Raw genomic sequence first — 72,089 nt, forward strand, 5'->3', positions numbered from 1 at the left:
CAGGGCCTCCATGTGTCATGCAGCCAGCCCCACCAGGTGTCATGCAGCCAGCCCCACCAGGGCCTCCATGTGTAATGCAGCCAGCTTCCCCCGGGCCTATATGTGTCATGCAGCCAGCCCCCCCAGGGCCTCTATGCGTCATGCAGCCAGCCCCCCCAGGGCCTCTATGCGTCATGCAGCCAGCCCCCCCCAGGGCCTCTATGTGTCATGCAGCCAGCCCCCCCCAGGGCCTCTATGTGTCATGCAGCCAGCCCCCCCCAGGGTCTCCATGTGTCATGCAGCCAGCCCCCCCCCCAGGTGTCATGCAGCCAGCCCCCCCAGGGCCTCCATGTGTCATGCAGCCAGCTTCCCCAGGACCTCCATGTGTCATGCAGCCGGCCCCCCCAGGGCCTCCATGTGTCATGCAGCCAGCCCCCCCCAGGGCCTCTATGTGTCATGCAGCCATTCCCCCCCCCAGGTGTCATGCAGCCAGCCCCCCCAGGGCCTCCATGTGTCATGCAGCCAGCCCCCCCCAGGTGTCATGCAGCCAGCCCCCCCAGGGCCTCCATGTGTCATGCAGCCAGCCCCCCCAGGGCCTCCATGTGTCATGCAGCCATTCCCCCCAAGTGGTCATGCAGCCAGCCCCCCCAGGGCCTCCATGTGTCATGCAGCCAGCCCCCCCCAGGTGTCATGCAGCCAGCCCCACCCAGGGCCTCCATGTGTCATGCAGCCAGCCCCCCCAGGGCCTCCATGTGTCATGCAGCCAGCCCCCCCAGGGGCTCCATGTGTCATGCAGCCAGCCCCCCCAGGGCCTCCATGTGTCATGCAGCCAGCCCCCCCAGGGCCTCCATGTGTCATGCAGCCAGCCCCCCCAGGGCCTCCATGTGTCATGAAGCCAGCCCCCCCAGGGCCTCCATGTGTCATGCAGCCAGCCCCCCCAGGGCCTCCATGTGTCATGCAGCCAGCCCCCAAGGCTTCTATGTGTAATGCAGCCAGCCCCCCCAGGGCCTCCATGTGTCATGAAGCCAGCCCCCCAAGGGCCTCCATGTGTCATGCAGCCAGCCCCCCCAGGGCCTCCATGTGTCATACAGCCAGCCCCCAGGGCTTCTATGTGTAATGCAGCCTGCCAGCCAGCCCCACCAGGGCCTCCATGTGTCATGCAGCCAGCCCCCCCAGGGCCTCCATGTGTCATGCAGCCAGCCCCCCCAGGGCCTCCATGTGTCATGCAGCCAGCCCCCCCAGGGCCTCCATGTGTCATGCAGCCAGCCCCCCCAGGGCCTCCATGTGTCATGCAGCCAGCCCCCCCAGGGCCTCCATGTGTCATGCAGCCAGCCCCCCCAGGGCCTCCATGTGTCATGCAGCCAGCCCCCCCAGGGCCTCCATGTGTCATGAAGCCAGCCCCCCCAGGGCCTCCATGTGTCATGCAGCCAGCCCCCCCAGGGCCTCCATGTGTCATACAGCCAGCCCCCAAGGCTTCTATGTGTAATGCAGCCAGCCCCCCCAGGGCCTCCATGTGTCATGAAGCCAGCCCCCCCAGGGCCTCCATGTGTCATGCAGCCAGCCCCCCCAGGGCCTCCATGTGTCATACAGCCAGCCCCCCCAGGGCCTCCATGTGTCATGCAGCCAGCCCCCCCCAGGGCCTCCATGTGTCATGCAGCCAGCCCCCCCAGGGCCTCCATGTGTCATGCAGCCAGCCCCCCCAGGGCCTCCATGTGTCATGCAGCCAGCCCCCCCAGGGCCTCCATGTGTCATGCAGCCAGCCCCCCCAGGGCCTCCATGTGTAATGCAGCCAGCCCCCCAGGGCCTCCATGTGTCATGCAGCCAGCCCCCCCAGGGCCTCCATGTGTCATGCAGCCAGCCCCCCCAGGGCCTCCATGTGTCATGCAGCCAGCCCCCCCAGGGCCTCCATGTGTCATGCAGCCAGCCCCCCCAGGGCCTCCATGTGTCATGCAGCCAGCCCCCCCAGGGCCTCCATGTGTCATGCAGCCAGCCCCCCCAGGGCCTCCATGTGTCATGCAGCCAGCCCCCCCAGGGCCTCCATGTGTCATGCAGCCAGCCCCCCCAGGGCCTCCATGTGTCATGCAGCCAGCCCCCCCAGGGCCTCCATGTGTCATGAAGCCAGCCCCCCAGGGCCTCCATGTGTCATGCAGCCAGCCCCCCCAGGGCCTCCATGTGTCATACAGCCAGCCCCCAAGGCTTCTATGTGTAATGCAGCCAGCCCCCCCAGGGCCTCCATGTGTCATGAAGCCAGCCCCCCCAGGGCCTCCATGTGTCATGCAGCCAGCCCCCCCAGGGCCTCCATGTGTCATACAGCCAGCCCCCCCAGGGCCTCCATGTGTCATGCAGCCAGCCCCCCCAGGGCCTCCATGTGTCATGCAGCCAGCCCCCCCAGGGCCTCCATGTGTCATGCAGCCAGCCCCCCCAGGGCCTCCATGTGTCATACAGCCAGCCCCCAAGGCTTCTATGTGTAATGCAGCCAGCCACCCCAGGGCCTCCATGTGTCATGCAGCCAGCCCCCTCAGGGCCTCCATGTGTCATGCAGCCAGCCCCCCCAGGGCCTCCATGTGTCATGCAGCCAGCCCCCCCAGGGCCTCCATGTGTCATGAAGCCAGCCCCCCCAGGGCCTCCATGTGTCATGCAGCCAGCCCCCCCAGGGCCTCCATGTGTCATACAGCCAGCCCCCAGGGCTTCTATGTGTAATGCAGCCTGCCAGCCAGCCCCACCAGGGCCTCCATGTATCATGCAGGCAGCTTCCCCAGGCCTATATGTGTCATGCAGCCAGCAAAATAAAAAAACAAGTACCTCTCAGCTTCTTCTGACCCCTGCGACTGCGGTAGTTACGCCCCTGCCCCCATATGTCACCCTGCCCGTACCCCAACTTACCCCTCTCAAACACTCTGCACCCTTCACATGCTTCTGTCACAGTCTGCAGCCCTCATATCCCACTCACCCTGCAGCCCCTCCCCTCATGTCCCCTCTTTTCTCATTACCACTCATGTGTTCGAAGTATCTTCTCCTGCTTTCTCCCCGGCATCCTGTGTCTCCTCCCACACAGTCACATGGGCGTGACGTCATCGCAGGTCCTGGTAGGGATGGCTTCTGTGAAGCCCCACAAGTGCTGTGTCGGTGCATTACCTTCAGGGACTCCACTCAGCTGGATCTTGTCACAGGTAGGAGATCTTCTTCTTGTCGTGACGCCACTCTCAGTATTGCGGCCAGTAGGGACCGCCACTGCAGGTTGAGGGTCGCCTGGGGCTGATGGTGTGTGCAGTTAGTTGGAATAGCCTCCTGAGAGTGAGGCAAGCCCCAGGGCCCGCTGTAGGTGCGTAGTACCACAAGGCGCAGAATGACTCAACACAGGCAGGATGTCTTTCAGGGTTTTTACTCACAATTGATGGCAGGGTGAGTGACCCGGGCGTAGCTGGGATGAACCAAGTGGGAACCAGGTGTCCTTCAGGCTGACTTGTGAGGGTGACTACTAACTCGCCTTCCTTAGCCCTTGGTGGTTTGGGGTAACCCCGACTTTGAGTCCCTATGGGGGTCACCCAGGGAAGATGCTGCAGCCTCTCTCCCCTTCGTTTGCCGTTTGCTTGTCGCCTGGACCAGGCCACTCCAGCTGCTTGCCTCCTGTGACCTATGGGCCCTAACTGTGGCTACGTGGCTGCGGCTTTTGTGGTGTTGTGGCGTGGGCTTGGAGAGCCCCACACCGGCAGGTTTAGCAAAAGAAAGCTGGATCTATCTCCGCTTCGGGATCTGCCGCCCGTTTGGGCCTGGTACTCTCTAGCAGTCTCCTTACTTCCCACTCCGTTGCTCTCTCTCTAGCTGAAGATGGATTTCGGGTAGCACTCCTAGTTGACCGTTCTCCCCCGTCGGTAGCCACTGCGCGGACGCTGTCAGACTACAGCAGCCCAGGGGAAGGGGTCAGCTCTCCTCGGAGCTCCCTGGACTCTGCTCTGAACCAGCTCACATCTGGGACCTTCACTGCTGCTCCTGTCTGAGCTTCACTTTCCTGCTCCTCACTCCTCCACACTCTGCTGCAGACTCTAGACTGTTTACTCCTCCTTCTCTTTTCCCTTTTGTGCCTGCCTACGCCACCTACAACCAGATTCTCTTACCACACCCCTTGAGAGGAGATGGAGGCTTTTGGCCCCCTCCACTATTCCAGTGGAGGCGAAGGCTTTTCCCCCTCCTGGGATCCCCAGGGGTCCTCTCATGGGTACATGTGTGAGACCTGATCACTATGCGCCTGTGTTCCACACCCCGGTCAGCCTTCTGGATTACCTGTATTGTACTGTCCCCAGCATGGGTGCAGTACTCAGTGGTGCCTGACCAGGTCAGGGGCGCCACATTCCCCCTTAGTTATCACCAGCACGTCCTCGGGCTGCAAGACAACATTTTAAAATGCATAAAACATTAAAACATGGTAAAACATTTTAAAACCACCAGGTACCATACATCACCACCCTCCACCCACAAGTCCGTTAACCCACCCAAACCCTTTCAGGAGGCAGGTCACCGGTCCTTTTGGTAACCAGATCTGGGCCATCTACTTCCCCAGACCTTTCCTCCAATCTGCCTCTCCCGTTGGCCGCGCCTTCAGCCACTTCTGGCAGGATGTAGAGGCGGCTTTCATGGGCTGGTGGTTTCAGGGTATACCTGGCTTGGTGGATCCGCGCCTTCAGCCTCTTCTGGCAGGATGTAGAGGCGGCCTCCACAGTTGGTGCTGACCAGGTACCCTCTTTGTGGTGGAGAGCCAGGCCCCATAAACAGGCATGCTCTCTGGTCGCAGGCGAGCCAAGGCCCTATATACGGACGGGCTCCTCCTGGTTGCAGACGAGCCAAGCCCCTAAACAGGCTGACTCTGGTGGTGGTGGTGCCCTCTGGTGTAACTATTTACACTGCGAGAGTTTGTGGCTATAGCCAGTTCATAGCCTTAAGGTTTATGGTTTTCTCACACAAGTTTATGTGGGCACATACTTGAACTTTTAAAACGTTGCAAAACAAACTTTCCAACTGGTCAAAACTTGCTGTACTTTACTTGAACTTATGCAGACTCCTCTTCACCAGGGCTTGGGCCTGTAGGGCTGCGGCACCTGTTGGTTTCTTGACCTTTTTCCTCATCTGTAGTGGTCTCATCATTAGGTCTTTGGTCTTTTCTTTCTTTATTACTGTCTTTCCTTTCTTCTTTGGGACATGGTACTACATCTAGCGCGTACCAGCCTCTTTCGCCTTGATGCAGGGTAAACTGTACGGAGTCTCCCATTTTTAAGTTTCTGCCAGGGTGTCCTCTGGGCAGATGAGCTCTCACATCTCTTCTATTGACGAAGATACCTTCTTTGATACCAGGTGCAACAATGAACCCGTATCCTGACTTTAGGCTGAAGTCCTCCACTACTCCTCTACAAAGGGGTCCTCTGACCTGTGCTTTGGCTCTTCTCAGGAACCGTTTCTCTTCCAAGTCTCTGGCCATGACTTCGTCTTTCTGCTCTGGAGACTGCGGTGCAGGGGAAAGCTTGGTTCTGCTACGGCGCCGTGTCCTACGGGCTGGGTTCTGCTGGGTTGTTACTTCACTGTTTGCAGGCTCCCTGGTGAGGTTTCTGGACAACTCTTCCTCTTCATCCCAGCGGGAATACGGCAGCATCTCTGGCGCGGGGCATGGATCCACTGCTGATGGCTCCGGGGTCAGCTCCTCAGCTTCCTGGCCTCCTCTCCCCCTTAGTTCTTCGGAGCACTCCTGTTGTGGCAGCGCCGGGGATGGGTGGTCATCAGCAGGCCCGGGCTGGGGACTCTTTGGCGTGGTTGCTGCAGAAGTCGCCTTGGGGGTGTGCGGGGGGAGCAGATACCGATCCACCATCTCCTGTGGGAACTGGGCCTCTAGGTCAGCCTTCAGCTTCCAGCATTCGGGGTCCTCTCCTATCAGGGACTTCCTAGCAGGGACTTCCTTAGACTGGGGAGCGGTGTCTGCTCTGGCCTTGCAGGCCGGGGTAAACAGAGGTACATTCTTGTCTTGGCGGGCCGCGCCTGACATGGCGGCGGCCTGGTCTTGGCGGGCCGCGCCCTGCATGGCGGCGGCCTGGTCTTGGCGGGCCGCGCCCTGCATGGCGGCGGCCTGGATCAGCGTTGCTGTCGCAGTCTCACTCAGGGTCGCAGCTGGAGTCTTAGCGGGCATCGCTACTGTAGCCGGTTCTTGGCGGGCCGGGCAGGGCATCGCTGCGGCGGCCTGAATTGGCGTCGCAGCTGCGATGGGAACTGTGCAGGCTGGGCTGGGCGTCGCTGCAGTGATCGGAGCTTGGCGGGCCGCACCTGGCGTGGCTGCGGCCTGGTTCAGCACCTCGCCTGCGGCGTGGATGAGCGTCGCTGCTGCGGTGGGGTCTTGGCGGGCCGGGCCTAGCAAGGCGGCGGCCTGGGTCAGCGTCACACCCGCGGCATGGATGAGGGTCGCGGCGGCAGCCGGATCTTTGCGGGCCGGGCAGGGCATCTCTGCGGCGGCCTGGGCTTGGCGGGCCGCACCTGGTATGGCTGCGGCCTGGTTCAGCGTCGCCGCGCCGGGCATCTCATCAGGGACCGCGGGCGTGGCAGCAGGGGTCGGGGCACTCGCGCTGGCAGGGGCAACACTGGACTCACCCATCGGTGGCACCATCGGGGTCTGAGTCATCGCCGCTCGGTCTGGCACTCGTCGCGCAGCTTTTTCCTCATAGGCCTTCACCGCGGCAGCCATCTCCAGAAGCTCCATGCGTTCCTCTCTGATCTGCTCCATGACCCGGGTCTCCAGTCGGTCGCAGAACTGGGCAAGCTCCCGATACCACCAGGCAGCGGAGCCTGGTTCTGGGCCTCTGCGTTCAGACGCCATTTCCTCTGCGCCTTCTCCTGCACGATTTCCCAGCAGCGGACTCGTCGCTGCCTCCAGTTGCAGGCTCTTCAGTTTCTGCTCTGCCTCTTCCAGCAGCAGGCTTCTGGCTCCCTTTCTGTCCCGACGTCTCTGAACGCCTCCGCTCTCTTCACTTGCGAGGTCAGGACTCTGCAGGGGATCTCTGGGTAGCCACACCTCTTCATGGGCGGTAACTTCTCCCAGCGCGGGCTGCTGTTGTTTTTCAGCGCGCTTTTCATGGTGGCAATATGGCGGCGCTTCCAATTTTTCAAGCGGACCGCCCAGGCACATGGTCACCTGTCTGAACAGGTCTAGTCCTTATCCTGTTCGTGACGCCAGATGTGAAGCCCCGCAAGTATTGTGTCGGTGCATTACCTTCAGGGACTCCACGTAGCTGGATCTTGTCACAGGTAGGAGATCTTCTTCTTGTCGTGACGCCACTCTCAGTATTGCGGCCAGTAGGGACCGCCACTGCAGGTTGAGGGTCGCCTGGGGCTGATGGTGTGTGCAGTTAGTTGGAATAGCCTCCTGAGAGTGAGGCAAGCCCCAGGGCCCGGTGTAGGTGCGTAGTACCACAAGGCGCAGAATGACTCAACACAGGCAGGATGTCTTTCAGGGTTTTTACTCACAATTGATGGCAGGGTGAGTGACCCGGGCGTAGCTGGGATGAACCAAGTGGGAACCAGGTGTCCTTCAGGCTGACTTGTGAGGGTGACTACTAACTCGCCTTCCTTAGCCCTTGGTGGTTTGGGGTAACCCCGACTTTGAGTCCCTATGGGGGTCACCCAGGGAAGATGCTGCAGCCTCTCTCCCCTTCGTTTGCCGTTTGCTTGTCGCCTGGACCAGGCCACTCCAGCTGCTTGCCTCCTGTGACCTATGGGCCCTAACTGTGGCTACGTGGCTGCGGCTTTTGTGGTGTTGTGGCGTGGGCTTGGAGAGCCCCACACCGGCAGGTTTAGCAAAAGAAAGCTGGATCTATCTCCGCTTCGGGATCTGCCGCCCGTTTGGGCCTGGTACTCTCTAGCAGTCTCCTTACTTCCCACTCCGTTGCTCTCTCTCTAGCTGAAGATGGATTTCGGGTAGCACTCCTAGTTGACCGTTCTCCCCCGTCGGTAGCCACTGCGCGGACGCTGTCAGACTACAGCAGCCCAGGGGAAGGGGTCAGCTCTCCTCGGAGCTCCCTGGACTCTGCTCTGAACCGGCTCACATCTGGGACCTTCACTGCTGCTCCTGTCTGAGCTTCACTTTCCTGCTCCTCACTCCTCCACACTCTGCTGCAGACTCTAGACTGTTTACTCCTCCTTCTCTTTTCCCTTTTGTGCCTGCCTACGCCACCTACAACCAGATTCTCTTACCACACCCCTTGAGAGGAGATGGAGGCTTTTGGCCCCCTCCACTATTCCAGTGGAGGCGAAGGCTTTTCCCCCTCCTGGGATCCCCAGGGGTCCTCTCATGGGTACATGTGTGAGACCTGATCACTATGCGCCTGTGTTCCACACCCCGGTCAGCCTTCTGGATTACCTGTATTGTACTGTCCCCAGCATGGGTGCAGTACTCAGTGGTGCCTGACCAGGTCAGGGGCGCCACACTTCCGTCTGCCGTGCAGGAGCACATCTCCTCCTCTGCAGCAGGTCAGGAACGCCTGGTGGCCTCTCCAGGTCAGGGGCCCCTCTGCCCCCTGCAGACACTGGGCCCCCCTGACTCACAGGCCGGCCCCCTAACGATCTCACAGTCGGCCACTACACAGCGGCACTACACATAGGGGCCCAGCAGCCGGCTCTGCAGAGCGGCTGCCGGGCCCCTATAACCCTGCGGGCCCGGTCGTAGTGGCGACCTCTGCGACCGCGATCGTTACGCCCCTGACCATATATTATAAAGGGAGACTGTGCCATATATATTTCTAAGAGCAGTATTTTCAAAGTGTCTTCAACAGTTCAACATGGTATGTGGATCTATATAAATAGAAAAATAGCAAAATAGCAAACAGAGGACTAAATATCCTCCACAATTTAGAATACTCACAGCAGGATAAAGCAGTGGTGGGTTTCACTGCACTCTGTTAGGGCATTAGTTTTTCTTGACCTGAGCAGTTCACCACTGCTTTATCCTGCTGTGAGTATTCTAAATTGTGGAGGATATTTAGTCCTCTTTTTGCTATTTTGGTATTTTTCTATTTATATAGATTAGTGTAGGGACCTACAAGTATGAGAAACCGTGAAGTGGTTTGTAGGCTACCATTATTTTGGCCATAATATCGACTAATACCTCAGATATTGTGTATTTCTTTTTCTGCACATGACATTTTACACAGGGTGCTGCCAGGCCCCTTAATATTTGGACTTGCATTTTGGAGACTCCGTCCCTATATGGTGCAAACTAGTACTGGGCAGTCCGCCTGATCGAATAGTTTGGGCGTGTAATAGGCTGCTGACTGGGTTACTATGCGCCTGTAAGTGTGAACAGAGCCATATGAAAGCCACTAGTGTGCAATTTTACCATCCAGTGATCACCCCCTCCATATTCTGGAGTTGTGTGAGTGATTTGCTCCACTTGCACCTGTGATATTTCCATCTATTGGGGGTTTCGCTGCACCCTGTTAGTGCATTAGTTTTTCTTGGCCTGAACAGTTCACCACTGCTTTATCCTGCTGTGAGTATTCTAAATTGTGGAGGATATTTAGTCCTCTTTTTGCTATTTTGCTATTTTTTCAAAATGCAAAACCTTGCAAAAATTGCTATTTTTACACGGACGTGTGAACGGGACCCACGATATACAAACACCCATACTGAGCAGAAGAAGACTATAAAACATCAAATGAAAGAATACTTTGAACATTTATCAGAAATAGAGGAACAATTATTAAATACCGAATGTGAAATCTCTTGAAATCAATAGAGATGTTCCCACTTGACAGATACAATATGTAGATCAGTGAATAATACCTTCTGGGACATTTCTGGCATATTTCTAATGTTCAATTGAAAGATACACTTGAAGATGCACTTGTAGCACCATCGGGACAGGGGTTAACTTACTTCCGGGCCTAGCGATGTCAGGTCTGGGTGTCACGCGGTGGCCCCTTTCGCCCGGTTTCATGGCCCCGAGGTGTACAATAAAGGAGGGAGTGGTAAAGGAGGTTTGATTTTGTGACACCACCTGCAGTATGCGGCCAGGGAACAGCCGCCGCTGCTGTCGCTGTCCTCCGGGGCAGATGTTAGTGGCAGCCGGGATGTTTCTGCTCCCCACAGATGGTGCAGACCCCAGGGAGATGATGGAAGTAGTAGTGGTGAGTTGGGGTGCACGGCTGAGGGCGCCGACAGTTAGCAGATGACACAGATTGGTAGTTTTCTTTTACCTTTATTGGTAACAGGTTGTAGTCCCGAGGTTACTGTGGTCCAGTCAGCCTTGTAGCAGGGAGGAATGTCTCTATGCCAGGTACGTTGGATGCCTTCCTTTATGCGCTTTGGATGTCGGATCCCCATGGCTTGCAGCTACTTGGGGACCCGGTTCTTGGTTGATTAGTCCTATGTCCCTCTCTGACGGGCAGCGCGAGCTGGATATGGGACCCGCGTGCTCCTCCTCGGTCCCGGGCTCTATGTTGCTACTTCACCTTAGGGCTTTGTTGGTGGGCCAGGAAACATGGAATCTCCTTCCCTCCGGGTTTTAGTACTGAGCTTCTAATACCCAGTAATCTAGGACTCCGGTGTACTGTACAATGCGCTCAGTCCTGGAAAACTTGTAGACAGTTCTCTTACAGAGACCGGTGTCCTTCCTCTCCTTCGGGGTTCTGAGGCTCCTCTTCCTGTTCCTCTGACTAACCCCTTCCCATCACAGAATGCACAGGGGAGGCTCGTCCCAACCAGGACTTGAGCTCCCCCTTCTGGGCTGAGTCAGGAAGTGTTGTGTGCAATGGTACCTGACATTGAGATCTTCCCCGCTGTTTCCAGGCATAGGAGTGTTCCCCAGGTGAAGAGAACAATGTCACTGTGGCTCCCATGACCACTGGGGTGCCACACACTCAGAAACAAAAGTCAGAGACCACTTGTTCTAAATTTATACACCTTCAATTCACATGAAAGATACCAGCTGAGACCAGAGAGGAGGAGCCTTAAAGAGGCAGGTAAGACAGAGAAATAGGATAACTTAGACAGAAGTGGTCCCAACTAAAACAAAACTTGTGTGTTAAAGGGCGCAGGCAGATCACACACCCAGTGCTCGGCTCTATTGAAAAGCTGAAAGGAGTGAATTATGATATCACTGGTTTTATTCACAACGCGTTTCAGAGGCGGTCTGCTTCCTTCATCAGGTGCCAGCACCGGGCCTCGGTATCTGCCATTTTCGAAAGACTCAGAGCTGCTTTTGAGACCCACATTGAGGCTGAACTGAGAATGGGATTCTACAGCTGTAAACAGCGCCCCTAGGACAGCATTAGAGACTATGCTCTAAGACTGCAAGCAGCGCTGCGGACCCTGAAGCTGGTCAACACTCTTAATGAGCAAGAGGGGAATAAGATGCTGGTCGAGCAGTACCTGCAGGATCTGGGGTCAGTGGAAGACCACAAGCATCTACGGCTGTGGGCCCTAGAACATCCTACTCTGGACTTTGCAGTTTTGAAGGACCGGGCCATTAAGTCTTTGCAACCTCCAGAGGCCACTGACTTTTTCCCACCATCCTGGCAAGCCGGCACCTCTCCTCTACAGGTGCAGCTTCCCACCTTAGCATTGCCAAAACCTCCGGCAGCGCTTCCGGGTGTCCCCAGTGATTTGTCTTCACAGGTGCAGTAGCTGAGCAATGATGTCGCCAGGATCCTAAAGCAATGCAGCTCCAGCCAAAGACCAAGCCGGCGAAGAAGATCCAGCGCACCGAGTGCCTGGAGGATGTCCCCTGGATGAGGGAAGGACCTTGGTGTACAGAGGAAGGAACAGCGACCGGTATGGACAACTTGTTTGTTATAAATGTAACAAGACTGGTCATTATGCCCGCTACTGTCCTTTAAATGGGCAACCCCTGGGGCCAAAGTCCAATCCCCAGGAATAAACCAACCAGGCCCAGTGGACTGGCTGGAGCGGTATGTGGGAGGTCCTGCTCATATACCGCCATCCTGCTCATATACCCCCATCCTGCTCATATACTCCCATCCTGCTATATACCCCCTTCCTGCTATATACCCCCATCCTGCTCATATACCCCCATCCTGCTCATATACTCCATCCTGCTCATAATATACCCCCATCCTGCTCATATACCCCATCCTGCTATATACCCCCATTCTGCTATATACCCCTATCATGCTCATATACCCCCATCCTGCTCATATACCCCCATCCTGCTCATAATATACCCCCATACTGCTATATGCCCTCATCCTGCTATAAACCCCCATCCTGCTATATACCCTCATCCTGGTATACGGCCCACATCCTGTGGCACTTAAAAAAAAATAAACGTTCATACTCACCTTACCTCAATCCCTGCAGCATCGCTCCTCCTCCGTCTGTGTCAGCAGTAGCGCTGGAGTGTGGAGCCGGCCACGATCCCTGCAGCATCGCGATGTCCTCCTGTCTGTGCCGGCAGCGGCTGCGTGTGGACACGTGCGCACAGCGATGACACCGCTAGTCTCTGCACAACCGCGGCTGGCAGCAAGGAGGACATCGTGGTGCTGCAGGGATCGTGGCCAGTGAGTTATACTGATTCACTGCACCCCGCGCTGGTGATGGTGCATGGGAGCAGTGAATACAGCTGCACATGATCACTCCAGGCTGTAGTTGCCAGGGGCGATCACGGCCGGCTGTTAATTATGCGCGCTTCCTCCTCTCCTGATTCCGCCCACCTGTCAGTGCCGGCTTCAGCTCTGAGAGATGATGGAAGGGATGATGGACGTGCATATTTGAGTGGGTCCACGTGGTCACGGCAGGCTGCTACAGCCTGCTCGTGCCGCCGATGACCAGCTCCTCCGCAGCACCCTCATTCCCCCCAGCCCTACATTCTGACTGATGCACCCCCCAGTTTCCCCCAACATTTGGGGGGAAAAAAGTGCGTCTTATAGTCCAAAAAATACGGTAACTCAAAGTGACACTATTCAGAATTGTATCATTTGGCTTCGTCAGGCAGATGAAATCAGGCTGCGTGCTGAAGGGGTTAAAGGAAGTATATACAGGCATGCAATTATTTATGCATCATTACCAAAAACAGTCACTTTTCTGAACAGTGTCTGGTAGTCTGTGGTTGGTGCAGCCCAAAAAGTTAATTGTATACAGATAAAGAAACTGACAGACTCCATAGATGGAAGGTTTATGACTTGTATTAAATAGAAGGGCGGCTATATTGGTCACTGATAGTTTTCAAATGTTACAAATGTATTATTGTACATTGTGAGATGTTAGGTTATTATTCTCACTTTATCAGATGAAAGTAACTTTTACTTTCTTAAATATTCAGGTGTTTACTAACTGTCAGATTGACCGACACCGCTGTAGTTTTTAATAATAAAATGAATAATCAAAAATACAATTTGCTTCAAGCAACACCCCAGCATTTTTTTTTTAATTTCCCTGTTAGAGTGGTGCTTTAAGTGTAACTCCCCTGCCCCCAGGCCTTATATTCACTCTCCTGCGGCTTCATCTTCTATCACCGCTGGTCTGGTCAGTCTCCTGTGATTTTCTGACCTGCCCGCAGCTCGCGTGTTTTATGAAGGGTCCTGGAGATAACAACTCAATATAACTCTATGAGAGCCTCATTCTGGCTCTTATAGACTTGCATTGAGACCTTGTGATGTTTTTTCTGACTTCCGGCCAGTCAGAAGTTATTGTCACAAGACGGTGCTTCCGGACCAGAGCAATGTCAGTAAAAGAAGACGCCACTGGAAGATGAGTATATGACGGGGCAGGGGGACGTAGATTTTAAAGTGCCCCTCCAGGGCTGAAAATTATTGCTATAGTGTTGGTTTAAGGCTATGTGTCCACGGTAGAATGTACCTGCGGATTTTTCTGCATGAAAATCCGCGACTTTCGCGGCAAATCCGCACCCGCGGATTTGCCGCGGATTTGCCGCGGATTTTGATGCGGATTTTTTTTTTTCCCCATTCTATACCCAAATCCGCACCAAAATCCGCAACAAACAATTGACATGCTGCAGATTTTTCCACATCAAAATCCGCGGCAAATCCGCGGCAAATCCGCAGCAGAAAAATCCGCAGCATGGACACAGCATTTCCAAAATGCCATTGAAATGGCTTGGAAGTGCCGCTGCTGCAGATTTTCGGGAAATCCGCGGCAAATCCGCGGCAAATCCGCGGCAAAATCCGCGGCAAATCCGCAGCGTGGGCACATAGCCTTATAATTGTGTACTCAGTATACAGTATTGAAGACAACTCAGCTGGAATGTATATTTCAGAGAGTCATGTTCTTAAGGGTTGTTTTGCAAGTACCTTGTTGATATATATAGGATATCTGTTTGTAGACAAGACCAATGCAGGTCATCTTCAGTGTGTCGTGCCCTCTACCCTATGATGTTACATTTTATCTGCAGTTTGTTTTCATTTGTCACAATGGTTTATTGCTGGGGAAGTATAGTATCAGCTGTCCTGTAGATGGGCAATAATTCTCTCTAGTTTATGGTGCAAGAAAAAAAGGCAGGAGGTGAATTCTTTATACCATTGACTAGATGTACGTGTATTGAGTGGAAATACTGCCTGCCCTGCTTAATCTCTCACTTTCATTCAATGACAAAAGATCTAACTCTATTTATTACTGTATTTAGGTCTACATTTATGCATTATTCTCTTATATGTGTTTTACTTAAACTCTTATACAAACCCTGAAAATTGATGTACTGACAGAGGTGTCGATAATTAGAGAATCTGAGGAGTCTGTTCCAGAAGGTGGCTTTACACACTGCAACATCGCAAACGACATCGCTGTAACGTCACCGGTTTTGTGACGTAATAGCGACCTCCCCAGCGACATTGCAGTGTGTGAAACACATCAGCGACCTGGCCCCCGCTGTGAAGTTGCTGATCGCTACAAATCGTTCAGGACCATTCTTTGGTCCTTTGTTTCCCGCTGTGCAGCATGATCGCTAGAAAGTGTCAGTGTGTAAAGGGGACTTTACAGCGACTTCGTTATTATTTATTATTTATTATTGTTTATTTATAGAGCACCATTGATTCCATGGTGCTGTACATGAGGGGGTTACATACAGAATACATGTACACGTTACAATAGACAGACTAGCACAGGGGGAAGAGGGCCCTGCCCTTGCGGGCTTACATCCTAAAGGATTTTGGGGAGGAGACAGTAGGTGGGGTGTAGGTGGGGCGGCAGCTCCGCACGGTGGTGGGGCGGCAGCTCCGCACGGTGGTGGGGCGGCAGCTCCGAACGGTGGTGGGGCGGCAGCTCCGCACGGTGGTGGGGCGGCAGCTCCGCACGGTGGTGGGGCGGCAGCTCCGCACGGTGGTGGGGCGGCAGCTCCGCACGGGGGTGGGGCGGCAGCTCCGCACGGTGGTGGGGCGGCAGCTCCGCACGGGGGTGAAGCAGTGAGGTCATTGAAGGTTATAGGCATTTCTGAACAGATGAGTCTTTAGGTTCCGTTTGAAGCTTGCGAGTGTAGTAGATAGTCTGACGTGTTGAGGCAGTGAGTTCCAGGAGACTGGGGATGCTCGGGAGAAGTCTTGGAGTCGGTTGCATGAGGAGCGAATGAGAGAGGAGGATAGAAGGAGATCTTGGGAGGACCGGAGGTTACGTTTTGGAGTGTAGCGAGAGATTAGTTCAGAGATATATGGAGGAGACAGATTATGGATAGCTTTGTAGGTCAGTGTTAGTAATTTGAATTGGATACGGTGGAAGATTGGGAGCCAGTGGAGGGACTTGCAGAGAGGAGAAGCGGGGTGGTATTGAGGAGAGAGGTGGATCAGTCGGGCAGCAGAGTTAAGGATGGACTGGAGAGGGGCGAGTGTGTTAGCAGGGAGACCACAGAGGAGGATGTTGCAGTAGTCGATGCGGGAGATTATGAGGGCGTGCACTAGAATTTTTGTAGATTGGGGATTGAGAAAAGGGCGGATTCTGGAGATATTTTTGAGTTGAAAACGGCAGGAGGTGGTGAGGGATTGGATGTGCGGTATGAAGGACAGGGCAGAGTCGAAGGTCACTCCGAGGCACCGAACTTTGGGTGCTGGGGAGAGCGTGATGTTATTAATTGTAATGGATAGATCAGGTGGAGAGTGCAGGGGAGATGGAGGAAAGATGATCAGTTCAGTTTTGGCCATATTGAGCTTTAGGAAGCGAGAGGAAAAGAAGGAAGATATAGCAGATAGGCACTCTGGGATTCTGGACAGCAGAGATGTGACATCTGGACCAGAGAGGTAGATCTGAGTGTCATCAGCATATAGGTGGTACTGGAAGCCATGGGACTTTATGAGTTGTCCCAGGCCAAATGTATAGATAGAAAAAAGTAAGGGTCCCAGGACAGAGCCTTGAGGGACACCAACAGAGAGAGAACGGGATGAAGAGGTTGTGTGGGAATGGGAGACACTAAAAGTGCGGTTGGAGAGGTATGAAGAGATCCAAGAGAGAGCGAGGTCTCTGACACCAAGGGAAGAGAGGATCTGTAGTAGCAGGGAGTGGTCAACAGTGTCAAAGGCTGAGGATAGGTCTAGAAGTAGGAGTACAGAGAAGTGGTTGTTAGCTTTGGCGGTAAGTAAGTCATTTGTGATTTTAGTCAGGGCAGTTTCAGTGGAATGATGTGGACGGAAGCCGGACTGTAGGTTGTCAAAGAGAGAGTTAGAGGAGAGGTGGGAGGAAAGTTCGTTAGCGAAACTTCGTTAGCGACTTCCCTTTCAAAAAGCTGCTTTACAACGTCCCCAATGACTAGCTAGGTCGTTCTGCAGGTCCGGATCGCTGTTGCGTCGTTTTCCAGGTCTGCCTGTTTGACAGCTCACCAGCGACTCACCAGAGACTTTGTAGCGATCCCGGCCAGGTTGGGATCACTGGTGGGATCGCTAGAAAGTCTCAGTGTGTAAAGGGGCCTAGAGACTGTTAAGGCACCATGCCTCTGCTCCTAAATGGATATTGGGACAATAAATCTTTCACACCACTAATCAAAGCTTATTAATGATTCACTCTCCAAGCTCAATGTTTGTTTATTTAAATGTCCTTTTACTATGCATCCCTCTGCTCTGTTTGTGCATATAATTGTGTTTCTTCAGATAATTGAAGTCACCAGGCTCGTCGCATCTTCTCGCCCTACTACCTGCACCAGTGACCCTATTCCCTCACATCTCCTTAAATCTGTCACCCCAGCTGTCACCACTCACCTAACTAAAATATTCAATCTCTCTCTCCTTTGGTGGCTTTCCCTCCTCCTTCAAACATGCCAGCATACACCCATTACTTAAAAAACCACCCCTGGACCAAAATTGTGCCGCTGACTACAGACCTGTTTCTAATCTCCCATTCATCTCCAAACTCCTGGTCCACTCTCGTTTAATCCGCTATCTGTCAGATAATTCTCTCCTCGACTCTCTACAATCCGGTTTCTGCTGCTTACATTCTACTGAAACTGCTCTTACTAAAGTCTCTAATGATTTACTAACAGCTAAATCTAATGGTCACTACTCCCTGTTGATCCTCCTGGATCTCTCTGCTGCATTCGATACTGTGGATCACCAGCTCCTACTCACTATGCTCCGCTCTATCGGGCTCAAGGACACCGGTCTTTCCTGGTTCTCCTCTTACCTCTCTGACTGCTCATTCACTGTATCCTTTGCCAGCTCCTCTTCCTCTCCTCTTCCCCTTACGGTCGGGGTTCCTCAGGGTTCAGTCCTACGCCCCCTCCTGTTCTCTCTATACACAGCCCTATTGGACAAACAATCAGCAGATTTGGTTTCCAGTACCATCTCTATGCTGATGACACCCAACTGTACACATCTTCTTCTGACATCACCCCTGCACTATTACAAAATACAACCGATTGTCTGTCCGCTGTCTCCAATATCATGTCCTCCCTCTATCTTAAACTGAACCTGTCAAAATCTGAACTTCTCCTGTTTTCTCCCTCTCCTAACCTTTCGAAACCCAATATTACCATTTCTGTGTGTGGCTCTACCATTACGCCCCAGCAGCACGCCCGCTGTCTTGGGGTTATATTCGACTCCGATCTTTCCTTCACTCCCCACATTCGTTCACTTGCTCGTTCTTGTCACTTCCACATCAAAAACATCTCAAGAATTCGACCTTTTCTTACCGTTAACTCTGCAAAAACTCTTACAGTCGCTCTCATTCATTCTCGCCTGGATTATTGTAACTCTTTACTAACTGGTCTCCCTGTTACTAAACTCTCCCCTCTCCAATCCATTCTGAATTCCGCAGCCAGGATCAATTTACTCTGCAACCGCTTCACTGATGCCTCTGCTCTGTGCCAGTCATTGCACTGGTTGCCCATCCGTTACAGAATCCACTTATAAACTTATCACTCTCACTTAGAAAGCTCTCCACAGTTCTGCACCACCCTACATCTCCTCCTTCATCTCTGTCTATCACCCCACCCATGCCCTCCGCTCTGCTAATGACTTAAGACTGACATCCTGAACAATTCGAATCTCCCACTCCCGTCTTCAAGATTTCTCACGAGCTGCACCTATTCTCTGGAACACACTACCAAGAGAAATCCGATTCATTCCCAACATGCACACCTTTAAGCGGGCCCTAAAAACGCATTTCTTTAGACTAGCCAATCAACTCACTGCCCTGATCTAATTTAGTCCCTTTCTGCCCTTCCAAAAAATTTACTTCCAGTTCTCGTCCCCTGTACCTGTATAAATTCTCACCGATGGGTTCATGCAGCTGCTTTTGAATACCATATTAAATCGATGGCTGGACCATATATGACAAGCTTTTCTCCCCCCCATTCACCTTTTGTGTCTCCCCTATTTCCTCATAGACTGTAAGCTTACGAGCAGGGCCCTCACTCCTCCTGGTATCTTAATTTTGTTATTTTGTATTGTCTCATATTGTCTGTACATGTCCCCTCAATTGTAAAGCGCTGCGGAATATGTTGGCGCTATAGAAATAAAACGTATTATTATTATTATTATTATATTTTGTCATACCATGCCTGATGAAGGGACCTGAGATGTCTTGAAAGCTTGCTTTGTAACACCATTTTATTTTATTTTAGTTAGCCATTAAAAGGTATCACAACTACAAAATTATAATTTTGTTTCTCTCACTGAGAACAATCGATCAGATAATTAGAGAAGCATGGCTCCTTATTTCAAAGAATAGCTCCCCACTTGCCCACAGGTTGTATTTGGTACTGCAGCAAAGTCTCGTTCACAATAATTAAACTTAGCTGCAATAACATGTACAATTCATGATCAAATATGGCTGTAATTTTAGATGAAAATAGTGATCTAAGGCAGGATTGGTATCAAGCTGGAAATACAAGAAAGGGAGAAGAATATATAAAGAAAAGCATGCAGTAGCCTCTATAAGCACTGGGGTGTATGCGGGCATTGAATGTATGAAATTAGGACTGCATTACTGCTATATAGAATATGCTTGATGTTCATCTCGCCTCCCTAAACAGGAATGAAAAATCTAATATATAAAGCTGAGTGTATGTGTGTGTGTGTGTGTGTGTGTGTGTATGAAAGTATGTACTGTATGTAAGCATGTATGTCCACTAAAGGAATCCGCAGCGTCGCATTTACAATCACGAAATTTTGCACATACATCCCATGTGACTCAGGCAACGTCATAGACTATGTTTTGACAGGAAAATTTAACCCCGCGCTTTACAGTTACTCTCCAAAAAACCTGCCTCCCTTAAACTGAAGGGAGGTGGGAGCTACAGGGTATTAATAGCAGCTGTGAGTGGTTGCTATAGGAGCAAAATAAATTGTTAGTATAAGAAGCTTATGTGTGAGGTAATAAGATGTCGGTGGGGAGACAGATAGAGAGAGACAAAAAGAAACAGAGAGAGACAGAGAGAGGGAGACAAAAAAAGAGAGACAGACAGACAGGGAAAGAGACAAACAGAGAGACAGACAGAGACAGAAAGGGAAAGAGACAGAGACAAGGAAAAGGCCAAAAAAAAGAGACAAGGAAAGAGACAAGGAAAGAGACAAAATCAGGGAAAGAGACAGAGACAAGGAAAAAGACAGGGAAAAAGACAGACAAGGAAAGAGACAGGGAAAGAGACAGAGACAGAGAAAAAGACAGAGACAGACGGGGAAAGAGACAGAGACAGACGGGAAAAAGACAGATGGGGAAAGAGACATAGACAGGGAAAGAGACAGGGAAAGAGACAGAGACAGACGGGGGAAAAGACAGATGGGGAAAGAGACAGAGACAGGGAAAGAGACAGAGACAGGGAAATAAACAAAGACAGACAGGGGAAAGAGACAGACGGGGAAAGAGACACACGGGGAAAGAGACAGACGGGGAACGAGACAGACAGGGAAAGAGACAGATGGGAAACGAGACAGACAGGGAACGAGACCGACGAGGAAAGAGACAGACAAGTAAATAGAGATGGGGAAAGAGACAGATGGGAAAAGAGACTGACAGACAGACACAGAGAGAGACAGACAGACAGAGATAGAGACAGACAGAGATAGAGAGAGACAGACAGACAGACACAAAGATAGAGAGAGACAGACAGAGAGACTGATACAGAGACAGACAGAGAGATAGGCACAGACAGTCAGAGAGATAGACACAGACAAATAGACAGACATGGATAGAGAGAGACAAACATGGATAGAGACAGACACACAGACAGACAGAGACAGACAGGGAAAGGGGCAGACACACAGACACACAGAGACAGACAGGGAAAGAGACAGACAGAGAGACAGACAGACAGAGACAGACAGAGACAGACAGAAACAGAGACAGACACACAGAGACAGAGACACACAGACAGAGACAGACAGAGACAGACAGAGACAGACAGAAAGAGACAGAAACAGATAGACAGAGACAGACACAGAGACAGAGACACACAGACAGAGATAGACAGAGACAGACAGATAGACAGACAAACAGTCAGAGACAGACAAACAGACGAACATAGACACCCTTTTATACATGCTGCTCTTCTCCTCTTCCTTAACTATGTCTCTGCTTCCCAGGTGCCAGAACAGCCGTGCTGGTGGCCATAAACATAACAAATCATACAACATATCCATTACACAGCATTATACATAACCTTGGATGTGCCGTCTACTTCTGCATGTGTGGGCATAACCCTGACACCCCTACAGAGACATAAAAATAAATGATTAATATTAAATATATTATTACTGTGCAGCATTGGTAAAGCTAATTGTAACTACAGATTATAAATCTGATATTGTTTAAATCAATGCAGTCTTCACAATAAAGTTACATACGGTAGAAAAAAAGAGTTAAACAACACAGTAAATATACGTTAAAAATAAAAAGAGACGCACTCCAAAATACAGAGAGAAAATAATATTTCCTTTATTAATCCATATGACTACAGCAGCATCATTTCAATTCCTCCTGGAATGTTTTTCAAGCTTTGATACTGTAGAACTCCTGAATGCATCAGAGTGCTACATGGAACTGCATCCTGTTCCCTAAGGATGCAGGACCTACCCCCCCCCATGCCTCCAAGTTCCCAGAAACATCCATCAGCACCACAAATCCCAATCAACACCTCACATCATGACCTGTCAGTCACACCAGTGGGTTGGTCTAGCTGGAAAAGGGCCACCCACCTAGGGGGTCAGGCAGACTGGTGGGAGGGAAGTGAAAGAATCTAGTGAGAGCACTCAAAGAGAGAGGAGCTGGGAAGTGTTAGATCCCGAGGAGCTAGAAGGACTGAGGCTGGGTCGCAGACAGTGGTCCGGGACCAGAGGAGTCGGGGACTGGTAGCAGTGACATTGGATAATGGTGCGACAGACATTGTCTAGAAGGACTCTCGGCACCAGAAAGCCCAAAAGAACTGACTGGTACTGAGCACGACGGGGTACAGGACCCTAGGTCAGGAGCCGACTCAATGTCCTGGCAATTAACCTGCAGAGGAAGGGGACCTTCAGGGACCTTCCCAGAGAGCTCAGAGACTGAGGGCATCAGCACACCACGGGGGACAGGGTTTTCCAGAGAAAACAACCCATTAGAGTCCCAAGTGCCAGCCCTTGGGAACAAATCACCTAAAAACTGAAGAACGGGACTGTTATGGGTCGTCGGTGAGGTTCTTGCGGCTGACGCTAAGTCCTGTAGTGGGGCTTCTGAGCATGTGCGAGCTTGCAAGCAGGCTTTTGTTCTAAGTCACCTTTTGCTTCTTCTGAGTATGCTCACCACGTGACGATCGTCGATTGGTAGTGAACTGGGATCACATGACTATGAAGTGTCAGCTTCTGATTGGCCTTGAGTGACGTCATCGCTGACGCGTGATCACATGACGATGACATACTGTCTGGTGATTGGTCGCGGGTGACGTCATCGCTGACACGGGGTCACATGACCATGACATGTTGGCTGCTGATTGGCCACGGGTGACGTCATTCTTGACGAACTTGTGGATGATTGGTGGATTAAGCTCAGAGCTCCTCCATCTTGTGGGAGGTGCTTCATCTATAAAGATCCCTGCAGCATGCTGTTCGGCGCTCAGTCGTTCTTAGTGCATGCATGGGGTAGACGCCTCATGTGTAATGTCCAATACTACCCGTTTCCTTGCATTTTAGTGGAATGGGTTAGGTAGGGTCTCAGTACCAACTAGTAGTATACTACAGCCCGCTTCCATCTACCTTAGAGGAGCAGGGTTACACAGGGCCATCACTCACTGCTCTCAGTGCCTCTCTAATTCGTCTGGGCGGTTAGCATAGAGAGCTCACTGTCTCCCTCTGTGTGGATAGCACAGTATCATTAAGCCTAAACAGTACGGAGAGTACTGTTTGCACCCACATCAGTGTGAAGTAACACTGGTATTAGTTAGTGGACTGCGGTTAAGGCTACCATCCGCTTATGTGTTTCAGTTCCTGTAATTGGGCAGGAGCTACAGGTCCACTCTTCATAATATTCGCATTCACACACTTTGTGCATTATTAGTTACATCTCCTCTGTGAAGTAGCAGAGGTGTTGGTTAGTGGACAGCGGTTGGGGTAACCATCCGTGTATGCTTTGTAGTTCCTGTAATTGGGCAGGAGCTACAGGTCCATTTTTCATATTATTCGCATTCACACACCTGCTGCACTATTAGTTACATCTCCTCTGTGAGGTAACAGAGGTGTTGGTTAGTGGACAGCAGTTGGGGCACCATCCGCATATGCTTTGTAGTTCCTGTAATTGGGCAGGAGCTACAGGCCAACCCTTCTTATCATTTTGGCATTTGCCGTGTCTCTGTGATTTAACAGTGAACACTGCACTTAGTCTTAGTGTCACTGTGAGGTAACAGTGACAGTACCACTCTTGTGGTACAGTATCCCTTACCTTGCCTTCGCCAGCAGCAGATTATTCTGCAAGGTGGGCCCTGACTGCCAGATAGCCTACCTATTCCCTACCATCTGGCAGTCCCATAACACGGACCTTATAGTTTCAGTCTAGAGGGACCCACACGGACAATAAACTGTGCACGGAGGCAGGCTCCGGATTACTTTATGATATCGGTGGGACCGGGTACTTGGATGGGCTTCCCACAGCAGCAGCGGCACACAGAGAATTTGGTTTACTTGCAGCGTGTGTGCCTCCTTTATAATCCTCATGGCAGCCCCCATACAGCGGTGGATTCCGCGTCTGACAGCCCACACAGCGTGTTCCCTCACACATGTGCTACTGAGGAAGGTCCACATAGGGCCGAAAACGTTTTGTTAAGCACATGAATAAATATTTCTTCAAATCATCATGGGAGTGCCTTGTATACTTTACTTCTCTCCTTTATAATCCTCATCCAGCACCACGACTATCCAGAGTGAGTGCCCTGGTCCCCTGCACGTCGCTCTCCTAAATAACCACCAACACCCCTGAGCCAGGGCCTTCCCTACCTGTGGAAGGACTGACATCTGGCTGCTTAACTCCATCTGCCCCGGTACTCTTTACAGCAGCGGCAGTACTCCCATTACCGCAACCCACAGGTGGCGTCATGAACTTCTCACTTGTAAATGTACCGCCCACGTGCGAGCAGCCAGGCTGCTGCCGCCGCTCGAATCCGGATCCGCGGTGGCTCGAGGGGTCTCCGGACTCGGGGGTCGCGCGGCCACTCGATTAATAGAAGGTGGGGAGATATGTATAGGGGCGTTTTGGAAAGTTTGTGACGCCACCCACGATGCGTGGTAATGTGAGGGACCACCGCTGCTATTGGGGAGCCCGGTGATGATGGTGTGGAATTGGCAGCCTGATGTTTAACCCCTCTGTGGGTAGGGGGTTTGTGTCCCGGGGGCCCGTTGGTGATGAATGGTGTTTGGGTGCCATTGGGGGAATAGTTGCAGGGGTTTCCAGTGTACTCACTCATTCCCAAAATAACTACACCGACAGCTTGTAAACCAAAGTTCTGAGCACCACCGTAGTCTGTGGAGAGCACGCCTGGATCCGTGCCCTTGGTGTTGTTATTGGTCTGTGGCCCTATCCCTGGCACCTTAGTCTCAATTGGACCCGTTGGTATAAAACTCTCCGGGTCCCGCTCACCCGTATGGCTAATGGAGTGAGCTTGCTGTATAACTGTAGTGGGAAAGTCCTATCCCATCAGTGCGCTAGTACCACGATTTTGGAGCGGGTTGGGGATGACACTTGAAATCTTCACCCCCGTCGGGTAAACATGTAAAGCTACTTTCCGACCTGGGGTCCATGTACCCCGTCGTGCCCTGGCCCCTGGCCTGTGATAGCTCAAGGCCGCCGGCTGCCCTCCTCGGCAGTCCATGCCCCTTGACACTGTCCCCTGTGACCGGGTTCCAGCTCCTACCAGGCCCAGACCAACGTCTGCCAGCTAGTATACAGGAGTTCTCCTCCGTGGCCTCTCCTCATGAGAGCCACTTCACCTCCTCTCTCCTTCACTCTCAACTCTCAACTGTCACTATCCTCACTTTCTCCTCACCAACCCCCCATGTGGGCATCCCTATTCCCTTCAGGCCCCCCCAATGGTGTGTCTGGTAGGTTCAAGTGGGAAGTGTTCCTAGAATTTTAATTGGACTAGTTGTTAACAACACCAGAAGACTGGGATCCGTTAACCAAGGAGGGTGGATACTGTGCAGAAGGGCAGGTTACACAATACCCTGTGACGACCTGATAGGCCAGGGCGTCACATAAATATCCCCTTTTACGGATCAAAGTGTCAGCCAAGCCGGGTCTGGACACCCCTCAAGCCATGATCCCGGATCCGAGCAGCCCAACTAACATCAGGGCGGTACAATACAGTTTTACACAGTAAGTTTAAATAGTAAAATATGAGCATGATTACATAATTGATAATTAGTAGTGATGAGTGACTATACTCGGCACTATTCGTTACTCACACGAATATTAAGGTATTTGTGATATCCATTACTTGATGAGCATTTTGGTATTTACCTCATGAGTTTCGAGTCCCCTCATCCACATGTTTGGCGCCTGATTTTCAGACACTAAACATGCGGGGATTATTTGCCAATCACAGTAATGTTATAGTCAGCTTTGCAACTGGCATTACTGTAATTGAGAGCAGTGAAAAAAAATAAAATGACGTACAGTCATTAAAGTAGAAGAATTATACTTATTAGAAAAAGTAACCGTGCACTGCAATGTCAGGGACACACTGACAGAGCCACAGCTGTGAAAGCGGTGACATCTGTGAGTTCACCAGATGTCACAGTGAGAGTTTCTATGGTACCCCAGCTGTGACCTCAGGTGAACTGAACTCAGATGAACTCATTGACATCATCTCAGGTGAAGTCATTAAACTCAATGTCGGATTACTGAATTAGGCTATGTGCACAAATTCATTATTTGGTTGCAGCCATTTCTGCACCAAATCTGAATCTCCTGGCAAGAAAACGTACCAATACTGCATGTATTTTGATGTGTGATATAGGCCACGCCATCCACACGGGGCTGGGAAGGAGGACAGCGACTGCACAAGATGGAGAAGGCCTTGGACCCGAGAGCAGCAACACCCATTGGACCCAAACCATCGCCCAGGTGAGTATAATAAAAGTATTTTATACATTCTGATGGCTGTCATGACAACCCTGAGTTACTAAGCTATGAAGAGCGTTGCGCACCATGTCAGATGCATGGTGTGTGAGGTGAAGTGTCAGTGCTGCGAGTGCAGCACTGACATATAATCAACTGCAATGATCGAGCTTTGCAGTGGATTATATTAGTGATGGGATAACTGAAAGTCCCACAAAGGGACTAAATAAAAAAGTTTAAAAAAAAGTTTTAAAAATTGGTAAAAATTCATGTTCATTACAAACGTGTGTGGTCTCCGTTATTGCCCTTCACATCTCCCATCTCCTTTAAATATTTCTCCTTTTACAAGAGAAGCCCAGGGCACGGGACCGGGCAATGGCCACCAGAGTGACATTTCCATTTCAACCGCCCACGACCGAGTACCCCCTTCCCTAGGCGACACAATAGTCACCAAACCTAAATCTAAATCTGGTATCGCTGTAATTGTACTGGCCTGAGGAATAAAGCCACCTAATCACTTATACCGCTCAGTGTATGGGTAAAAAATAAGTAAATAAAAGCCAATTCTTCAACTGCTATTGATTTGTTCATTCTGCCTCATTTATTAATTTAAAAAATCCATGAATGTCCGATGTAATCCAATGAGAACGAGGCTCTGTATATGGCTCCCGGTCAGCGGCAGGCACAGAATTTCTCACCAGCAGTAGAAATCTACAGCTGACATCAACTCCACCAGGGCAATCGGAAAGAGCAGGGAAAGCACCAGAATTGGTGCATCTAATTGTTGCGCCACTTTGGCAGTGGCTGCTGGCTGCTATTTTAAGGCTGAGAGGGCTAAATGACCATGGGCTTTCTTAGCCTGATAATAACAGCCTCCAGCTGTTTGCTTTACATTGGCTAGTTATCAAAAAAAGGAGAACCCCACTATATATTTTTTTTTACATAATTATTTATAGATAAATAATTAAAAAAAACAGCATGGCATCCCCTCTATTTTTGATAACCAGCCAAGGTAAAGCAGACAGCTGATGGTCTGCATTACATGCTCTGCTAATTTAAAAAGTTTGGGCCCTACATAATTTTGTTTTTATTTATTTTGTTTCCAGTAGCATCCTTTCATCAAACTTTATTCAGCATCCGAACTCCGATTTCAGACACAGACTTCCGTGAGACGTCCGTGTTCAAGTTTGAGCCTTGGACACTAGTTGTCCAGTACGAACCCTTAACTTTACAGTTTGGGTTCACATTACTTTTTGTTATGCTTACAATAGACAATGGGTTAATTAGTAAGTCTGAGCCAGGAAGCAAATGCAGATTGTATAAGCAAACAAGAGAATGAAGAAATTAAGCCATCTGAGTAAATGGGTGGGACAAACTCTAAAGGCTGCTTTACACCAGACAATCTATCGTGAGATAGATCGTCGGGGTCACGGTTTTTGTGACGCACATCCGGCATCGCTGGCGATGTCGGCCTGTGTGACACCTCCTAGCGACGCAGTATCGCTCACAAATCGTGAGTCGTGTACTGGTCGCTAGGTTCCATAATATCGTTTAATTTAGTTGTTCATCGTTTCCGTGGTAGCACACGCCGCTCCGTGTGACACCCCGGGAACGATGAACAGCAGCTCACCTGCGTCACGCGGCCGCCGCCGGCTATGTGAAGGAAGGAGGTGGGCGGGATGTTTACGTCCCGCTCATCTCCGCCCCTCCGCTTCTATTGGCCGGCGGCCGTGTGACGTCACTGTGACGCTGAACGTCCCTCCCACTTCAGGAAGTGGACGTTCGCCGCCCACAGCGTGGTCGTACGAGAGGTAAGTACGTGTGACGGGGGTTACTGACTTTGTGCGACATGGGCAGCGATTTGCCCATGATGCAAAAAGGACGGGGGCGGGTACGATCGATTGTGAAATTGCACAATTGGTCGTACCATGTAAAGCAGCCTTAAGGTATAAGGCAGCAAAAAAGGCTTACATAGTCAATACTCAGACACAAAGGCATGTGCAAATTGGCCTGAAAATGCCTTGGGTGATTAAGTCACTAGAGTATAATTGATAACTTGTGAAACCCAAAGTGGAGCACCACAAAGAGCGGTTGCCATAGGGGAAGGGAGCCAAGACAGGTGCAGGGGAGGGACTCATCTTGCAGTATTTGTGCATGTATGCCTTCTGGGCTTGGTAATTAGAGATGAGTGAACCTGATCGGTAAAGGTTTGCTAATCTCAAATTCGGTACGAACTTAGCTTATTCGTTCGGACTCGGTAACCGCGAGCACTTCTTCCAAAAGTCGGTAATGTTTGTTTTTCTTCATTTTCTGTCACCGAACATTGGCCTCAGTTCCAAAAATGCTTTTATAATAGCATTTTCTGCTTTTGTATAGGATTGCAGTGCTGTCTGATGTTTGATGTATAAAAGGAGGAGGCAAGGACTCTGGACTGGGATTTAGTTTTTGGCGCGCAGTGTCATTTTTTTCCCTTAACTTTATTTGTGGATGCAGCCAATCACTACAAAACACATACAACTGCATGCTAAAATGCTAACAATGAATAACGGAACTATGGTATTGCATTACTGCTATAGGAATATTTGAAAAAAAAAAGAGATATTTAGCTTATATATTGGCCAATGCATGTGAGCCCGGTCCCCACGGCAAGGTACATCTCTATTAGAGATGAGCGAGCCTCTAGAGGCTCGAGTTCGGTTCGGTTCGTCGAACGGACGCCGCGTTCGAATTCGGTTCGGTGAACCGTTCGACGAACCTCTCGAACCCCATTGAAAACAATGGTAGGCAATCACAAACACATAAAAACACATTATAAATGTACACATACAGTTAATAAACATTGCCATAACACTTACCGGTCCCTGTGATGCGTCCTGCACTCTGTCTCCTGCCGCTATTCTTTCCGATAATCGCTGCGTCATCCCGGTAACCAGCACTGATGATAGGACCTATCATGACGTCAAAATAGCATGTGACCAGTCACGTGTCTGTTATCTCATTGGCTACAGACTGGTCACATGGCTTTGATGTCATGCTAGGACCTGTCAGTGCATCTCTCCAGTACGCGGTGATCGTTTGTGTTTCTCCGTGTATCGGCGACATGCTCTGGCACACGGTCGGGTTCCCGGTCTGCTTCCCCGTTCCCTTATTCACCGGCTGCCACAGCCGGTCAATAACGGAGATCACCGTTGCTATAGCAACGCGCCTGTCAGTGGTGACGTCACCGCTAACAGCACGCAGCCTCTGATCACTCACGGAGTGAAAAGACTGCACGGGAAGCAGCACTGTCTTCTTCCAATGCAGCGCTGCTGATGTAGCAGAGCGGCATGTGTTGAAGGAGAAAGAAGACAGAAGACCAGGATCGTGGAGGGATAAGAAGGAGTAATACACATGGAGTCTCTAATGTGTCTGTGTATTTATTTCTATTAAAGTATTTTTTCTCTGTGTGGTGTCTTTTTTTTAACCCTTTATTGGAGATTCTTAATGGCCGGGTCAAACTTGCCTGACATTAAGAATCTCTGGCTTAATACTAGCTAGTAAAACAAAGCTAGTATTAACTCATGATTACCCAGCAAGCCACCCGGCTCCAGGGCTGTTGGAAGAGTTGGATACATCGCCACATGATGGCGCTTCTATGAAAGCGCCATTTTCTGGGGCGGCTGCGGATTGCAATTCGCAGCAGAGGCGCCCAGAAACTTCAGGCTAACCTGTGCTGCGGATTCCAATCCCCAGCTGCCTAGTTGTACCTGGCTGGACACAAAAATATGGTGAAGCCCATGTCATTTGTTTTTTAATTATTTCATGAAATAAGTGAAATAATTAAAAAAAATGGGCTTCCCTATATTTTTGGTTCACAGCCGGGTACAAATAGGCAGCTGGGGGTTGGGGGCAGCCGTACCTGCCTGCTGTATCTGGCTAGCATACAAAAGCATGGCGAAGCCCACGTCGTTTTTTTGGTGGGCAAAAAAACTCCTGCATACAGTCCGAGCCTTGTCGTTCTGCAGCTGCTGTCTGCTCTCCTCCACACAGACAGACATATAATTTAAAAATAAAAATGAAAAAAAAAAAATTCTTTACCGGGTCTAGAACTCACAACCTTACGTTTCTTAGGTGAGCACTCTATCCACTCAGCTATTGCCTCTAATGTGAAAGATATGTGATTTGCTTGATTGCCACATGGAGCTGACAGAGCACACGTGTTCTGTAGCAGAGCTGACAGTGTTGTGTGGATTACGTCGGACCTGGAGAGGTATTGGAGGATTTTAATAAAATGGTGAAACTATGTTTTTTAGTCTTTTATTCAAATAAAGGATTTTTCGCGGTGTTTGTTTATTTACTTTCACTTTATAAATAGATAATAATTATAATTTAAAATGAAAAAAAAAAATTAAATTCTTTACCGGGACCGGAAACAGAACTCACAACGTTATGCTTCTTAGGCAGGCGCTTTATCCACTAGTGTAATGCCTCTAATGATATAAATAAGCAGATTTGGTAATTGTGAAGTCTGCAGTGCTGACTGAAGTCTCTGCTAACCGCATGAGTCACTTCATTGCTACGGTGCCACTACATCTTTAGGGAGCAGAGCTGAGTGTCGTGTGGATTACTTCGGACCTGGAGGGATATTTTTGGGATTAATAAAGGGGTGAACCAGGGTGTTTTTTGTCTTTTATTCCAAATAAAGGATTTTTCGCGGTGTGTGTTTCTTTACTTTAACTTTCAGTTTAATCATGAAAGGTATATCGGGGAGACACCTGGCATGATTAAACTCATTATTACCCCGACTGCCACCGCACCAGGGTAATTCGGGATGAGCTGGGTGGAGTCCCCCGGGACTGTCGCACCTAATGGATGCGGCTATTCCGGCCGGCTGCTAGGTGATATTGTTAGGCTGGAGGGCTCCCCATACCGTGGTGCTCTCCATCCTGACGATACCAGCCTCCAGCCGTGTGGCTTTATCCTGGCTGGTATCAAATATGGGGGAAACCACATTTTTTTTTTTATTATTATTTATTTATTTTACTGCACGATACAGACCCGCCCACCGGTGGCTGTGATTGGTTGCAGTGAGACAGCTGTCACTCAGCTTAGGGATGTGTCTAATTGCAACCAATCATAAGCGCCGGTGGGCGGGGAAAGCACAGAATAACTAATTGACTAATGAAGCGGCAGCCATTTTCTAAAGAGGAAAAGACGCCGCAGATTTGTGACAAACGTGGAGCGAGACGCACGTGATCGGTGAGTAGGAAAGGGAGAGGGATTGTGCTGGGGACGCAGGACGCATGCAGATAGCAACATGTGCACATAGCCTTACTGTGAAAAGCCACGTTTATGGTGATCAAACCGTTCTCGAACATAACTTTTACCAAAAAGCTCGAGTTCGAGATCGAGCACCCCCCAAAATCACTCGAATATGAAATTGGCGAACCTCGAACATCGCTCATCTCTAATCTCTATATACTGGGAACCTAATTTCGAATGTCATTATCTGGGTTAAAAACCTACATGTCTGGGCAGCTAGACTCCAGCTATAAAGGGGAATGAATACAGCCTGGTTACAGGGCAGACTGCTCAATCAGAAAGAAATGCACTTCAGATATATCAAAAAGACTGACCCGCACATCCAACAGGTGGGAACTGGTACTAGCTGAAAACACATTATAACTACAAAACACATACAGTAAAGCTGCATGCTAAAATGCTAACAATGAATATGGGAACTCTGGTATTGCATTACCGCTATAGGAATATTTGAAACAAAAAAAAGAACTTTATTTGCAGATGTTCCTGCTGGCAATTACGGCACAGCAAACATCCACAAGGTTCAGACAGAAGGGCTTCTGTCATTGGCTGCCTAAGTCACATGTCCATGTGCATATAAATTGTGGACATGTTGGGTTGGTGCCATTTTTTGAATGTCAAACGTTAGGGAATGTGCTGCCACAGGGGCTGCTAGACAGTGAGCTTTGTTAGGGCTTTAAAGCTAAGTAGTTGAGATAAGTAGAAAAGCGGTAGTTTGGAATAGTAGTGACATGCAGTGTAGGTGAGCTTAGTTAGGGGTTTAATGCTAGGTAGTTGAAATAGATAGGCGAGCGATAGTTTAGAATAGGGATGTGCAGTCTAGGGAAAGGTGTGTGTGTGTGTGACAAATTGGCACATGTCATGATTGTGTCGTGGGCGGAGGGGCCGTGCTCGCTGCGCTCGGGTCTGTGGCTGCTGCTGCTCGGTGGCTCGAGCGGTGGGCCAGACCCGGGGACTCGAGCAGCGCTCCTCGCCCACGAGTGAAAAGGGGGTGGTTTGTTTTGGGAGATAGTTTGTGATGCCACCCATGGGTCGTGGTGATAATGGGTATTGTGGTACTCACTCAGACACAGATGCACAGAGTCTCTGGTAAACTAAACGGCTGGATGGACGGGTCCAGCCGGCTGCAGTGTTTGTGCTCTCCCCGGACAGGGTGATGGTGGCTGTCTTTCCCTGCACCTTGTTAGAATGTTCTGACTCCTGTGGTTGCCCACCGGTAGTCCGCTCCCTGGCGTATAGGTACCGGAGGAGCCCGTTTTGCCCGCAGGCACTGGCCCTTTGATCTCTAGCCTATGGCGGTGGCTGTGTATCCTCATGGTGTGGACTGTTGCCTTTTCGGGTCTTGGTTGTTAGGAAACCCTTGGGGTTCCGGTCACTCTCGGATTTGACCGTTGTCGGCGGCTCCAAGCCTAGTCAGGGTCCGATGGCCCTGCCTTTGTGCTTAGCTTCACTCCGCTCCCCGGTTCGGTACTGGCGGGCCACCGCCCGACCCCGGTCTTACGGTTCCACAGAGATCCACTAACTCCTGCAGATGGCCACCACCGTCTGCCAACCTTGCTGTTTGTGTCTGGGCCCCTACCCAGACACCGACAGTTTCTGAACTCTCACTTTCAACTCCAAACTTCATCTGTCACTTTTCCCGTCTCCAGGCCTGTGAACTCCTCAGTGGGTAGGGCCAACCACCTGGCTCCGCCCCACCTGGTGTGGACATCAGACCCTGGAAGGAGGCAACAAGGGTTTTTGTCTGGCTGGTGTGAACTATCCAGGGGAGGGGGTGTGTGTGTTGTTATGTCTGTGACTATCTGGCTAGTCCAGGGCGTCACAATTGATATAGGGATTGGTAGTTGTAGTGCCTGCTAAAGAGTTGCCAGTGAAGCATGTAAATAGGTATTGCTACGTATAACTGCCTGCTCAAAAGTATACATGCACATTGATAGGTATATTTAGTTAGCAGTGCCTGGTCTAAAAAGTTGCTAGTGAAGTATCTGAAAAGGGTTTCTTCCCAATTTTAATTGTTTGCTGAAAATTACACAAACACATTTATAGGTATTGGTAGTTAGCCGTGCGTGGCCTAAAAAGTTCCTAGGAAGTATGTAAAAAGTGGTTCTTGGCAATTTTAATTGCCTGATGAAAATTACACAAACAGCTTTAGGCCCGTTTCACATGTCAGTGAAAAACACAGACGTTCTTCACTGACGTGTAAAACATGCACATGTCCGTGTCCTAAAACGTTTTTTGGGAAGTATGTAAATAGTGGGTCGTGGCAATTTTAATTGCCTGCTGTAAATTACATAAACACATTTATAGGTATTGGTAGTTAGCCGTGCGTGGCCTAAAAAGTTGCTAGGGATGTATCTGAAAAATGGTTCTTGGCAATTTTAAATGCCTGCTCAAAATTATGCAGTGAAATACATGTACAAGTAATAAGTAGAGTTGAGCAATGTTCGAGTCGAATGGTTCGCCAATTTCAAATTCGAGTGATTTTGGGCGACGTTCGAGTCGTTTGATGAACTCGAACGATTTGCTTCAAGTTTGGCAGTTTGAGTTACCGTTCGATAACGGTTCGATCACCAAAAGCGTGGCTTTTCACAGTAAGGCTATGTGCGCACGTTGCGCATTTGCATGCGTCCTGCGTCCCCAGCACAATCCCTCTCTCTTTCCAACTCACGGATCACGGGCGCGGAGCTGCATGGCTGTCACAAAGCTCCGGAGGCTTTTCCTCTTTTGAAAATGGCTGCCGCTGCATTATTCAATCAGGTATTCCCAGCTTTCCTCGCCCACTGGCGCCCATGATTGGTTGCAGTCAGACATGCCCCCACGATGAGTGACAGCTGTCTCACTGCAACCAATCACAGCCGCCGCCGGGCGGGTCTATATCGTGCAGTAAAATAAATAAATAATAATAAAAAAAAAAAAGCGGTTCCCCCAATTTTGATACCAGCCAAGATAAAGCCACATGGCTGGAGGCTGGTATTGTCAGGATGGGGGGAGCGCCACGTTATGGGGAGCCCACCACCCAAACAATATCACCCAGCAGCCGCCCGGAATTGCAGCATCCATTAGATGCAACAGACCCGGGACTCTACCCAGCTCGTCCCGAATTGCCCTGGTGCAGTGGCAATCGAGGTAATAACGGGATTAATCATGGCAGGCGTCTCCCCGAGATACCTTCCATGATTAACCTGTAAGTGAAAGTAAATAAACACACACAACGAAAAATCCTTTATTTGGAATAAAAGGCAAAAAAACACACTCTTTCACCATTTTATTAAAATCCCCAAATACCCCACCAGGTGTGACGTACTCCACAGAGGTCCCACGACGCATCCAGCTCTTCTTCATGAAGCTGACAAGAGCGGCAGTAGAACACGAGCGCTCTGTGTCAGATCCACGGAGCAATGAAGTGAGCTGCGCTGTCAGCGGAGACTTCACCCAGCTAGTGCCTGCGTGTGCGGTGATGATGGGAGTTGTAGTTCCTGCGTGTGCGGTGATGATGGGGGTTGTAGTGCCTGCGTGTGCGGTGATGAGTACGGTACTGCCAGTGTTGGGCCCATCCGCCCATCCATTCACCCATCCGCCCATCCATCCATCCATTTGCCCATGCATCCATCCATCCATCCGTCCGCCCATCCATCCATCCAACCATCCGCCCATCCATCCAACCATCCGCCCATCCATCCATCCGCCCATCCAGTCCATGTGAAAAGAGACGGAAGACACTCACCAAATATGCGGTAAAAAAAGCTGTTTTATTCGACCATCAGGTCAGGGGGAAAGGCGTGGCCTTTCATTGGAATGAGCACCGTGGCCAGAATGCAAGGAAATTTACAAGCCATATAATGAGTGTATATACCTGAAATAGGAAGATTGAGCGGTTAGCTCGCTGAATGGTGCCAGTGTTTCCTCCTTTCACCATCCATCCATCCTTGCAGCTGAACAATCTGCTGCTAGATTCTCTACTGCAGTATAGAGGTCAAGATTACCAAATCTTCTTATACTTTTCATCAGAGGCAGTGGCTCAATGGATAGAGCTTCCGCCTAAGGAGAGTTAGTTCACGAGTTTGAATCCCAGCCGTCCCGGTAAAAAATGTAATTTATTTTAAATTATTATTTATTTATAATTATAATTTAATTTAATTATGCACTGAGGGGAGGAGCCGGACATCAGCTGTGAGCCGCGGGACACACCTCTAAAATCGAAACAGTTCACGGAATGAGGCTGCATTGCTCTCTCCTCTCTCTCTTCTCTCTCTTCTCTCTCTTCTCTCTCTCTCTTCTCTCTCTCTCTCTCTTTTCTTTCTCTCCTTTCGCTCTCTCCTTTCTTTCTCTCTCTCCTTTCTCTCTCTTTCTCTCTCTCTCTTTCTCTCTCTCTCTTTTTCTCTCACTCTCTTTTTCTCTCTCTCTTTCTCTCTCTTTTTCTCTCTCTCTCTTTCTCTCTCTCTCTCTCTTTTTCTCGCTCTTTATCTCAGTCTCTTTTTCTCTTTTTCCCTCTCTCTCTCTCTCCTCTCTCTCCTCTCTCTCTTCTTTCTCTCTCCTATCTCTCTTTTCTCTCTCTCCTCTCTCTTCTCTCTCTCTTCTCTCCTCTCTCTCTTCTCTCCTCTTCTCTCTCTCTTCTCTCTCTCTCTCTCCCTCTCTCTCTTTTCTTTTCTGTCTCTTTTCTCTCTCTTTTCTCTCTCTCTCTTTTCTCTCTCTCTCTTTTTTTCTCTCTCTTTTCTCTCTCTTTTCTCTCTCTCAGACCTGGCAATGATCACATCACAAGTCGAGCGGTGAGGCCGGCTTTTTACCGCCCGGCCTGCTAAACTATCAGCTGCTGCTGTCGGACAGAAGTCTGCACAGAAGTGTGTAGTTTTTTTTTTTGGTTTTTTTTTGCACTGATGCATCAGCTGATTGTATAAAAGCCGTTTATACAATCAGCTGCTGTGTCATGTGATTCAGGCCTTTGAACTTGACACATCAACTGATCGCTTTGCCTTCCAGCAAACCGATCAGATGATATTGGATCTGGATTGGACGGCGCGGGACCCTTGACCCAGGATTACTGCAGAGGGGGGGTTCATTATTTCAATAAAGATGGAGTCACTAATTGTGTTGTGTTTTATTTCTAATAAAAATATTTTTCTGTGTGTTGTGTTTTTTTTTATCTGTAGTAGAAATTCATGGTGGCCATGTCTAATATTGGCGTGACACCATGAATTTCGGGCTTAGGGCCAGTTGATAATATACAGCTAGCCCTAACCCCATTATTACCTTCTATGAAAGCGCCATTTTCTGGGGAGGATGCGGACTGCAATTCACAGCAGGGGTGCCCAGAAAGCTTGGGAATCCTGTGCTGTGGATTCTAATCCCCAGCTGCCTAGTTGTACCTGGCTGAACACAAAAATTGGGCGAAGCCCATGTCAATTTTTTTTTTAAATTATTTCATGAAATTCATTAAATAATTTAAAAAAAAGGGCTTCCCTATATTTTCTTCTTCCCTGCAGAATTACAAGACTTAGCATATTCCATCCAGGACTGTATGCAGGAGTTTTTTGCCCCCCAAAAAAATAATGTGGGTGTAAAAGGGAACATTGTTAAATTGGGGATAATACACCAACACCCCAACTATTATTGTGCAAATGGTGTAAAAGACCTTTGTCTCTTTACTATCACAAAGGATCTATTCCCAATATCACAAATATACTGTATATATTCCCAAGGGTAATAATTTCTCTGTTCCTATTGCCTTATTCTGCTTTGCCCTTAACACCTGGTGCATCCCAATCAAGCATATACTCAGAGTCACTTTGTTATAATAATAAAATATAACACGTTTATTATTAACTAACAAGACTACAAGAATACACTATATAATTCAAGCACATGTAATCACTATGAAAAGCATATACTAATATATACACATAAAATACAATAAAACACCAGTAAATACTTTACTATAAAACCCACAGCTACATACAACCCACTATGGCACTCACACAGTTACAGCCCACCCAACAATATGATACTATTTATCCCTATATGAGGAGTACTCAGCCATCCTTTTGTGACCATCCAGGAAGGAAGAGAGAAGAAGAGAGAGAGCGGGGTGAGAGGGCAGCTTAATATAGGGCTTGTGACCAAGATTCATTTAGCCCTATGATTGGCTGTAACCTGTGATGTCATGGGGGCGTGTGTATAGCCAGGTGTTGGAGAACGCCTCCCAACCTGGCTGAGGGTAAAAGACATGATCTTCTGTGTGTGTTACCCTCACCCATCCAGCACAAGAGAAATTATATTATTATATATTATTTCACAATTTACTTCCCTGCTACACAGCGTAAATACATTTTTTTTGAAAATTCATCAGGAGATTTCATTGCAATTTTCTTTGCAGGATAGCAGTGTGGATCTATACTATCCCCTGAACTCGGTGTGTGGAATCCTCCTGCCCTAACTGATGCAATGAATTATTAAAAGTGACATATGTTTATCATTTTAAATCTGTATGAACATAAAAATTAAGTTATGATTAACTAAATGTGATATGATAAACAGAAACTATGAAAAGCATAAAATTCAACTAAATGCTTGTTTTCAGTAAAGCTCAAGTCATTACCAAATGTACCACTAGGTGGCAGTATAATCTGTAATACAAAATTCCCAGCTATAAACAGCCAATGTGGTGTACTTAATTATATGTACCAAATGTCCAACTGGGGGTCTGTATGCAGGGGAGACAGGACAACAGCTCAGGACATGGATGAATTCTCACCGCCACACAATTAAGGAAAAAAGAATAGATCTACCTGTGGCCAAACATTTTTGTAACCCCGACCAAAGCATCATGGACACTAGCCAGGTACAGCAGGCACCTACGGGCTGCCCCCTACCCCCCAGCTGCCTATTTGTACTCGGCTGGTAACCAAAAATATAGGGAAGCCCTTTTTATTTTAATTATTTCACGAATTTCATGAAATAATTAAAAAAAAAATGACATGGGCTTCACCCAATTTTTGTGTCCAGCCAGGTACTCTAGGCAGCTGGGGATTGGAATCCACAGCACAGGTTAGCCCGAGCTTTCTGGGTCACTCTGCTGCGAATTGCAGTCTGCAGCCACCCCAGAAAATGGCGCTTTCATAGAAGCGCCATCATCTGGCGCTTTATCCAACTCTTCCAGCAGCCCTGAAGCAGAGTGGCTTGCTGGGTAATAAGGGTTAATACTAGCTTTGTTTTACTAGCTAGTATTAAGCCAGAGATTCTTAATGTCAGGCAAGTTTGACCCGGCCATTAAGAATCTCCAATAAAGGGTTAAAAAAAGACACCACACAAAGAAAAATATTTTAATAGAAATAAATACACAGACATACTTAGAGACTCCATGTTTATTACTCCCTCTCAACCCTCCACGATCCTGGTCTTCTGTCTTCTTTCTCCTTCAACCCATGCAGCTCTGCTACATCACTCCATGGGAGGAAGAATCTGCTGCTCTCATGCAGTCTAATCACTCAGTGAGTGAGCAGAGGCTGCGGGTTGTAAGCGGTGACGTCACCGCTGCCACTGTTGCTATAGTAGCCGGCTGTGGCATCCAGTCCTTGCATGTGGGCTGACTCTGTAAAGAGCGCTGACATGCAGGGACAGGGAGTCGACCATGTCCCCAAGCATCTTGCCGGTACACGGAGATGCTCAAAGGAACACCGCGTGCTGGAGAGATGCATTGACAGGACCTAGCATGACGTCTAGCCATGTGACCAGTCTGTAGCCAATGAGATAATAGATATGTGACTGGTCACATGCTATGACAACGTCACGAAAGGTCCTATCACCAGTGCTGGCTACCTGGAGGGCGCAGCGATGATCGTAAGGAAAAGCGTCGGGAAACAGAGTGCAGGACGCATGTCAGGTGTTTAACAGGTGTGGGTGTACGGTTGCAAAATATCTGTTTGAAAGTGGAAGAGTTCATTAACCGTGAATGGTAAATCACAACAAGGTTATTGTGGAAGGGGGAGTAGGCAGGGTGTTAGAGGAGTACGTGTGGGAAGTTCTGGTAGTCAAAGGTCTAGTGAGCAAACGCCGGCTCATCCTATCTTAAGAGAAATGAGAACAACTTCAGTTACTGGACAGCCTTCACCACTATATTTCTTTAGCAGCCGCAAATTGCTTCAACTTCGAAATGAGGCTGATACACAGCAGGTGGTAGAGTGGATGGCAAGCGCTGCCTCAAGTGGCCTCTTCTCGTCTTCATCCACCTCAACATTACACACTTCATTCCTCAGAGGTGCCACCCCAATTACACTTGTTTGGACCTGCATCACAAATCTCCAACCAGCAAACTAACCATGGGGAATTTTTGGTTTGATTTGGTTTAAGGTATGTGGATGATTTATGGAATTCTGTGTTTGATATTAAATGTATTGAATCATCTATTTTCTTTTTATAGAAAGAAAGATTGCAATGCAGATTTCTGTGGTCCAAGCAGGTTAAAAAGCCATTGAAAGGGTTTTCCATTTTTAAGTTACAGATAAAAAGCAATACTTACGGTGTTCCTGGTTATGTACAATCTACACAATGTGACTTTTATGCCCCAAATGTACAGCTTCGGTGTCACACACTTTTTGAATCTAATTGTGCTTTGGATAATGGATTCAAAAAGGGGGGGGAGATGATAGGAAAAGTCAGTCACCTACTTTTTAAGGTTTTAATTTGTTCATCGATTGAGTTTTTCTATTAAGTTGTCTTTATATTTTTATCTTTAATGGAGGATACAGCAGACATACATATATCTCATGATTGCTCTGATGTAACATGAATTGTCAGGTTTTGAACATGTCTGAGATAATTCCATTGATAATGCAGATTTTGAGTTTTTCCGTAAATGGATCCAGATACCAAGATGCTGGTTGATTCTGCACTGGATATGCTGAGGTTACACAACATGAGGTAATAAAAAAATTGAACCACTCGCTCCTCTCCCATCGGAATAGGAGTACGAGATAAAGATTTGTGATCGCTGTGGTTCGTAGAGCGGAAAGGAGTAGATAGTCAAATGTGGATATAGGCAGCAGATCTTTTCTAGTGTGACATGATAAACCTATAAAGACCGTAGAATGGGTGTGAGCCCTGGTGGAGGCTCTCCTGTTATCAAAGGAGCCAGTGACTGATGGAGATGGAGGAGATGCTCGCACAGGTGCAAACAACAAAGAAGCAGTGAACGGACCTAGAGTTGAGAGTCCTTTACCAATGCAGACGGACCATAACTCGGTGGCACCTGTCACGTCCATGACAATTGTCACTTTTCGTGTTCTTAAATCCCTACAGGAGCAAGTGATTCAGCAACGAATGGAGTGTGAGATGCAGGGAGCCTGCTGACTGAGGAAGGTCTGTGGATAGAGGGCGGAAAGCTTTCTCTGCAATGAGCGTTCTACTCAATAATGGCCCAGGTAACTATGAACGCATGTCGCAAAGTCCGTTATAAGTGTGGTGGTGGACAAGATATTGGCAGCACCAGTGCTCAGTACCCAGGTGGCGAGACACAAGCAGTGTTGTAAGACGTGTGCCTATTAAGGTAGAAAAACTGTTCAGACCTCGTAGAAACACCCCCTCATCCGCTCTACTGCTCCAGTGATTGCAGATTAGTCATATAAACCTACACATGGTTTATATGAGTTTTGTGCATGTTGTGTGAATTTCTTTTCAGGTCTGCTCTGAAACATATCCAGTATGGAAAACGGTACTGCTGAAAAATTCATGATGCTGGTGGTATGTAAGAATGGAGATCCTAAAAGTAGTAAAAGTGCATATTTTATAGCAGAGGACATTATAGAGATCTTACAGTATCTGGGGATTAGCAGCTATTTTGAACAGGCTAGGAAACTGGCTACACTAATGGTCCTCACCTGGGGATGCCCCTGATGAACCCATTTGCCATTGTGAAGAAGGGAGAAACGCGTTGGGATTTTTCATGCTAAGTGCCTGACAAATATGACCTTATTGTTATTAGCCTGAGTGTGAAATGGACAGTGGAGGGTCTGTGATTGGACAAGATCTCCTCATGACTTTACCTGACCTTATTATTATTATTATTATATTGATACAGTGGGTACATGTTATACATGTGAACTATTCAATTTGTTTTAGGGTTTGGTCCTTGCATTTGCTATATCATATTGACTTAAGCTACCAAACAACTATATATTATACAGAGTTTGAATATTTAATCTTTGGAAATGAATTGGATATATATAATTGCATATTGATGCCTCTTTATCCCCTGTATCTCAATTGTGTCTAAAGTTACTCACATGGGTATATGTTTGGAATTTTAATGATTATAACATAAAAATGTAACGATCCACAAGATAATGGTGAATGCTGGCAAATCATGTAACAAATGTTCATTTTTCTTAATTATTAAATCTTTTATTTAAGATATTTTCTTTATTCTTTTTTTCTTTATTCTTTATTTCTTTCTTTCTTTTTCTTTTCTTTATTTAGCACCTAGAACGTAATTATATTTCTCATAGATACTTCAGATACAGAAAGCCATGGACCCCATAGGGGGGAGGGGCGACATGACCAGAGGGAAGGGAGGGAGTGAGGGGTTAATAAAGTTATAATGAGGGGCATTATGGGAAGGTATAGGGGATTGGTGGAGAGAGGATCCCTGTAGGGGAGGGGGGGGAGTATAAAAGCGATGAGGGAGGGTCTTACCTCCCCTTTTGGACTCCGGACAGCGTCAGATTGAGACCCAGGACCACAAGGACCAGCATGGCGGACCTCCAGGAGCTGGATCGGCTGATTAGAGCGGCGATGGCGGTGCACGGGGCCCAGGCAGTGCAATCCCACGTCAGGGCTGCCTGTGTGTCCCCGTCGGCACCTGCCCCTCGCTCCCCCTCTAGACGCGGGCGGCGTTCGAGGCCCCCGCTCAGGTACTCTCCGGGCGCAGGGGGGGCGAGGAGGCCCAGTGAGAGCCCCCCTCGGGACCCTCCGCGGCGGGGCGGGCGGCAGCAGCTTCCAGCGTCTGCCCCGGCCGCTGGGAGGAATCTCCGACGCGGCCGCGACGGCCGAGAAGGGGGCGTGGCCAGCCCGGGGCCTTCTTCCTGTCTCAGGCCTCGGGCTGGAGTGCAGAGCCCAGCGGCGTCTCCCAGCCGGGAGCGAGCCCAGCGATGGAATGAGGCCAGCGGTGGCCTGGATGTAGGCGGGCCCGGCCTGGGGCCTACTTCCGGTCCCAGGCCGCGGGCTCGAGTGAACAGGCCGGCGGCAGCCCGGGGACCGGGCCGTGCCCAGCATGAACTGGAGGCACGGAGAGGGGGCGTGTCCAGCCTGGGGCCTGCTCTGGACGCCGGGCCCCCGGCGGCGGGGCACGTCCCGGCGGCTGCTTCTGACCAGGAGCGAGCCCGGCTTGTGATGGAGGCCAGCAGTACCCCCCGGGGACGTTGGGGGGGCCGGGCGCAGGCAGCCAGCAGGGGGACCGGTGTGGGCAGGCGCCACCCGGATACCTGCACGGCTGCGGAGGAGAGGAGGGACGGTGGGACCCCCGCAGGGCGCGCCAGGTCCCTCAGATCATCAGTTCTGCGCCCGGCGGACGCGGTCTCCCTCGGGGGGGGAGGACCCAGCGGGAGGTCTCGGTCGGAGGCCCGGGGGGGGAGAACCGGCGGTGGGGAGCCCCCTGAGCTCGGGGAGAGGCTCCTCCAGGAAGAGGACTCGGTCGGCGGCGGCCCAGGGGACAGGACGGTCTTGTGGGCTGTCGCCGCAAAGAAAGCAGCGGACGCCCACCGCCAGTGCCCACGCGGCTGCCCAGGAGGGTGGCTGTGGTGGAGGGGGCGCATCGGCTGCGTCCTCTGGAGCTGGGACGGTGGAGGACGGCTACAGCGAAGAGGAAGAAGGAGCCCTCAGGTCGGGGGACGAATTAGAGGAGCCGATGGCGGACGACATCGCAGTATCACATTCCGTCTCCGTGTCACGGTCGGGTGAGCTAGCCGTGGATTCGGCATTGCTTGCGGCGCGGGGAGCGGGTGCTGGGGAGGTGGCTGCGGGCATGGCAGCGCCAGAGGGGTCAGTTTTGCTTAGTCAGTTGCTGGGGTTTTTGCAGGGTTTAGCGCGAGCGCCGGCGGCGGCGGCGGCCTGGACAGGGTCGGCGGTGGATGGCGCGGCGGCGACTAGCGGCGAGAAGGTGCCGGTGGGGGCGGGTGTAGGTAGCGGAGTAGTGGAGCCTGCAGGCGAGAAAGCGGGAGAAAAGGAGAAGGAAAAGGAAGATGAGGTTGTGAGGCTGGATGATAGGGCTAAGAGCGAGGTGTATGTGTGCTTTGAGGGACCGCTGGGGGCGCACCTCAAAAAAGAGGTGAGGGAAAAAATTTGGAAAGGGGAGTATGTGGAGATATTTTCCCTGCTGCCCCTGGAAAAATTTAACCTAGACAAGGTGAAGCCGAGCGATTCCAAGAAGGAAAAGGAGGAGGAAGAAAAACGCCGTTATAGGCTCATTCCTCGTTCCTTTTCCAATTGGTTGCAGGCGTTTGCAATTTTGGCTAGCGTGGTAGGGGAAAAGGAGCCGGAGCACTGCTCGGCTCTATTCGGCTATATGGATGCAATCGGGGAGGCGTATCGCACGTACGGGGGTTTGGCATGGCTGCGGTATGATGAGCAGTTTAGGCAGCGGAAGGCGTTGCGGCCCGGCATGCGGTGGGACCATAAGGACATTTCCTTATGGATGCGCTTAATGGCGGCCCCGAGCCAGCCCTTTCGTGGCGGTGCCGGGGGACCGGGAGCTGGGCCCTCGGGGATTCAGAAAAAGGGATTGTGCTGGCAATTTAACGAAGGCCAGTGCAAATTTGGCGCAGCGTGTAGGTTCAAGCATGAGTGCTCCGGCTGCGGGGGGGGACATAGCTCGTCCAAATGCTTTAAAAAAGGGAGAGGCAAGGCTGGGGACGGGTCTGGAAAAAGGGAGGACGCCGGTGAAAATAGAGGCGAGGGCGCCGTTTTTAAGTAGGTACCCGGACGGGGCAGCGGCGTCGCTTTTGCGGTTTGGTTTTTTGTACGGTTTTCGGATTCCGTCGGCGGTTGAGGCATTGCCTCCGGTTTGTCGCAACTTACGGTCGGCAAGGGACCACCCTATGGTTGTGGGTGAGAAGTTGAGTAAAGAGGTTGAGCTGGGCAGGATGGGGGGCCCATTTGAGAGCCCTCCGTGCAGGAATTTGGTGGTGTCCCCGCTGGGGGTGGTGCCAAAGAAGGAGCCGAATAAATTTCGGCTCATTCATCATCTTTCATTTCCGGAGGGGTCGTCTGTGAATGACGGCATTGCGCCGGAATTGTCGGCGGTGTACTACGTCTCGTTTGACAAAGCGTTGGACTTAATACGGGCGGCAGGACGCGGTGCATTGATGGCAAAGGCGGATGTAGAATCGGCGTTTCGTTTGTTGCCGGTGCATCCGGAGAGTCAGCACCTTCTGGGTTGCTGGTGGAACGGGAAGTTTTATGTTGATCGTTGTTTGCCCATGGGCTGTTCGATTTCTTGTTCATATTTTGAGGCGTTTAGCTCCTTTGTTGAGTGGGTGGTGCGGGACGTGTCCGGCTTGTCGTCCATTATTCATTATTTGGATGATTTTCTGTGTGTTGGTCCGGCGGGTTCCATGGTTTGCGCTGGTTTGTTGTTCGCCTTGCAGAGAGTGGCGGATCGGTTCGGGATCCCTTTGGCGCAGGAAAAAACGGAGGGGCCGGCGCCGGTTATGCGGTTCCTGGGGATTGAAATCGACTCGCTGGCCATGGAATGTAGGTTGCCAGAGGACAAGATTGTGGATTTGCGGAGTGCGGTTGCAGCAATGCTGGCAGCAAAAAAAGTGCGGCTTAAGGTGGTACAGTCTTTGCTTGGAAAGCTGAATTTTGCATGCAGGATTATGCCGATGGGGCGTGTTTTTGCCAGGAGGTTGGCGGCAGCTACGGCAGGCGTACGGTCATCGGCGCATTTCGTGCGGGTCACGCGGGAGATCAAGGCAGACTTGTTGGTTTGGGACGTCTTCTTGCGACATTTTAACGGCCGCACTTTGTGGTTGAAGAAGGTGGTGCCCAATGATGCTCTGGAACTATATACGGATGCGGCCGGGTCGGCGGGTTTCGGCGCCATTTTTCAGGGTCATTGGTGTGTGGGAAGGTGGCCTGAGGATTGGCGACAGGGTGGCCTTGTCAAAAATCTGGCCCTGCTCGAGTTGTTTCCAATCGTGGTGGCGGTGGAGTTGTGGGGGTCGCAATTTTCGGGACGTAAGGTGTGCTTCCATTGCGATAATCAGGCAGTTGTACATGCAATCAACAGCTTGTCAGCGAAATCTGGACCTGTAGTGGCATATTTGCGGCATTTGGTGCTCAAGTGTTTGTTGTGGAATATTCATGTGGTTGCAAAACATGTGCCGGGGGTGGATAACGGGGTGGCTGACGCTTTATCTCGTTTTCAGTTCCACAGGTTTCGGGAGTTACTGCCGGGGGCGGACGAGGTCGGAGCGGTGTGCCCAGAGGAATTGTGGAGCCTGGTGAGGCAGTGATTGCGGGTTTGATTAGGAATTCGGTGACCGAGGTGACTTGGTGCCGTTATGCTAAGGTGTGGGTTGAGTGGCAGGCAGTGCTGGGTGAGATGTTTGGTAACGGGCGAGCGGATTATTTACTGGCGCTCTTGGCATTGGTGAGTGAGGATTTTAGGGCTGGGAGGTCAGCGTCGGCGGTGGCGATTAGGGTGGCGGCCGTGGCCTTCTGGTTAAAGGTTAGGGGTGAGCAGGACGTTTCAAGGGACTTTCGGGTACGGCAAGCATTGAAAGGTTTTCGGAAAGGGGTGAAGGTGCGGGACACTAGGCGGCCCATTTCGTTGGACTTGTTACGGCGTTTGGTGGATGGTTTGCAGGGCATTTGTGTCTCAGCGTATGAGACGGTGTTGTTTAAAACTGCTTTCGTGTTGGCTTTTTTCGGGGCTTTTCGGATAGGAGAATTGGTGAGCCCGTCAAGGGTGATTGGGGGTGGTTTGCTATTCGAGGATGTGTCGGTAGTGGGACGGAGAGTGGAGTGTCGGCTTCGGCGGTCCAAGACGGACCAGATGGGTCGGGGCAGGTTGGTAGTGTTGTATGCGGTGCAAGGGGATGGCTTGTGCCCGGTGCAGGTGGTGAGTCAGTTTTGTGGTCTGCGGGGCGGTCTTCCGGGCCCGCTGCTACGTCACGAGGACGGGGCTTGGTTGTCTCGTTATCAGTTTGTGGCAGTGCTGAGGAGTTGTTTGCGCTGGGCGGGTGAGCGCCCAGAGGATTACGGGTCCCATTCGTTCAGGATTGGGGCGGCTACCGAGGCTTCTCGTTGGGGTCTTGGAGATGACATGGTGAGACGGATTGGTCGGTGGGAGTCCTCTCGTTTTCGTGGTTATGTGCGCCCGCAGTTATTATCTCGTTGAGGGCTCTGGTGGGGAGTTGTTTGTTCTGCCGTTAGGTTTTGTTGTTCTTTGTTGCAATCTGGAATGCTGGTGTTGTTGTTAAAATTGTTTCCTTTATTGTAGGAGTGTGTCTGATCTGGATCCTGGGGCACTCGTTCGTTTTTTGGGGGGCCCGTCGGGCCGACGCTCGCCCGAATGGTCGGCAGTTGGGTCTGGACAGGTCGCTGGCATCGGTCAAGTGGATTGGAGTGCGGGGCATGGAATGGAGCAGGGTCGTGCCGGAATTCAAGTACTATTGTAGGATGGACAGACCCCCGAACGTGTTGGTTTTGCACGTGGGGGGTAATGACCTGGGTTCGCGGGCATCCCGCGATCTGATTCGGGACATTAAGATCGACCTACTGCGGTTATGGGCAAGGTATCCGGGCCTGATAGTGGTGTGGTCGGATATTGTGGCCAGATTATGGTGGAGGGGGGCCCGGTCGGTTGAGAAGATTAATCGCGCCCGGGCACAAGTGAACAGGGTGGTTGCGCGTTTCGTGCGGAGAAACGGCGGCGTGGTGGTGAGGCATGTGGACCTGGAATCAGCGAAGTGGCAGTTTCGGAGAGGTGATGGGGTTCATCTTAATGACATTGGTTCTGATTTATGGGCCCTGGGTTTGCGGGATGGCGTGGAGCAAGCCTTGGGCATGTGGCGGGTCCAGGCCACGTAAGGTGTCACGTGTCCTGTCCTGTGGCGGGGGTAGGTCTGGTCCAGAAGCGGTTGGAAGGGATTTGTAGCTGGACCGAGAGGCACTGTCTTGGTATGGTGTCTCTGGGTTCCGGGAAATTGCAGGCACGGGGTTCTGCAAAGTTTGGGGGGTATTAATCCGTGGGGTGATTAATACCTCATCTCTGGGTCGGAGTGTTGCGGCCATGGAGATTGGTGTAGAAAAGGGTTTCTGGACCGGGCCTACATAGGGTTTCATGTACCGTTTATTATTATGTGTTACCTATTATTCTGTGTTTGGGGTCGCCCGTTGGACGGCGCCCCCTTTGTGGTTAGTATGTTAATAATAGGTAATAAAGGCTGCTGTGGCCAATTTGTTTAACCAAGTCGCATGCAGTCGGTGTATTATTTTTAGGTTAAGTTTTAAGGGGTATAGTAACCATCACGACCGGAGAATCCTTCCTCAGTGGTCAAGAAAGCCATGGACCCCATAGGGGGGAGGGGCGACATGACCAGAGGGAAGGGAGGGAGTGAGGGGTTAGTAAAGTTATAATGAGGGGCATTATGGGAAGGTATAGGGGATTGGTGGAGAGAGGATCCCTGTAGGGGAGGGGGGGGGAGTATAAAAGCGATGAGGGAGGGTCTTACCTCCCCTTTTGGACTCCGGACAGCGTCAGATTCCCGCGCACCCTCCCTTTTTTGTATTTGTGAGTTGTTTAACTATGTTCAAAAAAAAAACAAGACAACAAGGAATTATTATAAAAGGGATGTATGTTTTGTCGCAGCAGCGGGGGTAGGTCTGGTCCAGAAGCGGTTGGAAGGGATTTGTAGCTGGACCGAGAGGCACTGTCTTGGTATGGTGTCTCTGGGTTCCGGGAAATTGCAGGCACGGGGTTCTGCAAAGTTTGGGGGGTATTAATCCGTGGGGTGATTAATACCTCATCTCTGGTCGGAGTGTTGCGGCCAGGGAGATTGGTGTAGAAAAGGGTTTCTGGACCGGGCCTACAAAGGGTTTCATGTACCGTTTATTATTATGTGTTACCTATTATTCTGTGTTTGGGGTCGCCCGTTGGACGGCGCCCCCTTTGTGGTTAGTATGTTAATAATAGGTAATAAAGGCTGCTGTGGCCAATTTGTTTAACCAAGTCGCATGCAGTCGGTGTATTATTTTTAGGTTAAGTTTTAAGGGGTATAGTAACCATCACGACCGGAGAATCCTTCCTCAGTGGTCAAGTGTGATATCCTGACCAGTGATGTACGAGCCTTATACAACTGCTTATATAGTGTGTTAAACATGTGTGTTCTCCAATTCCAGATCCTAAATCAGTGTCAGGAGTAAGTGGTCTCAAGCCAGAATGAGCCATGAGTCAAAATCAGATGGACATATCGAGCTTTTCCCAACCACAGCAACTTCCATGAAGCTCGAGGGAAAACCCATCTGGAGACAACAGCCGCTGTAAAGAGTCCATCGTACTAGTAGAATGAGGGTCACAACACATATAGTGCTGGATTATCTCACATAGAACCTTATGGAGAATTTCTAGATTGGGGATGATACATAGGAAATAACCAAGATAAGGGAACAATGGGTGCAGGAACATTACATAAATAAGGGCTCATAGTAGAAAAAACATTATCTGACCTAAACCAACCAATTAGTTTAAGGAGAAACACGCAAAGTCCAAAACCTGTCAAAATAGCCTTCAAAGAAGTAACTATATTACAGAAAGTACCCTAAGGCAAACTACCTGGGTATTTTGAAGCAACGCTAAAAAATACAAATGTCATAGAATAAATTCAAATATTTTTATTTTATCATTTTTTATTCAAACACAAACCACACCACAAAGGAGATCATATTACATCCAAAACTGCCTCAGGTTGGAAAAATTCAATAATGCACAGTCCTAGTGAACAATAACATTAATTATATAATTTTTATATCAATTCAAACGGTGCAAAAGCTCATCATAATGTCCAAAATACACTAATGCATATAACAATATAGTAGTATAGTAATATAGTCGTATAATAGATACTATTCATCCTCGAGCATTAATTTCTTTATAAAACTTTCTTTTAGTGCCTCACCACCTTACTATTTTTTTTACATTAATATATATGTGAAAAATCAGAAAAAGGAAGTACAAAAATAACATGAGTAAATCATATTACTCCTATCTGCAGACAGACAAGCAGAGCTTCCTAATTTTTCACCTAAAATGTGGCAATTTGTAAATAAAGTCAATATCTACCCATCAATCGGCTGGTAAACCTTTAAACAGCTGAATTTCACCTATGAGGCAGTGAATAGGGGCATGGGACATTAACATCTATGTTCCAGACATGTGTCTGGCAATAAACCGGACCGCTGCAAAAAGGTTTCAATACAAGATATACCCAGTGTTAAATACAGGACACTTTTCCAGCAAAAAAATACTACTAGCCGATAGACAGACAGTATCTGTAATTTTTCACCTAAAATAAGGCATATGGAACATATAGCACGCCTCTACCTGTCGATCGGCTAGTGAGTCCGTAAACAGCCAAGAACCACATGCAAGGCAGTGAATATGACCGTAAAAAGTAAGATCAATACTCCCAATGTATGACCGGCAATACCACACATCATTGCGGAACTCAGATGTTCAACACCGTACCAATGCAAAGTGTGACGTTATTATAATACTGGACATTTTCCGAACATCAATAAATACCTGAGCAGTGGATGACTCTCTCCTTTCCCCGACGTACGTTTTGCGGCAGCTTTTTCAAGAGGGGCATGTCGGGTAGGGAGGAAGTTGCTGCTAATATATCAGTCCACAACCAATAAGGTGAGAGAAGGTGTGTGACGGCAAGCCAATAGAGTGCTAGGAAGGCATGTAAAGTATACGTCACTACTGCGGTGAGGGTGAAAACCATCAGTATTGTATTGGGATTATATTTGCGCATGTCAGCGCCATCGCCAGCCCCGAAACAACATTTCAAGGCTGCGCGCGCTGGACCGCATATTTGAAACGCATATTGTCCCGTAATACATCTTCACAGATGCATTAGAGTAAGTTGTTATGGCGTTAGAATATTAATCGCACATGCCAGTATAATCAACTTCCTTAAATAAATTAACGGTCCATATACACAAAAGTACTATTTGAGACATATACAGTCCCGTAAATATACATCTAAGATCAAACCCGCAAGCGCCATACTATCACCAATGTCAAAACCTCCGATGAACATATGGTTCTCAAATAGTATCGCAAATCCAAGTGTGCCCAAATAAACCTTTACAGTATATCCCATATATATGGCACAAGTAGGCATGATTGTTATTTAATGGACACGCAATGTAATTTCATAAATTTATGTGTATTTCCCTTGCAACACATCATTTTCTTAATGTATATAATTATCATTCCATGAACACACGATAATTTTAGAAATGTATATATATCACCCTTATACCACATCGTTTTAAGTAGTTAACACAAACCCATATGACATATTATACTTAATCACCCCTTATTACATTGCCGGTGACCCAGCCAAAAGGGCGAAAAACAGGATCGCAAGCGCAATCCACCGGGACAGCCCACAAGTCGCCCCTGCAGTGGCTAACCAATGGGCGATCACCGGGGAGTGCAACAGCGACCCAGTACATCGCACAGCAGGCCGGGGCATCAGCAGTGTCATAGATGTAAAGTAACATTAATCACATTGATGTAGATACGATTTCCGACAAATATAAAAACAATAAATACATAAATATAATATGATATAATATAGTATAAATATATAAATATATATGTAAAATCACATCAATTTGTCATCATTATATATCTCATAATTAGAGGGTGATTTGAACTCAAAATGCCTCCAGATTTTCTTCCAATAGAGGGTTAAATGCAGCCACAATCTTTTTTTCTTTTTCTCTCATCACTTGTTCTCCAATCATGCCTTCATAAAGAAAATTGGTTCCAGCAGACTTAATATTAGATAATTGTCTAAAAACAACAAAAATATTGGAATTAATAAAATAAAAAACAACAACTAAATTAAAATCACCCACCCATAAAAAGACTACCAAATATCATACTGTCAATAAAAGATGGAATTCAACTACTCCCTTGAACAGCACAATTTTCTCACAACTAAATTTCTCACAATAAATTTTTTAGTCCTTTAGAAAGGATCCATATCCATGGCTTTCATTTAGCCCCTGTGGGGACATAGAGCCAAGGTAGTAGATCCACTTACACTCAACCTTGGCTAAAGCCTGACCTATATTTCCTCCTCTTGGTCCAAGACTAACCTGATCAATGGCTTTAAATTTTAGGCCATTAGGATTACATTGGAGAAATGTTTTAAAGTGTCTCGGTACACTTTTCAGGAGAGTATCATCCTCTATATTTCTGGCGTTTTTGATATCCCTAAGATGCTCTAGGACTCGTACCTTCATTTCACGCGTTGTGAGACCTACATAGATTTTTGAACACGGGCATTCAGCCACATATACAATTCCCGTGGAGGAACAAGTCAAAGTTTTACGAATGTCATATGTTACAGATCCATCAAAATTTTGAAAAGTTTTGGCCTTAGTGCAATTGCCACACGCCTTACAAAGGCCGCATGGGAAAAATCCCCCCAAAGTGGTATTGGGCTTTTTATAGCCTTGTTTTTTCTCGTAATGTCTATGTATGAGCAAATCTGTGACACTGCTGATGCTCCGGCCTGCTGTGCGATATACTGGGTCGCTGTTGCACTCCCCGGTGATCGCCCATTGGTTAGCCACTGCAGGGGCAACTTGTGGGCTGTCCCGGTGGATTGCGCTTGCGATCCTGTTTTTCGCCCTTTTGGCTGGGTCACCGGCAATGTAATAAGGGGTGGTTAAGTATAATTTGCCATATGGGTTTGTGTTAACTACTTAAAACGATGTGGTATAAGGGTGATACATATAAATTTCTAAAATTATCGTGTGTTCATGGAATGATAATTATATACATTAAGAAAATGATGTGTTGCAAGGGAAATACACATAAATTTATGAAATTACATTGCGTGTCCATTAAATAACAATCATGCCTACTTGTGCCATATATATGGGATATACTGTAAAGGTTTATTTGGGCACACTTGGATTTGCGATACTATTTGAGAACCATATGTTCATCGGAGGTTTTGACATTGGTGATAGTATGGCGCTTGCGGGTTTGATCTTAGATGTATATTTACGGGACTGTATATGTCTCAAATATGTACTTTTGTGTATATGGACCGTTAATTTATTTAAGGAAGTTGATTATACTGGCATGTGCAATTAATATTCTAACGCCATAACAACTTACTCTAATGCATCTGTGAAGATGTATTACGGGACAATATGCGTTTCAAATATGCGGTCCAGCGCGCGCAGCCTTGAAATGTTGTTTCGGGGCTGGCGATGGCGCTGACATGCGCAAATATAATCCCAATAAAATACTGATGGTTTTCACCCTCACCGCAGTAGTGACGTATACTTTACATGCCTTCCTAGCACTCTATTGGCTTGCCGTCACACACCTTCTCTCGCCTTATTGGTTGCGGACTGATATATTAGCAGCAACTTCCTCCCTACCCGACATGCCCCTCTTGAAAAAGCTGGCACGAAACATAGGTCGAGGAAAGGAGAGAGTCATCCACTGCTCAGGTATTTATTGATGTTCGGAAAATGTCCAGTATTATAATAACGTCACACTTTGCATTGATACGGTGTTGAACATCTGAGTTCCGCAATGATGTGTGGTATTGCCGGTCATACATTGGGAGTATTGATCTTACTTTTTATGGTCATATTCACTGCCTTGCATGTGGTTCTTGGCTGTTTACGGACTCACTAGCCGATCGACAGGTAGAGGCGTGCTATATGTTCCATATGCCTTATTTTAGGTGAAAAATTACAGATACTGTCCGTCTATCGGCTAGTAGTATTTTTTTGCTGGAAAAGTGTCCTGTATTTAACACTGGGTATATCTTGTATTGAAACCTTTTTGCAGCGGTCCGGTTTATTGCCAGACACATGTCTTGAACATAGATGTTAATGCCTCATAGGTGAAATTCAGCTGTTTAAAGGTTTACCAGCCGATTGATGGGTAGATATTGACTTCAATTACAAATTGCCACATTTTAGGTGAAAAATTAGGAAGCTCTGCTTGTCTATCTGCAGATAGGAGTAATATGATTTACTCATGTTATTTTTGTACTTCCTTTTTCTGATTTTTCACATATTTATTGATTTAAAAAAAACTAGTAAGGTGGTGAGGCACTAAAAGAAAGTTTTATAAAGAAATTAATTCTCGAGGATGAATAGTATCTACTATACCACTATATTACTATACTACCATATTGTTATATGCATTAGTGTATTTTGGACATTATGATGAGCTTTTGCACCGTATGAATTGATATAAAAATTATATAATTAATGTTATTGTTCACTAGAGATGAGCGAACTGGTCCCGGTTCGGCTCGAGGCCGGTTCGCCGAACGGGGGTCCCGTTCGAGTTCGGTTCGTCGAACGTTCGACGAACCGAACTCGAACGTATAGGCTAGAATGGGAGGCAATCACAAACACATAAAAATGCATTATAAATGTACACAAACAGTTAATAAACATTGCCATAACACTTACCGGTCCTCGCGATCCCTTCTGCACTCTGTCTCCTGCCGCTATTCCATCCGATGATCGCTGAATCCTCCCGGTGACCTGCACTGCCAGCAGAGAAGCAGGACCTATCGTGACGTCAAAATAGCCATGTGACCAGTCACGTGGCTATTATCTCATTGGCTACAGACTGGTCACATGACTATGACACGTCATGTAGGACCTGCGAGTGCATCTCTCCGGTACACGGTGCACATATGTGTATCGCCGTGTACCGGCGACATGCTCTAGCACACGGTCGACTCCCCGTTCCGTTAGGGACCGGCTGACACAGCCGGTCATTAACGGAGATCACCGTTGCCATAGCAACGCAGTTAGCGGTGACGTCACCGCTAACCGTGGCTCCGAGAGCACCATGGCTATGGTAACGCGTCTGTCAGCGTTACCGCTAGCAGCCAGCACTGATCACTCACGGAGTGAAGGCTGCACGCTGCTTCCCGATTGTAGTGAGCATTGTAGTGAGGATGGAGGTTCCCCAGCCCCAAGTGATGAGCTGGTGAATCTCATCCTTCCTCACTACAATCGTCACTACTACTACACTAGAAAGAAAGAAGACAGAAGAGCAGGATCGTGGAGGGCTGACGGGGGTAATAAAGATGGAGTCTCTAATGTGTCTGTGTATTTATTTCTATTAAAGTATTTTTTCTCTGTGTGGTGTCTTTTTTTTAACCCTTTATTGGAGATTCTTAATGGCCGGGTCAAACGTGCCTGACATTAAGAATCTCTGGCTTAATACTGGCTGGTAAAACAAAGCCAGTATTAACTCATGATTACCCAACAAGCCACCCGGCTCCAGGGCTGTTGGAAGAGTTGGATACAGCGCCAGATGATGGCGCTTCTATGAGAGCGCCATTTTCTGGGACGGCTGCGGACTGAAATCCGCAGCAGAGGCGCCCACAAACCTCGGGCTAACCTGTGCTGCGGATTCCAATCCCCAGCTGCCTAGTTGTACCCGGCTGGACACAAAAATAGGGCGAAGCCCACGTCATTTGTTTTTTAATTATTTCATGAAATAAGTGAAATAATTAAAAAAAACGGGCTTCCCTATATTTTTGGTTCCCAGCCGGGTACAAATAGGCAACTGGGGGTTGGAGGCAGCCCGTGGCTGCCAGCTGTACCTGGCTAGCATACAAAAATATGGTGAAGCCCACGTCATTTTTTTGGTGGGCAAAAAACTTCTGCATACAGTCCTGGATGGAGTATGCTGAGCCTTGTAGTTCTGCAGCTGCTGTCTGCTCTTCTCCATACAGACAGACAGCAGCTGCAGAACTACAAGGCTCAGCATACTCCATCCAGGACTGTATGCAGAAGTTTTTTGCCCCCTGAAAAAATTATGTGGGCTTCGCCATATTTTTGTATGCTAGCCAGGTACAGCAGGCAGGTACGGCTGCCCCCAACCCCCAGTTGCCTATTTGTACCCGGCTGGGAACCAAAAATAAAGGGAAGCCCTTTTTTTATTATTTCATGAATTTCATGAAATAATTAGAAAACAAATGACGTAGGCTTTGCCCCATTTTTGTGTCCAGCCAGGTACAACTAGGCAGCTGGGGATTGGAATCCGCACCACCGGTTGGCCTGAGCTTTCTGGGCCCCACTGCTGCGAATTGCAGTCTGCAGCCACCTCAGAAAATGGCATTTTCATAGAAGCGCCATCTTCTGGCGCTGTATCCAACTCTTCCAGCACCTGCCTGCTATACCTGGTTAGCATACAAAAATATGGCGAAGCTCACGTCCTTTTTTTGTAGTTTTTTGGCAAAAAAAATAAAAAATGCTTCCCTGGATTTTCCATTGCCAGTGAAGGTAACACCAAGCAGTGGGGGTTAGCAGCCAGTAGCTGCTTGGATTACCCTTAGCTAGCAATACAAAAAATGCAGCGGGAGCCCATATATATTTTTTTTAATTATTTATTTAAATAACTAAAAATAAAATGGGCTTCCCTGTATTTTGATTGCTGGACATCACAGTGCTGTAAAAATAAATCTTTAAAAAAATGACGTAGCGCTCCATGGAATTTTTGATTCTCAGCGCAGATAAAGCAGACAGCTATGGGTTGCCACCCCCATCTGCCTGCCGTTACCTTAGTTGTCAATCAAAATACAGGGAAGCCCATTAATTTTTTCTATTTAAAAAATAGTTAAAAAAAAAAATTACGTTGGGTCCCCCCATTTTTGATAGCCAGCTAGGGTAAAGCAGACGGCTGTAGCCTGAAAACCACAGCTGGCAGCTTTACCGTGGTTGGGGATCCAATGTGGAGGTCCCCTCAGGCTCTTTTTTATAATTATTTTATAAATATTAATAATTACACAATAAAAGTAGGGTCCCCCCCAAATTGGATCACCAGCCAAGGTAAAGCGGACAGCTGTGGTCTGGTATTCTCAGGGTGGGAAGGTCCATAGTTATTGGGCCTTCACAGCCTAAAAATAGCAGGCCGCAGGCACCCCAGACGTGGCGCATCCACTAGATGCGCCAATCCTGGCGCTTCACCCCAGCTCATCCCGTGCCCTGGTGCAGTGGCAAACGGGGTAATAAATCGGGTTGATACTAGCTGTAAAGTCACCTGAGATCAAGCCCAGCAGTTTGTGATGTCATGGCGTCTATTAGATACCCAACATCATAAACTGTCAGTACTAACAAAAACAAAAAATCGACAAAAGAAATTTATTTGAAAAAACAGTCCCCAAAACATTTCCTCTTTCACCAATTTATTGTAAGAAAAAAAATAAAGGGGTCCCACGACGACTCTGGACCGTCTAGAATATGGGGGGGAGACACTCAGGGAACGTATCCCCCATTTTCTAGGAGTGCGGACCCTTCATGTGAGGAGTGTGGGTGCAATGAATCTGCACTCACTCTCCCCGGGTCCACAGCAGCAGAGTCCATGTCGTAATGGTTGCTACCAAAGCTGCAATGCCCTGCTCATGAGGTAAGGGCATGCCTAATCAGGAGAACTACTGTAGAGGAAGCTCTGCTCACTGGTATATAGGTGCTCAGAGGTAATAATAGATAAAATTAGTGAGTAACCTCGGCACTCTATATCTCCCAGACTAAGTCAGTAAGTCACAATGGATAGTAATGCAAAATCCCTCTTTATTGGTCCGTATTAAGAAATTTTTTTTTTCATAAGCATACATGTTTTTGTCCAAAACAAGTTACAAATGACGTTTCGGCCTGAGCCTTCGTCAGATTGGACTTATCTGCATGTAATCATGAAAAATGATAATAATCAGTATCACATAAGAGTGAGAGAACAATAACATAAACTCGAACAATGTAGAGGTACAATTGGGATGCAGCAAAAAAATTGCAACACAGCAAGAAATGAAACACATGATACAAATGTCATAATACAGTACAAGGACAATATAGTAATGACAAATATGGGGTCAGAGTAGGCTTAGACAGCTCTGGTACGAAAGAGATGTCAATCATAAAGTAACATGTGCAGTAGGTGTAGAGCTACAGTATGCATGGCAGAGCTAAAGGGTAGACCGACCATAGAAAAAGAACGGAGAAAAAGTGGAGAAAAAGTGGAGCATAAGAGGAGAAAAAGTGGAGAAAAAGTGGAGAAAAAAGTGGAGAAAAAAGTGGAGAAAAAGAGGAGAAAAAGTGGAGAAAAAGTGGAGAAAAAGTGGAGCATAAGAGGAGAAAAAGTGGAGAAAAAGTGGAGAAAAAGTGGAGAAAAAGTGGAGCATAAGAGGAGAAAAAGTGGAGAAAAAGTGGAGAAAAAAGTGGAGAAAAAAGTGGAGAAAAAGTGGAGAAAAAGTGGAGCATAAGAGGAGAAAAAGTGGAGAAAAAAGTGGAGAAAAAGTGGAGAAAAAGTGGAGAAAAAGTGGAGCATAAGAGGAGAAAAAGTAGAGAAAAAGTAGAGAAAAAGTGGAGAAAAAAGTGGAGAAAAAGTGGAGCATAAGAGGAGAAAAAGTGGAGATTAAGAGGAGAAAAAGTGGAGAAAAAGTGGAGCATAAGAGGAGAAAAAGTGGAGAAAAAGTGGAGAAAAAGTGGAGCATAAGAGAAGAAAAAGTGGAGAAAAAAGTGGAGAAAAAGTGGAGAAAAAGTGGAGCATAAGAGGAGAAAAAGTGGAAAAAAAGTGGAGAAAAAGTGGAAAAAAAGTGGAGAAAAAGTGGGGAAAAAGTGGAGAAAAAGTGGAGAAAAAGTGGAGCATAAGAGGAGAAAAAGTGGAGAAAAAAGTGGAGAAAAAGTGGAGAAAAAGTGGAGCATAAGAGGAGAAAAAGTGGAGAAAAAGTGGAGAAAAAGTGGAGAAAAAGTGGAGCATAAGAGGAGAAAAAGTGGAGAAAAAGTGGAGAAAAAAGTGGAGAAAAAAGTGGAGAAAAAGTGGCGAAAAAGTGGAGCATAAGAGGAGAAAAAGTGGAGAAAAAAGTGGAGAAAAAGTGGAGAAAAAGTGGAGCATAAGAGGAGAAAAAGTGGAGATTAAGAGGAGAAAAAGTGGAGAAAAAGTGGAGCATAAGAGGAGAAAAAGTGGAGAAAAAGTGGAGAAAAAGTGGAGAAAAAGTGGAGATTAAGAGGAGAAAAAGTGGAGAAAAAGTGGAGCATAAGAGGAGAAAAAGTGGAGAAAAAGTGGAGAAAAAAGCGGAGAAAAAGTGGAGAAAAAGTGGAGAAAAAATGGAAAATAAATGGAGAAAAAGTGGAGAAAAAGTGGAGAAAAAGTGGAGAAAAAAATGGAGAAAAAATGGAGAAAAAGTGGAAAATAAGTGGAGAAAAAGTGGAGAAAAAGTGGAGAAAAAGTGGAGATTAAGAGGAGAAAAAGTGGAGAAAAAGTGGAGCATAAGAGGAGAAAAAGTGGAGAAAAAAGTGGAGAAAAAGTGGAGAAAAAGTGGAGAAAAAGTGGAAAATAAGTGGAGAAAAAGTGGAGAAAAAGTGGAAAATAAGTGGAGAAAAAGTGGAGAAAAAGTGGAGAAAAAGTGGAGAAAAAGTGGAGAAAAAAGTGGAGAAAAAGTGGAGAAAAAGTGGAGAAAAAGTGGAGATTAAGAGGAGAAAAAGTGGAGAAAAAGTGGAGCATAAGAGGAGAAAAAGTGGAGAAAAAGTGGAGAAAAAGTGGAGCATAAGAGGAGAAAAAGTGGAGAAAAAAGTGGAGAAAAAGTGGAGAAAAAGTGGAGCATAAGAGGAGAAAAAGTGGAGAAAAAGTGGAGAAAAAGTGGAGAAAAAGTGGAGCATAAGAGAAGAAAAAGTGGAGAAAAAAGTGGAGAAAAAGTGGAGAAAAAGTGGAGCATAAGAGGAGAAAAAGTGGAGAAAAAGTGGAGAAAAAGTGGAGAAAAAGTGGAGCATAAGAGGAGAAAAAGTGGAGAAAAAGTGGAGAAAAAGTGGAGAGAAAGTGGAGAAAAAGTGGAGCATAAGAGGAGAAAAAGTGGAGAAAAAAGTGGAGAAAAAGTGGAGAAAAAGTGGAGCATAAGAGGAGAAAAAGTGGAGAAAAAGTGGAGCATAAGAGGAGAAAAAGTGGAGAAAAAGTGGAGCATAAGAGGAGAAAAAGTGGAGAAAAAGTGGAGAAAAAGTGGAGAAAAAGTGGAGCATAAGAGGAGAAAAAGTGGAGAAAAAAGTGGAGAAAAAGTGGAGAAAATGTGGAGCATAAGAGGAGAAAAAGTGGAGAAAAAGTGGAGAAAAAGTGGAGAAAAAGTGGAGAAAAAAGTGGAGAAAAAGTGGAGAAAAAAGTGGAGAAAAAGTGGAGAAAAAGTGGAGAAAAAGTGGAGATAAAGAGGAGAAAAAGTGGAGAAAAAGTGGAGAAAAAGTGGAGCATAAGAGGAGAAAAAGTGGAGAAAAAGTGGAGAAAAAGTGGAGAAAAAGTGGAGCATAAGAGGAGAAAAAGTGGAGAAAAAAGTGGAGAAAAAGTGGAGAAAAAGTGGAGAAAAAAGTGGAGAAAAAGTGGAGAAAAAGTGGAGAAAAAGTGGAGATAAAGAGGAGAAAAAGTGGAGAAAAAGTGGAGCATAAGAGGAGAAAAAGTGGAGAAAAAGTGGAGAAAAAAGTGGAGAAAAAAGTGGAGAAAAAGTGGAGAAAAAGTGGAGCATAAGAGGAGAAAAAGTGGAGAAAAAAGTGGAGAAAAAGTGGAGAAAAAGTGGAGAAAAAAGTGGAGAAAAAGTGGAGAAAAAGTGGAGAAAAAGTGGAGATAAAGAGGAGAAAAAGTGGAGAAAAAGTGGAGCATAAGAGGAGAAAAAGTGGAGAAAAAGTGGAGAAAAAGTGGAGAAAAAGTGGAGCATAAGAGGAGAAAAAGTGGAGAAAAAAGTGGAGAAAAAGTGGAGAAAAAGTGGAGCATAAGAGGAGAAAAAGTGGAGAAAAAGTGGAGAAAAAGTGGAGAAAAAGTGGAGCATAAGAGGAGAAAAAGTGGAGAAAAAAGTGGAGAAAAAGTGGAGAAAAAGTGGAGCATAAGAGGAGAAAAAGTGGAGAAAAAGTGGAGAAAAAGTGGAGAAAAAGTGGAGCATAAGAGGAGAAAAAGTGGAAAAAAAGTGGAGAAAAAGTGGAGAAAAAGTGGAGCATAAGAGGAGAAAAAGTGGAGAAAAAGTGGAGAAAAAGTGGAGAAAAAGTGGAGCATAAGAGGAGAAAAAGTGGAGAAAAAAGTGGAGAAAAAGTGGAGAAAAAGTGGAGAAAAAGTGGAGAAAAAGTGGAGCATAAGAGGAGAAAAAGTGGAGAAAAAGTGGAGCATAAGAGGAGAAAAAGTGGAGAAAAAATTGGAGAAAAAGTGGAGAAAAAAGTGGAGAAAAAGTGGAGAAAAAGTGGAGAAAAAGTGGAGAATAAGAGGAGAAAAAGTGGAGAATAAGTGGAGAAAAAAATGGAGAAAAAGTGGAGAAAAAGTGGAGAAAAAAATGGAGAAAAAGTGGAACACCCTTTGGTACCTTTCATGTGGCACTAAGGGGTGCTTAGCTTTGTATTTAGCCAAAAAAATGAAAAAAAAAATGACGTAGGGTTCCCCCTAGTTTTGTAGCCAGCTAGGGTAAAGCAGACGGCTGCAGCCTGCAGACCACAGCTGGCAACCTCACCTTGGCTGGTAATCCAAAACTGAGGGCACCCCACGCTGTTATTTTAAATTAAATAAATAATTAAAAAAAAAAACACGTAGGGGTCCCCCAAAATTGGATCACCAGCCAAGGTAAAGCAGACAGCTGGGGCCTGATATTCTCAGACTAGGGAGGTCCATGGTTATTGGAATCTCCCCAGCCTAAAAATAGCTGGCCGCAGCCGCCCCAGAAGTGGCGCATCCATTAGATGCGCCAATCCTGGTGCTTCGCCCCAGCTCATCCCGCGCCCTGGTGCGGTGGCAAACGGGGTAATTTATGGGGTTAATACCAGATGTGTAATGTCACCTGGCATCAAGCCCTGGGGTTGGTGAGGTCAGGCGTCTATCAGATACCCGACATCACCAACCCAGTCAGTAATAAAAAAAAATAGACGACAAACACATTTTTATTTGAAAAAACACTCCCCAAAACATTCCCTTTTTAACCAATTTATTAGATTGAAAAACAAATCCAGGTCTGCTGTAATCCAAGGGGTTGCCATGACGATCCACACTGTCCCAGTCAATGAAGAGCAGAATGTTCCCCATTGGCTGGGAGAGCAGTGCAGTGACCTGAGCTAACATCAATGGGTCAGCCCAGGTCACTGCAGGGGGGTGACAAGTGCTGCTGTCAGCGAGGTACATTACCTGCGCTGATCTCCAGCACTGCCGACAGCCCCTGTCACTGAGGTCAATGACCGGCGCCTTCACATCAAGTATCGCGAGAGGTCCGTGACGTCACCGCTAGTCAGTCTCGGGTCGGAAGCGAGAGGTGATGTGACAAGCGGCGGCCATGGAGGACAGTGACAGCGCTGAGGTCGGGATGGCGGGACTTCATCACCGCAGGTAAGCCGAGCGGGCGGGGGGGCGGGGGGGGGTGTTTGTGTGTTTGTGTGTTTGTGTGTGTGTGTATGTATGTGTACATGCCGCGGGCAGGAGGGGGCGGAGCGAGCTGAGCGGGAAAGTGTGGGCTTCCTGCACGTAACTAAGATAAACATCGGGTTACTAACCAAAGCGCTTTGCTTGGATACCCGATGTTTATCTTGGTTACCAGCTTGTGGCAGGCTGCCAGCGATGGCTCCTGCTCACTCTAGCTTTAAAAAGCCCTGCTTTTTGCTGCTAGAACCGTTCTCGAACGTATCTAGAACTATCGAGCTTTTGCAAAAAGCTCGAGTTCTAGTTCGATCTCGAACAGCCCCAAAAATCACTCGAGCCCCGAACTGGAGAACCTCGAACCACGAACCGCGCTCAACTCTATTGTTCACTAGGACTGTGCATTATTGAATTTTTCCAACCTGAGACAGTTTTGGATGTAATATGATCTCCTTTGTGGTGTGGTTTGTGTTTGAATAAAAAATGATAAAATAAAAATATTTGAATTTATTCTATGACATTTGTATTTTTTAGCGCTGCTTCAAAATACCCAGGTAGTTTGCCTTAGGGTACTTTCTGTAATACAATTAGTTTAAGGGTTTAAGTGACTTTTTAAGGATAACATTCACTTGTAGGTAACTGGTGTTGTCTTATTTGTTGGTATTTGAAGCCGTTAAAGTACTACTCTGTGTTACTGAAGGTAATCAGATCCATGTGTAAGGGAAATCTTGTTAAAGGCCTCCTGGTGATCGATTATGGACCCGAGACAAGAACAGATCCATTGGTGTTGTGATTAGAGTTGAGCGCGGTTCGAGGTTCTCCAGTTCGCGGTTCGAGTGATTTTGGGGGCTGTTCTAGATCGAACTAGAAATCGAGCTTTTTGCTGAAGCTCGATAGTTCTAGTTACGTTCGAGAACGGTTCTAGCAGCAAAAAGCCAAGCTAATTACTACCTGGCTTTCCGCTGTTATAGTGTAAGTCACTCTGTGACTCACACTATTATGAAATTTCAGCGCATAGTGTGTGGGAACAGCGCATTCAGATCACTGCTGCTGGGATAATGGCAATCGCCATTTTTTTTTTTCCTTGTCTTCCTTCCCTAAGCGCGCACGTGTAGTGGGGCGGGCCAGCATGTCAGCCAATCCAAGACACACACTGCTAAATGGACTTTTAGCCAGAGAAGCAACGGCATGTGTGATAGGATGTCCATGTCACATGTCCCTGCATTATAAAAACGGGTATCTGCCCGTCCGAACGCCATTATCTCTTCTGCGTCTGGGTATCAGTCACCGCTGGCGTAGCTCCTGTCTCTGATACTGCTGTGTACGCTCTACACACAGCACTATACAGAATAGAATTAGAAGTTTCTATTAGCCCTTGTAAGGGCTAATAACAGCAGGCTCAGAGCCATAGGTGACAGTCAGAACCGTGGAAACAGATTTTAACAGCTACAGATAACAGCGTCTCTGTAGCTAAGGTCAGGGACTCCTTGCTGCATTTCCCCATTAGGAGGGATAGAAAGTGAGGCTTCCTTTCCTGTACACTGACCCACAACCCTGCCACTGTACCCTCCTGCCCTTTGCACACTCAAGCTCATTGTTACTAAGCCATTATACTAGCAAACACTGAGTAAACTTAGTGGCATCCTAAAAGTGGCTTTTGGACTTCCATTAGTGTCCCACTGGTGCAAAGCTATTTGCAGCACCACTGCATTGCACACTCAAACTCATTGTTACTAAGCCATTATACTAGCAAACTATGCTGCCAGTTTAAGGGCCGTAGTTGCATTGTCAGGGATAGTTATTGTTATTTATTCTGCTGTTAATAATGATAGACCACCGCTGCAATCTACACCACCTCTAAATTTTTACTACCACATTTTAAGTGCACAATCTTGTCGCAATCAAAATGAGTGGCAAAATGACAGATGCTGGTGGAAAGGGGAAGAGGCGTGTTGGAAAAGGAAAAAAGGGTTTGTCCATGGGGAAGGTGGCAAAGCTCCATTAACATCTGCTGAAGATAGACCATCTTCCAGCAAAAGTAAGATGTCTACTAATTACTGTGGACAATCCAATGTGCTCCCTTTTTTACGGACACGAACAACTGGAACAAAGGTAGATGATGGCCAAAAAAAGAAAATGCTTGAATGGATCTCAAGTGGTCCAACAAGTGCCCTCTCCGCCACCTCAACTACCGCATCCAAAAAACACCAGTCCTCTGAGTTGTCATCCCAATCACACTTGCTTTCTCCCAGCTCTCAAGTCTCCATTTGTCCTGCACAGCATGGTGGCACTGAGATGGCTGAGTCTGCAGAGCTGTTCAGTGACACTATAGCCTGGGAATCAGAGGTCTGCTCCCAAGCTACAGTGAGTACAGACCAGGAAATGGTCTGCAGTGATGCCCAGAACCTTTGTGACTCTGATTCAGGCCATGAGGACCATGTTTCTGAGCATAATGTTGACCCTTATTCACAAACTGTAACACCTGTTGTTATAGACAATGAGGAACATACTAATGACGATGAGACGCAGATACCAGATTGGGATGACAACTTAAATATTGGTTCACGTCAGGAAGAGGCTCGGTCTGAGGGTGAGGGGAGTGCAATCACAACGCTTGATGAAGAAGTTCTAGATCCCACCTACTGTCAACCCACAGTCAGGCACTCGACGAGGTCAACAGAGGCGGTGGAGAAGGATGCTACTGACGACGAAGTTACCTTGCGCCTTCCTGGACAGAGTAGAAGTACTGGTAGCACGTCTACAACTGCATCCTCAGTCACTACTCTGCCTCTGAGCACTAGTCGGGGGGCTCAGCAGGTCGCATGCCCTCTAAGCCTTGCCTAGCCTGGAACTTTTTTGACATAGAAAAAGATCGCCCAAATTATGTGATATGTAAAATTTGTCGTGATGCTGTTAGTAGAGGGCAAAACCTCAGGAGTTTGACAACTTCTTCCATGAATCGTCACATGAATAAATATCATATGTCCCAGTGGGAAGCTCACCGTGCTGCAATGTGGTCTAGCAGGGCGAACCATCCACCGCCTGCCCCTTCAAGTGCATACGCACGCTCTTCATCTTCTAGGACTGTGGGGACAGCTGTCACACCTGGTTTTCCACGCACAATTTCCACCACTGTAAACGCAACAGGCAGTTTGCTTGGTAGGTCAACATTTGGTTTGGAAGGGGAAACAAGTGCGTGTGTACAGCTCTCTCAGACATCGATAGCATCAACGTTGGATGAAGACAACATCATGTCTACGCCTGCACTTTCCTCACAAACCTGCATTTTTTCACGGACACCCTACTCACCACCATCTACACACAGCAGCCAGATCTCTGTCCCTCAGATGTGGACAAATAAAATGCCATTTCCTGCGACCCATGACACAGCTAAGAGGTTGACTTTATCCCTCTGTAAGCTCTTGGCTACCGAAATGCTGCCTTCCCGCCTGGTGGACACACAGGATTTTAGAGACCTTATGTCTGTCGCTGTGCCCCAGTACCAGATGCCCAGTCGCCACTACTTCTCTAAGAAAGGTGTGTCTGCGCTACACCAGCATGTCGCACACAACATCACTGCTTCCTGAGAAACTCTGTGTGTGAACGGGTGCATTTCACCACCGATACTTGGACCAGTAAGCATGGGTAACTATGGTGATAGATGGTGAAGTGTCTGCTGCACAAGTCTTCCCGTCCCCACGACTTGTGTGTCAATCCTCTGTCTGTCCAAGTTCTGCCACTGCTTCTGCCTCCTCCACCTCGTCTGGGTCCTCCACCTCCGCCCCAAGCCTGCCTGGTCAGGCCACCAGCGTTCTAACTGTGCAGAAGGAATCACGCACCCCTCATTACTATGCTGGCAGCAGAGCGCAACGGCATCAGGCCGTCTTTAGCTTGACATGTCTTGGAAATAGGAGTCCCACAGCGGATGAGTTGTGGGCAGCTCTGGAGACTGAGTTTAATAAATGGTTGTCTCCACTCAACCTGCAGCCTGGTAAGGCCGTGTGCGACAATGCTGCAAACCTGGGTGCGGCCCTTCGCCTGGGCAAGGTGACACACGTGCCTTGTATGGCTCACGTGTTGAACCTTGTTGTCCAGCAATTTTGAACACACTATCCCGGCCTAGATGGCCTTCTGAACAGGGCACGAAAACTGTCTGCTCACTTCCGCCGTTCAACCACCGCTGCTGAGCGACTTGCATCGCTCCAGAAGTCTTTCGGCCTGCCGGTTCATCGCCTGAAATGCGATGTGCCGATACGCTGGAATTCGACTCTCCACATGTTACAGCGACTGTGGCAGCACCGTCGAGCCCTGGTGCAATACGTCATGACATATAGCCTGGGCCAACGAGATGCAGAGGTGGGGCAGATCACCCTGATGGAGTGGTCTCAGATAAAGGACCTATGCACCCTTCTGCACAGTTTCGACATGGTGACGAAGATGTTTAGCACTGACAATGCCATTATAAGCATGACAATTCCAGTCATTTACATGCTGGAGCACACGCTAAACACTATTCGGAGTCAGAGGGTGGGACAACAGGAAAGGGAGGAACTACAGGAGGATTCATATTCGCAAGACACAACAACATCAACAAGGTCCAGACATTCATCATCACCAACGCGGTAGGCATGGGACCATGGGGGACAGGGATCAACAAGGGCGCATAGTAGCAGGCGAAATGTTGAGGAAGGTGCAGGAGAACATGAAGAAATGGAGGACGAACTGTCCATGGACATGGAAGACTCAGCGGATGAGGGAGACCTTGGTCAAATTTCTATTGAATAAGGTTGGGGGGAGATGACAGAGGAAGAAAGAACGGTTAGCACCTCTATGCCACAAACACAGCGTGGACTTGGTCCGCATGGCTGCGCAAGACACATGAGCGCCTTCTTGTTGCACTACCTCCAACATGACCCTCGTATTGTCAAAATTGATGAAGAAGTGAAGAAGTGATGATGACTACTGGCTTGCCACACTATTAGATCCCCAGTACAAGTCCAAATTTTGTGACATAATTCCAGACATAGAAAGGGACACACATATGCAGGTGTATCAGCAGAAGCTGTTACTCGATCTTAGCTCGGCTCTTCCACCAAACAACCGTTGTGCAGGAAGTGAATCTCCCAGTTGTAACTTGACAAACATGGGACGGTCTCGTCATCTTCAACAGTCTACCCGTACCAGTAGCACCGTATCTGGTGCTGGTAACAGCAATTTTATTGAATCTTTTCATAATTTTTTTAGACCATCCTTTGCAAGGCCACCAGAGACAAGTCTGACACATAGTCAACGGCTGGAGAGGATGATACAGGAGAATCTCCAAATGAACATCGATGCCATGACTTTGCAAATGGAGCCTTGCTCATTTTGGGCTTCAAATCTTGAAAAATGGCCAGAGCTCTCCACTTACGCCTTGGAGATTTTGTCGTGTCCAGCTGCCAGCGTTGTCTCTGAACGTGTCTTCAGAGCTGCTGGGTGTGCGCTGACAGATAAGCGCACGCGTCTGTCCAGTGACAAAGTGGACAGACTAACGTTCATCAAAATGAACAAGTCATGGATCCACAAGGAATTCACTACCCCTGTGTCATCCTGGGGAGAGTAAATGCTTGTGGATTTTGAATGTGCATGATGCAAATCTACCTGTGAAGTGTACAACTGGGGCACAAGTCTGCCACTGAAGGGGTGGGTGTGTGTGGGGCCCAATTTTTGGAAAAAAGGGAGACTCCGCTTGGAGTAACCCTTGCTTACAGTGTTTTTAAAAATGATCCAAGATGAAAAGAGCTGGGATCAGGAAAGACTTAGCTACCTACCCCGGTGTCATCCTGGGGACGGTTAAGGATGGCGTATTTTGGAATGTGCTTGATGCAAATCTACCTGTGACTTGTACAACTGGGGTGTCAGGGCCAGGTGGACGGGCAGACCTAGGAGGTGGATCCACTGGGCCGAACTCCTAGATGGTGGTAAGGGGTCCGGTAGCTGGAGCACTATAGGCAGCAGAACAGTCCGTGCATACGAGTATAACGGAGAAGTCCCTGGGACCACGGAGTCACTGATGGTAGTCCGGGTGACGCAGCTCAAGTTCGGAAGTCGAGAAGATGTCAGGCGGGGTCCGGAACCTTTGGAGCGAGATGACGGGTCACCGCAGGGATCCGAGATGGTACGGACTGTCAGGATGGCAGATGGACAGCGTTCGGGGTTCGGGATTCGGCAGGACCGGATGGCGAGGCAGGCATGGCTCTACAAGAGAGATAGGTGAGTATATCATAGAGACACCAGGAGACCTGACTCCTAGCTTAAGAAACACGAAGATCAGGCCCCGCCCCCTTGGACATTAAACCCCTTTATACCCTGTACCTGTTTGCATCATTTCCTGTTAATGGACGCTGGCCCTTTAAGAAAGGGTCAATGACCGCGCGCGCGCCCTAATGCGCATGCGCGCGGCCCGAGTGCCAGAAGCCAGAGCAGGAAGCTGCGAGGAGGAAGCAGCAGGGCTGGGCTGGGGCTGAGAAGCCGACGGGCGCCGGGAGCGGGGACCAGGACGCCGGGGACGCGCCGGCAATGGATGCTGGAGAACGGGGAGCGGCGGTGACCGGACCAAGGAACCGGGAAGCGAGGCAGGGGAGCCGGGGAGCGTGACAGGTGAGCCGGAGGGCAGCGCAGGGGACCCGGGGAGCGTGACATGGGGCACAAGTGCTGCCACTGTGTTGGTGTGTGTGTGTGGGGTGGGGTGTGTGTGTGTGGCCCAATTTTTGGAAAAAGGGAGACTCCGCTTGGAGTAACCCTTGCTTACAGTGATTTTAAAAATGATCCAAGATGAACAGAGCTGGGATCAGGAAAGACTTAGCTACCTACCCCGGTGTAATCCTGGGGACGGTTAAGGATGGCGTATTTTTGAATGTGCTTGATGCAAATCTACCTGTGAAGTGTACAACTGGGGCAAAAGTGCTGCCACTAAAGGGGTGGGTGTATGTGGGGCCCAATTTTTGGAAAAAAGGGAGACTCCACTTGGAGTAACTCTTGCTTGCTGTGTTTTTTAAAAGGAGCCAAGATGAACAAGTCATGGTTCAGCAAAGACATTGCTACCTACCCTGGTGTCATCCTGGGCACGGTAAAGGATGGCGTATTTTTGAATGTGCTTGATACAAATCTACCTGTGAAGTGTACATCTGGGGCACAGGTGCTGCCACTGAAGGGGTGGGTGTGTGTGGGGCCCAATTTTTGGAAAAAAGGGAGACTCCGCTTGGAGTAACCCTTGCTTACAGTGTTTTTAAAAATGATCCAAGATGAACAGAGCTGGGATGAGGAAAGACTTAGCTACCTACCCCGGTGTAATCCTGGGGACGGTTAAGGATGGCGTATTTTTGAATGTGCTTGATGCAAATCTACCTGTGAAGTGTACAACTGGGGCAAAAGTGCTGCCACTAAAGGGGTGGGTGTATGTGGGGCCCAATTTTTGGAAAAAAGGGAGACTCCACTTGGAGTAACTCTTGCTTGCTGTGTTTTTTAAAAGGAGCCAAGATGAACAAGTCATGGTTCAGCAAAGACATTGCTACCTACCCTGGTGTCATCCTGGGCACGGTAAAGGATGGCGTATTTTTGAATGTGCTTGATGCAAATCTACCTGTGAAGTGTACAACTGGGGCACAAGTGCTGCCACTGAAGGGGTGGGTGTGTGTGGGGCCCAAGTTTTGGAAAAAAGGGAGACTCCACTTGGAGTAACCCTTGCTTGCTGTGTTTTTTAAAAGGAGCCAAGATGAACAAGTCATGGTTCAGCAAAGACTTTGCTACCTACCCTGGTGTCATCCTGGGCATGGTTAAGGATGGCGTATTTTTGAATGTGCTTGATGCAAATCTACCTGTGAAGTTTACAACTGGGGCACAAGTGTTGCCACGGAAGGGGTGGGTGTGTGTGGGGCCCAAATTTTGGAAAAAAGGGAGACTCCACTTGGAGTAACCCTTGCTTGCTGTGTTTTTTAAAAAGAGCCAAGATGAACAAGTAATGGTTCAGGAAAGACTTAGCTACCTACCCCGGTGTCATCCTGGAGACGGTTAAAGATGGCGTATTTTTAAATGTGCTTGATGCAAATCTACCTGTGAAGTGTACAACTGGGGCACAAGTGCTGCCACTGAAGGGGTGGGTGTGTGTGGGGCCCAATTTTTGGAAAAAAGGGAGACTCCGCTTGGAGTAACCCTTGCTTGCTGTGTTTCTTAAAAGGAGCCAAGATGAGCAAGTCATGTTTCAGGAAAGACTTTGCTACCTACCCCGGTGTCATCCTGGGGACGGTTAAGGATGGCGTATTTTTGAATATGCTTGATGCAAATCTACCTGTGAAGTGTACAACTGGGGCACAAGTTCTGCCACTGAAGAGGTGTGTGTGTGTGTGGCCCAATTTTTGGAAAAAAGGGAAACTCCGCTTGAAGTAACCCTTGCTTGCTGTGTTTTTTAAAAGGAGCCAAGATGAACAAGTCATGGTTCAGCAAAGACTTTGCTACCTACCCCGGTGTCATCCTGGGGACGGTTAAGGATGGCGTATTTTTGAATGTGCTTGATGCAAATCTACCTGTGAAGTGTACAACTGGGGCATAAGTGCTGCCACTGAAGGGGTGGGTGTGTGTGGGGCCCAATTTTTGGAAAAAAGGGAGACTCCGCTTGGAGTAACCCTTGCTTGCTGTGTTTTTTAAAAGGAGCCAAGATGAACAAGTCATGGTTCAGCAAAGACTTTGCTACCTTCCCCGGTGTCATCCTGGGGATGGTTAAGGATGGTGTATTTTTGAATGTGCTTGATGCAAATCTACCTGTGAAGTGTACAACTGGGGCACAAGTGCTGCCACGGAAGGGGTGGGTGTGTGTGGGGCCCAATTTTTGGAAAAAAGGGAGACTCCGCTTGGAGTAACCCTTGCTTGCTGTGTTTTTAAAAGGAGCCAAGATGAACAGAGCTGGGATCAGGAAAGACTTAGCTACGTACCCCGGTGTCATCCTGGGGATGGTTAAGGATGGCGTAATTTTGAATGTGCTTGATGCAAATCTACCTGTGAAGTGTACAACTGGGGCATAAGTGCTGCCACTGAAGGGGTGGGTGTGTGTGGGGCCCAATTTTTAGAAAAAAGGGAGACTCCGCTTGGAGTAACCCTTGCTTGCTGTGTTTTTTAAAAGGAGCCAAGATGAACAAGTCATGGTTCAGCAAAGACTTTGCTACCTTCCCCGGTGTCATCCTGGGGATGGTTAAGGATGGCGTATTTTTGAATGTGCTTGATGCAAATCTACCTGTGAAGTGTACAACTGGGGCACAAGTGCTGCCACGGAAGGGGTGGGTGTGTGTGGGGCCCAATTTTTGGGAAAAAAGGGAGACTCCGCTTGGAGTAACCCTTGCTTGCTGTGTTTTTTAAAAGGAGCCAAGATGAACAAGTCATGGTTCAGCAAAGACTTTGCTACCTACCCCGGTGTCATCCTGGGGACGGTTAAGGATGGCGTATTTTTGAATGTGCTTGATGCAAATCTACCTGTGAAGTGTACAACTGGGGCACAAGTGCTGCCACTGAAGGGGTGGGTGTGTGTGTGGCCCAATTTTTGGAAAAAAGGGAGACTCCGCTTGGAGTAACCCTTGCTTACAGTGATTTTAAAAATGATCCAAGATGAACAGAGCTGGGATCAGGAAAGACTTAGCTACCTACCCCGGTGTCATCCTGGGGACGGTTAAGGATGGCGTATTTTTGAATGTGCTTGATACAAATCTACCTGTGAAGTGTACAACTGATGCACAAATGCTGCCACTGAAGGGGTGGGTGTGTATGTGGCCCAATTTTTGGAAAAAAGGGAGACTCTGCTTGGAGTAACCCTTGCTTGCTGTGTTTTTTAAAAGGAGCCAAGATGAGCAAGTCATGGTTCAGCAAAGACTTTGCTACCTACCCCAGTGTAATCCTGGGGACAGTTAAGGATGGCGTAATTTTTAATGTTTCTGATGCAAATCTACCTGTGAAGTGTACAACTGGGGCACAAGTGCTGCCACTGAAGTGGTGTCTATGGGGAGATAAGGTATGCACACCAGTGACTATGTAAGGGGAATACATGAAATAGCAGAAACTGCTGTGTGAATACTGACTTGAAAAATCCAATAGCTATATGTAAGGGTGAAAATGTGAAAAATGGAATCTGCATTACTGCCATGAA

The sequence above is a fragment of the Anomaloglossus baeobatrachus genome, chromosome 10 (assembly GCF_048569485.1).
Source record: "Anomaloglossus baeobatrachus isolate aAnoBae1 chromosome 10, aAnoBae1.hap1, whole genome shotgun sequence".
Taxonomy (NCBI): domain Eukaryota; kingdom Metazoa; phylum Chordata; class Amphibia; order Anura; family Aromobatidae; genus Anomaloglossus; species Anomaloglossus baeobatrachus.